This window comes from Schistocerca piceifrons, chromosome 5, assembly GCF_021461385.2.
Source record: "Schistocerca piceifrons isolate TAMUIC-IGC-003096 chromosome 5, iqSchPice1.1, whole genome shotgun sequence".
Lineage (NCBI taxonomy): Eukaryota > Metazoa > Arthropoda > Insecta > Orthoptera > Acrididae > Schistocerca > Schistocerca piceifrons.
In genome coordinates this window covers 362,402,107-362,474,195 of record NC_060142.1, presented here as the reverse complement: position 1 = coordinate 362,474,195, position 72,089 = coordinate 362,402,107, and positions in this window count along the sequence as shown.

Sequence of the window (72,089 nt, the reverse complement as noted above, 5' to 3'; positions counted from 1 at the left end):
CTTGGTGATCACAGGATAAGAACACATTGTACAACACACAGATAAACGAAACATATAAGATCCAGAACTGGTGGTACACACTGAATAAGTCTTACGCAAGAAAACAAGATTACAACGACGATCCAGAACTGGTGGTACACACTGAATAAGTCTTACGCTAGAAAACAAGATTACAACGACAAAACGAATTATTGGAATAATAGAGGTAAGTCAACAGAGGGACCTTGTGACAGGTGTCATTAAATCATAAAATGTCTGGTTCTCGCTAACCAGCTCATAATTAAAAAAAGGGTAACTGTGTTCACATGAGTGTATAGCAAATTTATCTCTTCCACTAAGTTCTTTTTTTTTCCCATTTTACCCCAATGAAGTACTTTTAAACTGCTAAGCGTCGGTGGTTGATTGCCACTATCTTTTAAGTGATCCGTAAAAGATGAATGGCGTTTAACCGACTCTTTTCTGTTTAGTAAATGCTCACTAAATGTAATCTTAATCATCCCGCTCGTTTGTCCTGTATATCAAACACCATATTCACTGCAGATGCTCTTTTACACCTATAAGCCAGCAAGAAATTTGTGTCCATACGCCTGTTCATTGGAGATATGTCGGTTCTGTAGGCTGTTGGCCAAAGCAAAAATAACATTTACACTCTGTTCCTTAAAGAAGTTTGGCTTTCACTAACGGTTACAGATGCGATGTTATTTGATATGAGCTTCTCTACTCTCAAATTTTTCTTCATTAAGTAAGTGATTTTACGTGTCCATGTAGTTCTGAGTAAGACACTCTTACAATTGTTGATACCATGGTCAAGGGTTGTTTACAAACCTTTATACCTGCAACTATTTGGCTGATTTTCTCAGGCCACTCATTTCTTTAAACTATTTCATGTTTTACTTTTGCCAAACAATTTCACAAAACATTTGACCCATTTTTAACTTCTTTTCCAGGTTTTGTTCAGAAAGCATGAAATTTAAATTAGGACCGGTATTCTATTATTAAGAATATGTAGATCAAGAGATAACAGAGAAGTTCCAGGGATGGTGTAAGTTAACATTTATTTTTCTAACATGGAAGAAAAAATTCCAAAATTTCTTTACCAGTGTTACTTTTTAAGCACAAAGCAGCCAGATGTTTAAGAGATGAAATTTATGGCACTTCTTTTACCTACCCAGCAACAGCTGTTTGTAAGAAATTTCTATTTTCTCTCAAATACGTAATTTAGATTTCCTTTGACAACAAACTACGTTCAAACAATGAATTCCTTCTTCGGAAAACGAGATCTTAAGCGGGTCAGTTTTGTACCTCATTTGTCCCTTTTCGTTTCGGCGTTTGACTTTGAAAATTCGGAAAAAAATCCGTTCCATTATTTTCTCTCAAATCGTTATTTAATCTTTCCTTAAGTACCCTGATTACTTTGAAGCCTTTGATTTTTTTATAAAAATACATCTCGCGCCATTGAATTCGACACCCGGTTTGTGCATTTCCCACTTTTCATTTGGTTATGAAGATTTCGACAAAAAACCATTGTGTAATTTTCTCTCAGATCACTAATTAATCATTTGACAAAATATTCGACCCGTTTTTAACTTTTTTAAAAGTTTTGTTCAGAAAGGATGAAATTTAAATTTGGATCGATGTGCTTTTATTACGAGTATATAGATCAAGAGCAAAAAATTATATCTTTCTTGGCGAAACCATACCACATGTTGATCAATTTAATAGTCTATTTGTCCATTTTCCACCGTATGGCTATGAAAATACGGAAACGAACCATTGTGTTATTTCTAGGAAATCTAGTTTTCGCTCCATTCAAGCACTTGATCAAAAAGGCTTCTGCTGATAGTAGTTTGACTTCATATTGAATAATACTTACACAGAAATCAGATTCCATAGCAAAGATTGTGCTCAATTTAAAAAAATGCAGATTCCACAGTGAACACACAGGAGTCACATTCGGGAAGACGAGGGTTCAAATCCGCTTCCGGCCATCCGTGATTTCCCAAAATCACTTAAGGCAAATACCGAGATGCCTCATTCGAAAGGTCACGCCCCCTTTCCATCTCCATCTTTCCCTCATCCGAGCTTGTCCTCCGTCACTAATCACCTCGCTGTTGACGGGATGTTAACCACTCACCTCATCCTCCTCTTTTCCTCCTCCTCTTCCTAGACAGCAAATATAAAAGCACGCTTATTGTTGTTTGGAAAGTGTTTCATAAGTGATCGGGTAAGGAAAACAAATAATACACATTTAATTAAATTCTTAATTGTCGAAACTCAGTACTAAGTCAATAATAAAAGAAAGGTTCTACTCGTCCTGCGATGGACAACATGGCATACAGGGTCACGATACGAAAAAAATGTACAAAGAAGAAATCTAGACATATTAGCCAATTCTAAACTCTCATGACTTAGCAGGAATTTGATGTAGAGGTACCCTCACTCTACGGGCGAACGATTGAAGATGCGGTTCCGTACCACGGACATTGATCACGATCTATCTACCAGAACAACGGAAATTATGAATGAACACAGGTAAAGGCCGTGCGACCGCTACGGTCGCAGGTTCGAATCCTGCCTCGGGCATGAACTTGTGTGATGCCCTTAGGATAGCTAGGTTTAAGTAGTTCTAAGTTCTAGGGGACTGATGATCTCAGCCCTTAAGTCCCATAGTGCTCAGAGCCATGTGAACCATTTTTAACAGGTAAAGGCACATTTGAAGACCTGAAAAGTGGCAGAAAGAGTATTGAACCAAACTGTAAAAAGCATGCCGCTACGTCATGTTTCTCTCAGTTCATAGCTGATGACGGCTGTCAGATAGTAACTTCAGTTGAAATACTTAGCGTCCATGAAAAATCTGTGACAACAGTCATCGAGGATAACGCACGTGGAACAGAGATGAGAAGAGTGTTAAGCCCAGATCAGAACGGTACAGAATGCTCTCTGCTCTGTAAAAATGGAACCTTAAAACATGTGACATATCCCACTCAGTCCTGTGATTGACCCACACACACTGCATCCAAATAATGTACACCGGAATAGTGAGAGAAAGTAATGTGTAAAGCAATCGATAACCCAGGTACAGAAGGACTTGGCAGCAGACGAGCAGCTTGGAACTCGTATTAGAATGAATAACACAGAAGTTGAAGTTTTAAGTAGCAACTTTCAGAATATATATTGAATAATGAATGTGGAAATTTAGATAATAATTATCAGTGTATTTGGCCGACTACAGAAAGGGGATACTAATACAATGATGTTCCACAGGTATAGCGGTAAAAGTTTTCCCTTTTTGTGAAACGGTACACAACTGCATTAATAAGTTAAAAATTATCAACAAGTGGGCGATGGCTATTAAAACCAATTCGTTGTGTGATAAATTGCATACTTAAACTATAGGGATAAAACTGGAAGGAACAGTTGATGATAAAAAGTCGAAAAAGCTTGGCAGCCTAATGCCTCAGAGTGAGTATTTTATATCTTGCTGAAAAAGGCCCAGTTACGTTAGTGAAAGGATATTGTACTACTCTGATCAGTCGACCATTTTTCCTGGAGGTTTTAAATAGAACCCGGTAAGAGCAGTCGGTTCCATCAGTTCACTTGTCTTCTATGGAATAACACGCGTTTTCACGATTGATACTGTCAGATGACGTTCCTATCCTCAGTAAAAGTGAAGAAAAATTACATGAGCTGCTAAACGGAATGAAAAGTCAAATGAGTGCAGAATATGGACTGAGAGTAAATCGAAGAAAGGCGAAAGTAATGAGAAGTAGGCAGAATTAGAACAGTGAAAAACTTGACATCAGGATTGTTCATCACGAAGTAGATGAAGGTAAGGAATTCCGCTACCTAGGCAGCAAAACAACTCACGAATAGTGTAGGAAGGATATAAGAAGGGGAATAGCTCTGGCAAAAAGGGCATTACTGGCCAAGAGATGACTGTTAATATCAAACAGAGATCTTAATTTGAGGAATAAATTTCTGAGAATCTACGTTTTCAGCAGAGCCTGTATGTTAGTGAAAGACGGAAAAAGGGAACAAAAGACAATTGAAGCATCGTAGATGTGGTGTTATAAAAGAGTGTTGAAAATTAGAAGGACTGATCCGATAAGGAATGAGGTGGTTCTCCGCGGAATCGGGAAGGAATGTGTGGAAAACACTGAGAAGAAGTAGAAGGGGCATGATCGTACGACTCCTGTTAAGACATCAGGGATTAACTTCCACAGCACTATAGGCAGCTGTAGAGGATAAAAATTATAGAGCAAGACAGAGATTGGAATACATCCAGCAAATGAGTGAGGACGTAGGTTGCAACTGTTACTATGAATGAAGAGGTTGACACGGGAGAGGAATCCGTGGCGGGTCACATCCAACGAGTCAGAAGTCTGATGACTCATCACTCAATAAAAAATAAAAATAAAAATAAAAATAAAAACATGATATAGTCAGCCTCCGGACCACGTAGACGTGCAGTTTGCCATGTTTGTAATTTTCCTGAATATGGACACCTCAGAAACTCAAGGAAGGCTACCGGCTTTGAACGATGCATCATTTTAATCTTATTTTTCGCTGCTGGCAATAGCTTGTTTACGTAAAGTAACGACGATATCTCGAATCCATGATCGTTACTGAGACCTGAATTAATGAACGCCTGCGCCCAGATAACGCTCAATGTTCTATTGCAGTTGTATCGATATTTGACAATATATCTGCGACTTACCTCAGTACTTTCCTTCTTTCTTATGATATATATTCTCCAATTAACTGGGTTTATTCTGTTCTCTTTCCGCCCGACTTGAAGACTATTTATCTACATATTACTAGCCATTGCAGCTGTCAATTAATTTGTTTATTTGTTAATGCACTTGAGGTGTTAAATACTTCTATTTATTTTATGTAAATATGACTCTTATCTGAGCTGTGTTGCATGCTTCCCAGATATCCATCATTTGTACTGACAGTTGTCGTCACGTTAATTAAGACTTAAAAAGTATGGCGGTCATTACGCCTTTCAGTGGGGAATTAAATTTCATACCTAGATGACGAGTGTGGTAGAATGGTATAAAACGGGTTCCCAATTTAGAAAAAACTGAAATCAGGGGGAGGGAATACTATTGTTTAGAAACTACAGTGAGCCCGATTTTTGACAACTTTCCATGTTCAGTCTACAACTTACATTAGGGTGACAAAAGTCATGTGGTAGCGATATGTACATATGAAGATGTGGTAGTAGGACAGCGAATTGGTGGAGCTGTCATTTGCACTCCAGTGATTCGTATGACAAGGTTTTGCGATGTGATTATGGCCGTACGATGGGTTTAATGGATTTTGAACGTGGAGTGGTAATTAGAGCTAGACTAATGGGACGTTCCATTTCGGAAATGGTTAGGGAATTCTATATTTCGTGATCCGCAGTGATACCTCTCATCAAGGACAATTCAGTGGCCGATGGCCTTCACTTAACGACCGAGAGCAGCGACGGTTCCGTAGAGTTGTCCATGCTAACAGACAAACATCAACGCTTGAAATATCCGCAGAAATCAATATGGGACGTCCGACTTAAGTATCCATTTGGACAGTGGGGCATAATTTGACGTTAATGGGCTGTGGCAGCAGACAACCGACGGGAGAGTCTTTGCTAAGAGCATGACATTCCCGGCAGTGCCTCTCTTGGGCTCGTGAGCATGTCACTTCAACGGTACGTCTAGGGTCTGGAGAAACATGGCCTGGTCAGATGAGGTCCGATTTCAGTTGGTAAGAGCTGGTGGCAGGGTTAGAGTGTGAATCAGACCCCACGAAGTCAAAGACCTAATTTGTTCAACAAGGCACTGTGCAAGCTAGTGGCGGCTCCAGTGTTACACAAGGCACTTTGCAAGCTGATGATGGCTCCATGACGATTCAGGTTGTCTTTACATAGAACGGGTTGGGTCCTCTGGTCTAACTGAGCCTGATCGGTTACATCCGGCTGCGTAGAGATCGTTTGCAGCTAGCTGTTCATGGACTACATGTGCCCAGACAACGATGGAATCTTTATGGGTGACAATACGCCGTATCACTGAGTCGCAGTTTTCCACGATTGGTTTGAAGAACACTTTGGACAATTCAGTGTAATTATTTGGCCACCCAGATTGCACGACATGAATCCCATCGATCACTTACGTGACGTAATCAAGAGATCAGTTGGTGAACCAAATCAGTGTTAGTGGTGCTCTGATCTTCTTGCAGCGAGATCAGTTATGCGATACACTTGCGAAGTGGAAATTTAGGGGCTTGAATCCCGGTCCGTGACAAGTTTGCAACTTGTGAGAAATTAAAAAAAGCATTATATACACCGCCAGATAGTGTATGTGACGATAACGTAATCTAAACAGCAAACTAAGTGGTAAGATAACCAAGAAGTGAAAATCCACCGAGATTATGAATTTCTTTTACAGGGTTAAGTTACACCTCACTCCATCGTGAAGAAGAATATGTATCATTTTTTTCTGGAACATTATTCTAGGAAAATAGTGATCTCAGGTATATGAATAAAATTTGCTAAAAACAGTCTCGATGGCATAAATGCCAGGAAGAGAAAATCTAGCGAGATGACGAACTTCTTTTGCTCCGTTAAGTTACACCTCAGTCGATCGTGAATAAGATTATGTATCGTTTTTTCTGGAGCATTGTTCCAGGCAAATATCGATCTCAGATATATCAACAAAATTTTCTAGAAACAGTTTCAAATGGTTCAAATGGCTCTGAGCACTATGCGACTTAACTTCTGAGGTCATCAGTCGCCTAGAACTTAGAACTAATTAAACCTAACTAACCTAAGGACATCACACACATCCATGCCCGAGGCAGGACTCGAACCTGCGACCGTAGCGGTCACGCGGTTCCAGACTGAAGCGCCTTTAACCGCACAGCCACACCGGCCGGCAGAAACAGTTTCGATGACATTAATATTTTATTTCCACAGGTCATCGGTTTCGATCCATTATACTTAGATAAACTTCAGACCTTGTCCTCCATGATGGTGACAAGAACTGGGCTGGCTATGAAGGCTGCTCTTGATAGTCCATCACATATCTAGAGCGGCCCGCTCAGTTAGCTCAGCTCCTGCCACCGTCATGGAGTGCAAGGTCTAAAGATGATCTAAGTACAATAGATCGGAACCGGACGCAAGTCTAAATGAAACATTTACTAGATCAAATTTTTGTAGCAAATTTTTAGCAGGTTTTAGCAAATTTTGTTGTATAGTTTTTATATATTTGTTGCATATTGAAAGGAAATAGACAACTTTTAATAAAGAACGACACGTCCCCTTTTGTCAATTCAATTACGTTTATCCCAGCGGCAGTAGACTCTCTCTGTGTTTACTCTGTGTATTTCCTTTCAAGTTGGTCGTGCCCGTGCTAAATGAATGTAGGTAACAAAAGCTGAATAGAATTTCAGTGTTCTGTTTACGTTTTAATAGTGGTTGTTATTTGAAGAAAAAGTTCACTTCAAGAAGTAACATTATCATGTTCATACTTGTATTTTACCCGTATAGATAGTAAGGTGCACAGAAATACATGGGGAAATACTAATAATTTAGAAGAATTGAGAAGAGCTATGTGGACCATATTCTTTCATAAGACTGCAATAGACTATGACCTCCCTCGTTATCTTTTTCTAAAGGGTCTCGAGTCATGGAGTTAGTGCAAATGGTGTTACATATTGTCAGAACTATCACCTAACAGTGTGAATATCAGATGCTGTAAAACGTATCTACAGGGAGATGGTTAGCACAATCTTAAAATCGCAACGAAAGTTTCAATAACTGTGCGTGTGGGGACGCTTGCCTAAAAACACTTATGCTCGTCTCACAACCCCAAAAAACTGGTGTCATGGGCGCACTGTTGTTTCTCAGTGATGCGTCAGTCGGCACGATAAATGTTTCAGTAGCATGGTCATAGAACCTGGTGTGAACCTGAAGCATACTCTTCTATCAGCTGACCAGTTGAGGTCGTAGGTGGCTGGAAAAAATGGGTTGCAGATGACAAACTACGCTAGAGTGAAGAGTGGGTCCAAACGTAAATTGGAGGCTACAGAAAGCTGCAACGATGACAAATACTGAGCTGGCGAATTTTAACATCCAATGTATGTTAAACAGATGGCATAAGAAACTTTAAATGCATTTTCCTGAAAGTATAGAATTTTCAGCTTCAGTTACAATTTTCTCTGAAACTAATACATCTGTGTCAATGAAACTTCATTCAGAAGTTAATTACATCACCTTCATTAACATCAACTACAATTATGTCAGTCAAATGAAAATGTGTCAAATATTCAGTTATTAATATTTTTAAATGCAAGTTTTCATGTCACATTCTTTCGTGAGCATCTGTAAGTAACACACTTTGGAAAAGATATGACAACTTATCTACGCTTAAAGTTTGGTTTGACCTGAACAAATAGTGTCTGAGAAATGTTTGCCAACATTAGTATGGTCACCCATAGGAAACACTTTCGTGATTAGGTGCCCTGTCATACCAAAAATTACTATACTATTTGAAGCCATGAACCAAGCCAAAACACAAAACGTTTTGTGGTATTTGGATCCTCCTTTCAGATATGTGTTTATACTTAGCCAGAAAAAATTAAAACTCGTCTACTTTGCATCTATTTGACATTAAATAACGTAAATCACATCAAATCTGTTTTCCGACTGATGGCCGCATCAACAACAATATGAATGTTCGACGAAACAGTTTCAGTTTCAACTTGAAGAAATGAAGCTGTGATCACGAAATTTGTTGGTGGTATTAGTTCCTCTCTACATCATATTTAGTCTACAATGTGAGACATTTTCCCAGTGGTGGGCAACTTAGCGGAGACGTTTCTTGCAAAATTCTGCATTTTGCATGTTCAGGTAAAATCACATCATCGTCACTCATGCTCCCATGCAATGGTTTCCTCACTCGGGATTAGAGAAAAGATTCAACGGCAGTCCCCACCCCCACCATACGAAAACAAAGGTAAGCCCCGAGAATCACAGTGCCTGATGGCAATGGGACTCTTCTTTTCCAGCGCTATACGTGTGTCCACTGCTTGCTTTCACCTTCGTCTCAGGATTCATACTGATACACACAAGCTTCGCTCATGGCAGTCATGTAGCTGAAGAAATAAGCTTTGTTGGCCTGGCACGGCAGTCGCGAAACCCAGAGGACGGCGTACGTCATTGTCTTTAAAATATCGTACAAGGTATTAAAAACTTACCAAACACATTGTTTCACATTTTCAATTGCCGCATCAATTGGCATACGCGGCTCTTCGATCAGCAGAGCCCCTTCTTAGGATCCCGAGCCATTCTGTGAGGGACAGTCTGCTCTGCCAGTTTTAACACACTATTCCAGCACAACGTGGACTCTCCCAGTGCTGTTTTCCTTCAGATGTAGAATGTAAACTGCTGCGCGCTGCAGCACTTTATCAAAGGCTGCGCCTTATTTCTTTGTCTCTCCTAACGCCTTGTTGCTGTACTGTCGCTATAGACATGTACAAAAGAAGAAATCAAAAATTTACTCTAGGATGACGAAAGTCGTGAAAACCTCTTAATATCCTGTCGGACCTCCTTTCGCCCCACGTAGTACAGCAACTCGACATGGTATGGACTCAACAAATCGTTGGAAATCCCCTCTAGAAATATTGAGCTATTGTGCCTCTACAGCCGGCCGTAATTGCGAAAGTGTTACAGCTGCAGGATTTTGAGCACGAACTGACCTCTTGATTATATCCCATAAATGTTCAAAGGGATTAATTTCGGGCGGTCTGAGTGGCCAAATTCTTCACGAACAATTATGGCCCGGTGACAGGGCGCATTGTCATTCATAAAATTTCCATCCTTGATTAGGGACATGAAATTCATCAATGGCTGCAAATGGCCCTCAAGTAGCCGAACATAAACATTTCCATTCAACGGTTTGTTCAGTAATACCAGAAGACCCTGTCAATTCCATGTCAACGCAGCTCTAACTACCATTTCGCGTTCAAAGTTTGTTTATTCTCGTCGTGCTGCCGTAATCACATCGGAAGCATTTTCACATGAATCACCAGAGTACAAATGACAGCTTCACCAACGCGCTGCCTTTTACGCCATGTGTACGCGATACTACTGCTATCTGTATAAGTGCATATCGCTGTCCCGTGTTACGCAATCTTATTTTTTTATGAGAGCAACAGAAATATAAATAGCTGCTAACACTCTCCAAGGGAAAATCAAGTATAAATACCATATGTCTTCCATCGTTAACCTCTTCAATACCTTTGTACCCCTCTCTCCAGCTGACAGCATTCGACGTGATAATGGCAACCCTCTCAGCGTTTCTCGTTTGTCCGTCATGCCTTAAGGATCGGTGGTGAGGTTGTGGAAGGCTACGCACTAGTGAGCACTTAAAGTGGACAGTAAATCAGGCAACGCTGACGTTAACGGTGCTATAAAACGCAGGCGCGATCTTGTTGCGGGTCGGCTTGATAGCACTAGAATAACGACACACGTTTATAGTGATTGCCGCACACGATGAGCGGCCCTGAATTTAGCTTGCAGGGACATGCACCGTCTTCTTCTCTCTGTGTGAACACTTTTTCGTCCTTTGATTGCTTCGCAAGGAACTGTAGCCATAGGCGCCAGCGGTTCTTAAGGAAATGTTGTTTGGTCCCTTTTCAACCTCCGTAATTTAAGTTATGCTACCCCTCCCCCTCTCTTGAATATTCCTGGAATGTACTTATACTTGCCTTGAGCTTAAGGAAATGTTGCTTCTCGCTTTTCAATCTGTGTAGTTTAAGTTATGCTAACTTCCTCTTGTAGATTCCTGCAGCCTATAATTACTTTGACTTCTGTCAGCCACCTTCTATCAGCCTTGATTAACTTTCCTTCTAACATCTACCTCCAAGCCTCTTGACTCAAACAGTCTCAACCATTCGCTCTAAATGGGTAGCTTCCATTTTGTTCCCTTTCGCTTACGTAATTTTTCCGGTTTTCTCATTTTTAACGTGTGTAATCTTCAGACTCCAGCACTTTGTCTGCAGTAACCCATTTCAACGGAAATCGGTTGCTCTTTTCCTCTCTTTCTTATTTCATTTGTACATATTCTTTGTACTATTTTTAACATATAACCTTTCCAGTTTTGTTTGTGGCCATATTTCACTTAGAAAGTCAAATATCGTATTTCGCTTACCTATTATCGTTTTTTGTATTTCTTCTTCTTTTCCACTGGTATCTGGAGTTACTCCTAAATATTTAAAGGATTATTTGCATGTTATTGTAGTGGTCTTCAGTCCTGAGACCGGTTTGATGCAGCTCTCCATGCTACTCTATCCTGTGCAAACTTCATCATCTCCCAGTACTTCCTGCAACCTACATCCTTCTGAATCTGCTTAATGTATTCATTTCTTAGTCTCCCTCTACGATTTTTACCCTCCACGCTGCCCTCCAATGCTAAATTTGTGATCCCTTGATGACTCAGAACATGTCCTACCAACCAGTCCCTTCTTCTTGTCAAGTTGTGCCACAAACGCCTCCCCAATTTTATTCAATACTTCCTCATTAGTTATGTGATCTACCCATCTAATCTTCAGCATTCTTCTGTAGCACCACATTTCAAAAGCTTCTATTCTCTTCTTGTCCAAACTATTTATCGTCCATGTTTCACTTCTATACATGGCTACACTCCATACAAATACTTTCAGAAACGACTTCCTGACACTTAAATCTACACTCGATGTTAACAAATTTCTCTTCTTCAGAAACGCTTTCCTTGCCATTGCCAGTCTACATTTTATATCCTCTCTACTTCGACCATCATCAGTTATTTTGCTCCCCAAATAGCAAAATTCCTTTACTACATTAAGTGTCTCATTTCCTAATCTAATTCCCTCAGCACCACTCGACTTAATTTGGCTACATTCCATTGTCCTCGTTTTGCTTTTGTTGATGTTCATCTTATATCCTTCTTTCAAGACACTGTCCATTCCGTTCAACAGCTCTTCCAAGTCCTTTGCTGTCTCTGACAGAATCACAATGTCATCAGCGAACCTCAATGTTTTTATTTTTCTCCATGTATTTTAATACCTACTCCGAATTTTTCTTTTGTCTCCTTTACTGCTTGCTCAATATGCAGATTGAATAACATGGGGAGAGGCTACAACCCTGTCTCACTCCCTTCCCAACCACTGGTTCCCTTTCATGCCCCTCGACTGTTATAACTGCCACCTGGTTTCCCTGCAAATTATAAATAGCTTTTCCCTCTCTGTATTTTACCCCTGCCACCTTCAGAATTTTAAAGAGAGTATTCCAGTCAACATTGTCAAAAGCTTTCTCTTAGTCTACAAATGTTAGAAACATTGGTTTGCCTTTCCTTAATCTTTCTTCTAAGATAAGTCGTAGGGTCAGTATTGCCTCACGTGTTCCTATATTTCTACGGAATCCAAACCGATCTTCCCCAAGGTTGGCTTCTACTAGTTTTTCCATTCGTCTGTAAAGAATTCGCGTTAGTATTTTGCAGCTGTGGCTTATTAAACTGATAGTTCGTTAATGTTCACATCTGTCAACACCTGCTTTCTTTGGGACTGGAACTATTATATCCTTCTTGAGGTCTGAGGGTATTTCGCAAGTCTCATACATCTTGCCCACCAGATGGTAGAGTTTTGTCAGGACTGGTTCTCCCAAGGCCGTCAGTAGTTCTAAAGGAATTATGTCTACTCCCGGGGCCTTGTTTCGACTCAGGTCTTAGCGTGGTCTGTCAAACTTTTCACGCAGTATTGTATCTCCCATTCCGTCTTCATCTAAATTCTCTTCCATTTCCAGAATATTGTCCTCAAGTACGTCACCCTTGTATAGATCCTCTATATACTCCTTCCACCTTTCTGCTTTCCCTTCTTTGCTTATATCTGGGTTTCCATCTGAGCTCTTGATATTCATACATGTGGTTCTCTTTTCTCCAAAGGTCTCTTTAATTTTCCTGTAGGCAGTATCTGTTTACCCCTAGTGAGATGAGCCTCTACATCCTTACATTTGTCCTCTAGCCATCCCTGTTTAGCCATTTTGGACTTCCTGTCGATCTCATTTTTGAGACGTCTGTATTCCTTTTTGCCTACTTCATTTACTTCATTTTTATATTTTGTCCTTTCATCAATCAAATTCAATATTTCTTCTGTTACTGAAGTATTTCTACTAGCCCTCGTCTTTTTACCTACTTGATCCTCTGCTGCCTTTACCACTTCATCCCTCAGAGCTACCCATTCTTCTCCTACTGTATTCCTCCCCCCCCCCCCCCCTTCATTTCTCTCAATTGTTCACTTCTGCTCTCCCTGAAACTCTGTACAACCTCTGGTTCTATCAGATTGTCCAGGTCCCATCTCCTTAAATTCCCACCTTCTTTGCAGTTTCATCAGTTTTAATCCGCAGCTCATAAACAATAGATTGTGGTCAGAGTCCACATCTGCACCTGGGAATGTCTTACAATTTAATACCTGGTTTCTAAATCTCTGTCTCACCATTATACAATCTATCTGATACCTTCTAGTATTTCCAGGATTCTTCCATGTGTACAGCGTTCTTTTATGCTTCTTGAACCAAGTTTTAGTTATGATTAAGTTACGCTCTGTGCAAAATTCTAGCAGACGGCTTCCTCTTTCATTTCTTTCCCCCAATCCATATTCACCTACTATGTTTCCTTCTCTCCCTTTTCCTACTCTCGAATTCCACTCACCCATGACTATTAAATTTTCGTCTCCCTTCACTACCTGAATAATTTCTTTTATCTCATCATACATTTCATCAATTTCTTCATCATCTGCAGAGCTAGTTGGCATATAAACTTGTACTACTGTAGTAGGTGTGGGCTTCGTGTCTATCTTGACCACAATAATGCGTTCACTATGCTGTTTGTAGTAGCTTACCCGCACTCCTATTTTTTTATTCATTATTAAACCTACCCCTGCATTACCTCTATTTGATATTGTATTTATATGCCTGTATTATCCTCACCAAAAGTCTTGTTCCTCCTTCCACCGAACTTCACTAATTCCCACTATATCTAACTTTAACCTATCCATTTCCCTTTTTAAGTTTTCTAACCTACCTGCCCAATTAAGGGATCTGACATTCCACGCTCCGATCCGCAGAAAGCCAGTTTTCTTTCTCCTGATAACGCCGTTCTCTTGAGTAGACCCCGCCCGGAGATCCGAATGGGGGACTATTTTACCTCCGGAATATTTTACCCAAGAGGACGCCATCATCATTTAACCATACAGTAAAGCTGCATGCCCTCGGGAAAAATTACGGCTGTAGTTTCTCCTTGGTTTCAGCCGTTCGCAGTACCAGCACAGCAAGGCCGTTTTGGTTACTGTTACAAGGTCAGATCAGTCAATCATGCAGATTGTTGCCCTGCAACTACTGAAAAGGCTGCTGCCCCTCTTCAGTAACCACACGCTTGTCTGGACTCTCAACAGATACCCCTCCGTTGTGGTTGCACCTACGGTACGGCCATCTTTATCGCCGAGGCACGCAAGCCTCCCCGCCAACGGCAAGGTCCATAGTTATTTGCATCTAAGTCCAAAAATCACACTATCTTACTCATGCTTTTCATCACTACCTGAATGACAGTAAGTTTTCTTTACGTTTGGTGGATTCTTGGAAGATCTTTTTGAAGTGAAGTTCGTGAAGTTTAAAAATAGTTCTCACTACCTCTGGCAAATATCATTTGCCCATCGGCGAATGGAAGAGAGTAACATTTATCATCTCCCACTAACATTCGCAACGGTCTAAATTGACTTTTCGATATCCTTAATAATTCTTTCATAAAATCTGTAAACAACTCAATAGCCAGGGGACGACTCTGTCAGAGCCCTTACCTAATTTGAAGTTCCATTAATAACACGTTGTCCACTTGGACTGAGCTGATGCATCTCCGTTTTAAGACTTTCATAACATTATCGTAGTGTTTAGATAATATATGTGCCTAAAATAAGGCTTGTTATTGTAGGTGTGGAATAAAATTTTACGCCCAACACTATCCGTTTACAGTTGTCGTACGGTAGTGCAACTGTCTGAATCGAAATTGGCTACAGAGAACAACGTCAATGTCTCAGTCGAGGTTCCTTTTATGTTCGTTACATGATATACGCTTATCCTTAGCTGGACGAAATTAATCAGTCTTATGCTTCGTACAACAAGAAAACGTCAAGTATAAAGTTTAAACAAACTCCAGGAGACAGGAACCTCAGATGTTCAGCTCTGTTATTAGTAACTTAGCACCGAGCGAGATGGTACATTTTGTAAGATACTTATTCAGACGGAATGGTGTAATATCCTCCTCCTGCCGTACTGATTTATGTTTACCTATATTTCGCAAAATTTCTTAAAGGAATTGCCGGGATGGTTCATTTGAACAAGACACAGCTTATTTCCTTCTCCACCAACAAGAAATCGTGGCTAGTACTCTGTCTCTAAAGACCAAGTCGCCAACGCGACATAAAATCTTTGGAGTGAGGACTCCCTTCTGGGTTGAGGCAGCACGTAATCTGTGCAGCAGGGCCATCGACAGAACGTGAAATAACTTCAGGTGTGTCTCAGGTAAGTACTTTGGAGCGCTTGTTGTTCGTATTGTATATCAATGACCTGGCACACAATGTTAGACTATTATCAATCTCAGAAATTTGGCAGACAATGCACTTACCTGTAATGAAGTATTGTATGAAAAAAAAAACAGTACAGTCTTCAGAAGATTTGAAATTAGTGTTAAAATTGGGAACTTATTTTAAGTGTTCAGAGACGTGAAACACTGCATCTTACAAAATGCGACGAAATAGTATCCGGCCTCTACAACGTCAATAGACCACGAATGGAAGTTATTAACTCTTAAAAATAACATGATATAATTATTTGTTTTGGGACGAAATGGAATGATTATGTAGACTGAGTCGTAGGTTAGGGATGTACAGATTTCTTTTCATTAGCGGGATACTGGGAAAATGCAGTCAATTTACAACCGAGATTCTTACCGAAAACTTCTGTGTGCCAACTTAGAAGGGCTAAAAAATGATTATAGGCTGGTTTTACTCACCTGAGAGCATCTCGGTAAAGTTAGAAACCTTGATATGACAGATACCATTATTATGCCGCGAAAGACTACTTAAGAGAGTCATCAGAACCAGTTTTAAGAGAAGAATGTAACGATATTCTTCAGCCAGCCCCCTTGGGCACCCTGGACACAAGATTAGATTAACTACAGAACACACAAAAAAATTTAGTCAGTCATTCTTTACGTGTTCTACACGCAAATGGAACAGGAGCAAACCCTGACTTGCCTAGTACGCTGATCCAAGTACTTCTCAGTGATCTGAAAAGTATGTAAGTAGATGTAAACTGTAACCTCTAATTTAATGGTAATGTAGCTGCAGATAATGTTATGATGTTTTTAACCTTTATCTGCCTGTAAGGAGAATGTTACAGTTAGGCTTTTATCAGTAATACAAGGGCGTGCTGAAAAGTAACACCCTACATTTTTTGCATGAAAAATCTTAAAGCTTTTAAAATAAAACAAACTTTACTAATATTCTACATCATTAATCTCCATGTCTAGATATTTATTTCTCGACATAGCCACCCTGGCAACGAACAAATTTATCCCAGCGAAAGACCAGTTTGCTGATGACGTCAATGTAGTATGTTGGACATTCCTCAAAGAGAAAAAAACTCGCCTGTACCTGCACCGCTTCATCACTATCAAAGTAAAGGCCTCGAGGTCTCCCTTGAGAACTGGAAAAAACTGAAAAGCGCGTGGGAGCAAGTGGTGTCTGTAAGGAGGATGACTGATGACACAGAAACCAAGGCACTGGATTGTTGAAGGTGTCGCAGCTCTCGCGTGTCGTGTATGGTTTATCATTGTCATGCTGAAGGATAGTATGCTGTTTCCCACCCACCGACATACTTACTTTACACATCACCATGTTACACGCTACATTTCGGAGCCCTCTAGTGGCATAGAGCTGCAGGTTTGTAGACAGGAAGAATAACGATTTATAACATTAACAATGTTCCTTTAAAGTGAAAAGCTTTAATATCCAGTTAAAAATTAAAATGTACTATTTTCCTCTAAAACCTCGTATCTGTGACCTGGAAACAATGGTACATTTTGAGCCGGAGTGCTCTTGGGGTAACAGTTGTTTGTGATATTACTCGTAATATGTATCTGAGTGGGCTTCTCAGCTTTTAGATAGGTCCTACAGTGCCAAGAAAAACTGAGGTTAAAAAGTCAGTCACTAAAGCGTTTTTTTCTACTTTTATTGTTTATTGTCTTCAGGCTACGTAGCTCGCCTTGTAAATATGAGTCCCTACAGCAGTAATTCTCCACGGTACGCAGGACACTTTCTAAACCAGCAAGGATTATTTTCAGTACTGTTAGAATAAACTTAAGTGACCTAAACAATTCGGTTGCTTGTGAGACGATTTATGGTATTAACCTGTTAATGACAGACCGCTGTTGTAATATCACACCGCTGTTGGCAGCGCGTCGTTTTAGAACTGTACCCTCTGACGTTAAATGCGACTACTTCCACGTTTTCTGGCTGGTTTAATGTTGCTTGCTATGATATTCTGTTTCCTCCAATCTCGTCATCTCAGAACGACACATACGTTGAACGTTCTCAATTATCTGTTTTATATATTCCAATATGTCTTCCCTTATAATTTCCACCCTTTGCTGTTCCATGTAGTAGCATGCAATTTTTATACGCTGAAGCGCCAAAGAAACAAGTACAGGCATGCGTATACAAATACAGAGATATAAAAACAGGCAGAAAACGGCGCTGCGGTCGGAAACGCTTAAATAAGACAACAAGTGTGTGGCGTAGTTGTCAGATCGGTTACTGTTGCTACAATGACAGGTTATCAAGATTTAAGTGAGTTTGTATCTGGTGTTAAAGTTGGCGCACGAGCGAAGGGGCACAGCATCTCCGAGGTAGCGATGAAGCAGGGAATTTCCCTGTCGACCGTTTCAGGAGTGTACCGTGAATATCAGGAATCCGGTAAAACATCAAGCCTCCGACATCACTGCGGCCGAAAAAAGTTCCTGCAAGAATGGGGCCAACGACGACTGAAGAGAGTCGTTCAACATGACAGAAGTGTTGCAAATTTCAATGCTGGGCCATCAACAATTATCAGCGTGGAAACCATTTAACGGAACATCATAGCTATAGGCTATTGGAGCCGAAGACCCACTCGTGTACCCTTGTAGACTGCACGATACAAAGCTTTCTGCCTCACCTGTGCCCTTCAACTCCGACTTTGGACTGTTGATGACTTGAAAATTGTTGCCTGGCCGGACGAGTCATGTTTCGAATTTTATGGAGCAGATGGACGTATGTGAGTATTGAGACAACCTCATGAATTCATGGAAGCTGCATGATCTGTAATGGCGCGAGGTGTGTGCAGTTGGAGTGATATGAGAACCCTGATACGTCTATATACGACTCTAACAGATGACACGTACGTAAGAATGCTGTCTGATCTCCTACATCCATTCATGTCCATTTTGCGTTCCGACGCACTTTGGCAATTATCCCGGGACAATGCGTCCATAATAGCTAGAGTGGCTGCAGGAACACTCTTCTAAATACATACGGTGGCCACCAAACTCCCCAGACATGAACACTGTTGAGCATATCTGGGATGTCTTGGAACATGCTGTTCAGAAGAGATCTCCACCCCCTCGTATTCTACGGATTTATGGACAGCCTTGCAGGATTCATTGTGTCAGTTCCCTCCGGCACTACTTCAGACATTAGTCGGGTCCATGCTATATCGTGTTGCGGCACTTCTGCGTGCTCGAGGGGGCCCTACACGATATTAGGCAGGTGTACCAGTTTCTTTGACTCTTCAGTCTGTATGTCACGTACTTTGGTTATTTTGTTTGCAAAGTAGAATGGAAAGGACTGTCTCTGTTAACTGCGACGTACAGTAATTGATCAGAAAATGTAAAATCAATCAAATGGCTACGACTGTTCTGCCCTGCGATCGGCACTTTTGGATTTCCCGAGCCCAGGAGCGAAGGTCTTACGATTTTTGTTTAGCACGCCGCGCCTCAGGGGTTTCTCTACCCACGGACCAACACGAGCCTCTAAGAGCGGTCTGTTAGTGGCGAAGACGGAATCTTAATTGAGTCGTGGTTGTCGAGGAGTCAGGCAGAGTATACGGTCAACGTCCAACGATAGGCGTGGCCAAGCCGTTGTCGACATCGCCTACTTAGAGGGCGGAACTGTCTTCAATCCGAGGCGAGAGAAGACAGCGACCCGTTGGGTACAATAGTGGTTTGATATTGCTGGAATTTACGGAGCGCAAGGGGTGTGTTTTAGTGGTCGCAATCTTTTGAGTGGCTGACAAGTTGTTAATGAGATTACGTTACAACATTCACTGTGTACAGTGATGACAGACTCTGGCTGATGTGCAAGTTTTGAATATCCAGTGCTCATAAGTTGTTTGATATTGCACATCGCGATTGTGGGAGCAAACTGTGTCCTCCTCATTATGCTTACAATTACACGGAGAGGATATTCACCACTGCACCTAGCTATTTATTTACATTTTCTGTTCCTGTTTTTCCATGCAGACTAGGTATTCTTGGCAGCCCTTTTGCGTCTAGCAGTAGTAAGTTGCTGGTGGAGGTCTTCAGTAATAGTGGTAACACCTGTTGTGATTTTATTGGAAAGTACTGCTGGCGGAGATAGTTAATATTTCATTTGTTGATTTGGTTGATGCCCACATATGTGCCACAGTAGCGAAAATGTATTTGAGTTATACACGGTCCAGTCACATCAACGTGACTGCAATCTGTGTTCAACATCAACGCGCAGTAAGCAGTCGTAGACGGTAGTTGGCCGCACAAGCAGTGAATAGTGTGTACAGAGTGACGGGAGGACGCGGAAAACAGTGCAGTAGTTGTCGTAATGCGGAAATGAAGCAACTTATGTGACGTTCAAAAGACCATGAGCATAGATTTTCGGACCAAGGGTGGAAGCGTTTCCGAAACTGCTGTTTGTAAATGTTTGTGCACCGCTGTTGTCAAAGTACGCGTATACCATGCACGGCAAAACGACATGAGACAACTGTAGTACACCACATGCCTTAGATGACAGGGGTGGAGGACAAATGCGAAGATGTGTACGGACGAATAACTTGTAACTGTTGGACAACTGTCCTCCAAGATGAACCAAGGGGGTCACCAGCAGTATCTCCTCAACGACTATATAGCGGACGTTGCTGCGTATGGACCTCTGCTGTAGGCGACTGTTTCACTCACCTTTTCATCGGCGACTAAGTTTTGAATTTGCATGCCAGTACTGTAACTGGAGGTGTACAGAGTGGCAACAAGTAAATTTTCAGGTGAGTCAGGTTTCACGCTCCGTCAGAAAGGTGTTCGATGCTGTGTACAGACGTCCGAAAGCAATCACCCTGCTTTAAAAGTCGGAAGGGTTCAGGCCATAAGAGGAGTGTTATAGTCTGGGGAACGTTTTTTGGCGTTTTCTGGTTGATATCGTCATTCTGGGAGGCATAATGGATCAACTGAAGTATGCCTCTATCATTGGAGACCAAGTCTACCGCTGCATGCAGTTTCTTTATCTACTGCACGATGGTATCTACCAGCGAGAAAGCACAACGTGTCACACACGTAACAGTGAATGTGCGTGGTTCGAAAGGCACTAACACGAGTGCACCCTACTCTTCATGGCCACCAAACTCCCCGGATTTAAAAGAAATCGAGAATCTGTGGGACCACCCGATACGGCTGTTCGCATCGTGGAGCCTCGACAGAGAAACCTAGTGCAGTTATCCATGGCACTGAAGTTGGCATAGCTCCGGATCTCTGTCGGTACCTTCCAGAATGTCAATGACAGTGGTCAGCACTGGAAGAGGTTTGACAGATGGTCAAATTAATATGATGGAAAGTATATGTATACACTCCTGGAAATTGAAATAAGAACACCGTGAATTCATTGTCCCAGGAAGGGGAAACTTTATTGACACATTCCTGGGGTCAGATACATCACATGATCACACTGACAGAACCACAGGCACATAGACACAGGCAACAGAGCATGCACAATGTCGGCACTAGTACAGTGTATATCCACCTTTCGCAGCAATGCAGGCTGCTATTCTCCCATGGAGACGATCGTAGAGATGCTGGATGTAGTCCTGTGGAACGGCTTGCCATGCCATTTCCACCTGGCGCCTCAGTTGGACCAGCGTTCGTGCTGGACGTGCAGACCGCGTGAGACGACGCTTCATCCAGTCCCAAACATGCTCAATGGGGGACAGATCCGGAGATCTTGCTGGCCAGGGTAGTTGACTTACACCTTCTAGAGCACGTTGGGTGGCACGGGATACATGCGGACGTGCATTGTCCTGTTGGAACAGCAAGTTCCCTTGCCAGTCTAGGAATGGTAGAACGATGGGTTCGATGACGGTTTGGATGTACCGTGCACTATTCAGTGTCCCCTCGACGATCACCAGTGGTGTACGGCCAGTGTAGGAGATCGCTCCCCACACCATGATGCCGAGTGTTGGCCCTGTGTGCCTCGGTCGTATGCAGTCCTGATTGTGGCGCTCACCTGCACGGCGCCAAACACGCATACGACCATCATTGGCACCAAGGCAGAAGCGACTCTCATCGCTGAAGACGACACGTCTCCATTCGTCCCTCCATTCACGCCTGTCGCGACACCACTGGAGGCGGGCTGCACGATGTTGGGGCGTGAGCGGAATTCGGCCTAACGGTGTGCGGGACCGTAGCCCAGCTTCATGGAGACGGTTGCGAATGGTTCTCGCCGATACCCCAGGAGCAACAGTGTCCCTAATTTGCTGGGAAGTGGCGGTGCGGTCCCCTACGGCACTGCGTAGGATCCTACACGATCTTGGCGTGCATCCGTGCGTCGCTGCGGTCCGGTCCCAGGTCGACGGGCACGTGCACCTTCCGCCGACCACTGGCGACAACATCGATGTACTGTGGAGACCTCACGCCCCACGTGTTGAGCAATTCGGCGGTACGTCCACCCGGCCTCCCGCATGCCCACTATACGCCCTCGCTCAAAGTCCGTCAACTGCACATACGGTTCACGCCCACGCTGTCGCGGCATGCTACCAGTGTTAAAGACTGCGATGGAGCTCCGTATGCCACGGCAAACTGGCTGACACTGACGGGGGCGGTGCACAAATGCTGCGCAGCTAGCGCCATTCGACGGCCAACACCGCGGTTCCTGGTGTGTCCGCTGTCCCGTGCGTGTGATCATTGCTTGTACAGCCCTCTCGCAGTGTCCGGAGCAAGTATGGTTGGTCTGACACACCGGTGTCAATGTGTTCTTTTTTCCATTTCCAGGAGTGTATATGATGTGATGTATTGTTTAGGAAGTTCTTTTTATTAATGGAGTTCTTGTATTATACCTATTTTTCTGTAAACATTAGCTCTGGGCCAGATTTTGTTGATTTATTAATTCCCTGTCAATGGTAATGTTACACGTATACAGGCGAGCGATTCGGCCGCCTAGAGCTGGTATGAGGTAATGTGCATTCTTCATAAGGCTAAATGCTAGCCGGCTCATGGCTGAAAGCGGCCCACGGCCACCTGGGCTAGGTTCTTTCGACTTCGACAATAAATCACAGTTACATAATGAAGCAAATCTGGAAATATAGGTGATTTCAGGCGAGATGTATTCAATGACAGAACACCATTTTCAATATCTTTAAAACATTTTTACAGCGGGCCTCTAAGTTAACAACTCGTATACAAATTTATGCAATTTCAGCAAATGATATCTCAGATAATAGCATTTCACTACAGCCATCATCCCTGGAAACTATGTATCTGCATCTATTTTTTTCTCGATTTCTCAAGTTTTCTTATACTTTTTCATTATGAAAATGTCTGTCAGAACATCGAATTTCCCACAGTAACCCAGATAATGAATCCAACATTAATACCTCACATACTGTTATACATATGTATTCATTCATCCATGTGTATTTACCTAATAAATATGTTACAGTTTTTTGAGATATTTCTTTAACTATAGATTACTATCGCTAATATTCAATCACGGTAATTTAAGAAGTGGTCAGTTGCATGTGATAGCCGACACCACTATTGTAAAGAGTGCGAAATGGCCCTTCTGTCAATAAGTAATTTCTGAAAGAAAAACAAAAGGCATTAGTAAATGTTTAAACAATATTTAGCGAACATCTGTTGCTATTTAAAGTGAGCACACTTGCTCGAGAATACTAGCATATTTATTTCCGAACAAGCCCTTGTGTAGTTTATTGTAAATGATCTAAGTATAACAGAATGTTACAATATTTCTTTTATTTGAATACTGTTGTGATGTGTCAGTTTAGTCTAGGAAGTGGTCAATTTGGATCAAATAATGTGGTGGGGATGGCCTTCAGTGTGCAAAAGCAGACAGTGACAGATCACCACAGGAGTCAAGTAGAGAGCTTTTTCAAGTGGTACGCTCAACGGAGCGGTTCTTGGAATTTTCGTCTAGATTTGTCGAAGGCAGACCTGCATGCTGTAGTGTTTGATATCCGGTAGTGTAGGTAATAATCTTGGGGTGGTGAACGGTCACTACAATACTCTAACTTTTGAGGGGACGATACATTTCGAGAGATCTGAATTTCATTCAATGTTGAAGTCTGCCTCTGTCGGATTGCTTTACGGAATTTAGAATGGACAGCAAGTTGGTTTCTACTCGTCATCTCGCATGCATTAATTTGTAAATCATGAAGCCGTAGTCTCAGCTGTTTTGAACTGGTGAATATTTCGTGTATTGTGATCATAAAATGGCCTTAGTTTTCGTGTGTCTCTAATGAATCCTTAGTTTGGGAATTTTGCTGCCATTCTCATAACGCTTTCACCGCAATTTTATTGCATTTTAGAAAAACATTTCTTTCTGTAATATACCTTATTATCGTAGAACCACTTTCCGATTATTTGACCCTCACATATTTGTCTGTCGTCTACACCAATTAGAGACGTTAAATACGACAGTTTGTAATAAATTATTCATTATTCTTGTATTTTATATTTCCGTGTATTTTATTAATTCGCAATTTTAGCCAATGCCGGGACTACTTGACTACAGAATCACAGCTGCAGATTATTATTTTCAGCGAGCTAGCTGCTGAGTGTAAGGGCAGACGTGCGCGCCTCCACTCTATGACTGCATCGAGCTATAATGTTTCAAACACATCCATGGATAGCCTGACCACCTAAGGTGCGAGCAACATCTGGTAACGTCGCAACTAGTTAGAGACCAACCACTCAGCAGCAGAAATCCAGGTAGCATCGCCCCAATGGGGTTTTGTAATTCAAGATACGAGTCTAACCCGTTTAGAACTGCAGCTGTAGAATATCCCGTGATCTATGTTCAAAATCTGTTAGATGTTATGTACCGGGTGATCAAAAAGTCAGTATAAATTTGAAAACTGAATAATTCACGGAATAATGTGGATAGAGAGGTACAAATTGACACGCATGCTTGGAATGACATGGTGTTTTATTAGAACCAAAAAAATACAAAAATTCTAAAAATGTCCGACAGATGGCGCTTCATCTGATCAGAATAACAATAATTAGCATAACGAAGTAAGACAAAGCAAAGATGATGTTCTTTACAGGAAATGCTCAATATGTCTACCATCATTCTTCAACAATAGCTGTAGTCGAGGAATAATATTGTGAACAGCACTGTAAAGCATGTCCGGAGTTGTGGTGAGTCATTGGCGTCGGATGTTGTCTTTCAGCATCCCTAGAGATGTCGGTCGATCACGATACACTTGCGACTTCAGGTAACCCCAAAGCCAATAAGCGCATGGACTGTGGTCTGGGAAGTTGGGGGGCCAAGCATGACGAAAGTGGCGGCTGAGCACACGATCATCACCAAACGACGAGTGCAAGAGATCTTTCATGCGTCTAGAATAAACATCGTACGTTCCAGCAGGTGTTTATCAGCCAGGCTGGGGATAATGCGATTCTGTAACATATCGGCGTACCTCTCGCCTGTCACGGTAGCTGTCTAGTGCCATCTGTCGGACATTTTGTGAACGTTGTTTTTTTTTCTAATAAAACCTCATGTCATTCCAAGGATGTGTGTGAATTTTTACCTCTCTATCTACATTATTCCGTTGTTTATTAAGTTTTCAAATTTATACTGACTTTTTGATCACCCGGAATATCAAATTCTTGTTGGGTTTCCAGCCGGATCAAACTGTCAGCTGAACACAGTATTTCACATGTCCACCTGGCCGCCATCATCAGGTGAGAAAACCTAGGCTGATTCCACACGCAATGACTTTACCTTTATATGCATCGGAAGTACAACAGCGCATGCGCTAATTACAGTGCGCACGCGCTCTATCATTCCTTTAGCCCCCTGAGGCAAAAAGAGTTGCAGCGCCTCCGGTGGTGAATACTGTTGGAAACCATATATCGTTACAAATGATTATTCATAGCCAGCCGTTGTTTCTTCGTATGTGATAAAATAGGAATCCAAGTTTTACTTAGCGGGTATCCATTATAACGATTAATGATATTATCTGCTAGTCTGATTTCAACAGATTCTTTTGAAACACAATCTCAGTACCGCGAAGCATTTGCAACTACTTGCATCTCATTGTATAGCATCCGGTGTCGCTCTGTAAGGCAGTACTCGGCTCCGCAGATTTATCTGGTTGTAATAAACACGTATGGCGTTGTTGTTCAATACAACTGTCGTTGACGTAACGAATAGTTTGGCCAATGTAAATTTTCCCACACTCACACGGTATTTTTCAAACGCCAGACTTCCTCAAATCTTCATCATCTTTACCAGAGCCAAGAAGTGCTAGAATCTTAGCTGGCGGACGAAAAACACATCTCATCTAAAATTTCTTCAAAAGTCTACCTATCTTGGCGGACACATTCCCAGCATACGGAAGAAAAGCCACAGAACTAAAGGTAGGTGTCTTCAGAAGGTTCACGTAGAGGTCCAAACTCGAAAAGCACGTCGATTTTGTCGGTCTGTATAGCCGTTATTATTGAAAACGTCCTTAAGATGTGTGGGGAAGCAGGAACTTCAAGAAATAAGAAGAAGGCTAGCTAGAGGCGTACCAGTTTCAAGCGGCGAGCAGCACTGGAGACTTCGTCAGCGTGAGATGCAGTTGCGCTCACGCAGCGTGGGCTACTGGAGGCGACTCCTAGCTCATCAACGTCGGTGAAATCCCTGGGCTAGCAGGACAGAGCGGATGAGGTTATATTTGTGGAAAGGGGCCAAAATAAGTTACTGTCAGTTGCAATCAACATATAAACTTTATTTGTTAAAATACGCATTCACACAAACAAGAATTAAAAACTCTCAAGGCTTTAACGAAAGACCTCCTTGATTTAATTTAGATCGGCTGGAGGCCACATCGAAAATCCAAGGCACAAGGCTTAAGCAAGGAACTGAGGTACAGGAGTGCTTCTGGAGGTTGCACTTCTTTTAAAAAACAATTTTTTATAATCAATATAAGTAGCCTGACCCCCCATGAACCATGGACCTTGCCGTTGGTGGGGAGGCTTGCATGCCACAGCGATACAGATGGCCGTACCGTAGGTGCAACCACAACGGAGGGGTATCTGTTGAGAGGCCAGACAAACATGTGGTTCCTGAAGAGGGGCAGCAGCCTTTTCAGTAGTTGCAGAGGCAACAGTCTGGATGATTGACTCATCTGGCCTTGTAACATTAACCAAAACAGCCTTGCTGTGCTGGTACTGCGAACGGGTGAAAGCAAGGGGAAACTACAGCCGTAATTTTTCACGAGGACATGCAGCTTTACTGTATGATTAAATGATGATGGCATCCTCTTGGGTAAAATATTCCGGAGGTAAAATAGTCCCCCCTTCCGATCTCCGGGCGGGGACTACTCAAGAGGACGTCGTTATCAGGAGAAAGAAAACTGGCGTTCTACGGATCGGAGCGTGGAATGTCAGATCACTTAATCGAGCAGGTAGGTTAGAAAATTTAAAAAGGGAAATGGATAGGTTAAAGTTAGATATAGTGGGAATTAGTGAAGTTCGGTGGCAGGAAGGACAAGACTTCTCGTCAGGTGATTACAGGGTTATAAATACAAAATCAAATAGGGGTAATGCAGGGGTAGGTTTAATAATGAATAAAAAAATAGGAAAGCGGGTAAGCTACTACAAACAGCACAGTGAACGCATTATAGTGGCGAAGATAGACACAAAGCCCATGCCTACTACAGTAGTACGAGTTTATATGCCAACTAGCTCTGCAGATGATGAATAAATTGATGAAATGTATGATGAGATAAAAGAAATTATTGAGGTAGTGGAGGGAGACGAAAATTTAATAGTCATGGGTGAATGGAATTCGAGGGTAGGAAAAGGGAGAGACGGAAACATAGTAGGTGAATATGGATTGGGGGGAAGAAATGAAAGAGGATGCCGCCTTGTAGAATTTTGCACAGAGCATAACTTAATCATAGCTAACACTTGGTTCAAGAATCATAAAAGAAGGTTGTATACATGGAAGAATCCTGGAGATACTAAAGGGTATCAGATAGATTGTATAATGGTAAGACAGAGATTTAGGAACCAGGTTTTAAATTGTAAGACATTTCCAGGGGCAGATGTGAATTCTGACCACAATCTATTGGTTAGGAACTGCAGATTGAAACTGAAGAAACTGAAAAAAAGGTGGGAATTTAAGGAGATGGGACCTGGATAAACTGAAAGAAAAAAAATGGTTCAAATGGCTCTGAGCACTATGGGACTTAACATCTATGGTCATCAGTCCCCTAGAACGTAGAACTACTTAAACCTAACTAACCTAAGGACATCACACAACATCCATTCATCACGAGGCAGAGAAAATCCCTGGCACCGCCGGGAATCGAACCCGGGATAAACTGAAGGAACCAGAGGTTGTACAGAGTTTCAGGGAGAGCATTAGCGAACAATTGACAGGAATGGAGGAAAGAAATACAGTAGAAGAAGAATGGGTACCTCTGAGGGATGAAGCACAGAAGGCAGCAGACGATCAAGTAGGTAAAAAGATGAGGGCTAATAGGAATCCTTGGGTAACAGAAGAAATATTGAATTTAATTGATGAAAGGAGAAAATATAAAAATGCAGTGAATGAAGCAGGCAAAAAGGAATACAGACGTCTCAGAAATGAGATCGACAGGAAGTGCAAAATGGCTAAGCAGGGATGGATAGAGGACAAATGTAAGGATGTAGAGGCTTGTCTCACTAGGGGTAAGAAAGATACTGCCTACAGGAAAATTAAAGAGACCTTTGGAGAGAAGAGAACCACTTGTATGAATATCAAGAGCTCAGATGGAAACCCAGTTCTAAGCAAAGAAGGAAAGGCAGAAAGGTGGAACGAGTATTTAGAGGGTTTATATAAGGGCGATGTACTTGAGAACAATATTATGGAAATGGAAGAGGATGTAGATGAAGACGAAATGGGAGATAAGATACTGCGTGAAGAGTTTGACAGAGCACTGAAAGACCTGAGTCGAAACAAGGCCCCGGGAGTAGACAACATTCCATTAGAACTACTGGTGGCCTTGGGGGAGCCAATCATGACAAAACCCTACCATCTGGTGAGCTAGATGTATGAGACAGGCGAAATACCCTCAGACTTCAAGAGGAATATAATAATTCCAATCCCAAAGAAAGCAGGTGTTCACAGATGTGAAAATTACCGAACTATCAGTTTAATAAGTCACAGCTGCAAAATACTAACGCGAATTCTTTACAGACGAATGGAATAACTGGTAGAAGCATTTGTAGACTTGTAAGTAGCTTTTGACAATGTTAACTGGAATACTCTCTTTCAAATTCTGAAGGTGGCAGGGGTAAAATACAGGGAGCGAAAGGCTATTTACAATTTGTACAGAAACCAGATGGAAATTATAAGAGTCGAGGGGCATGAAAGGGAAGCAGTGGTTGGGAAAGGAGTGAGACAGGGTTGTAGCCTCTCCCCGATGTTATTCAATCTGTAAATTGAGCAAGCAGTAAAGGAAACAAAAGAAAAATTCGGAGTAGGTATTAAAATACATGGAGAAGAACTAAAAACTTTGAGGTTCGCTGATGACATTGTAATTCTGTCAGAGACAGCAAAGGACTTGGAAGAGCAGTTGAACGGAATGGGCAGTGTCTTGAAAGGAGGATATAAGATGAACATCAACAAAAGCAAAACGAGGATTATGGAATGTAGTCAAATTAAATCGTGTGATGCTGAGGGAATTAGATTAGGAAATGAGACATTTATAGTAGTAAAGGAGTTTTGCTATTTAGGGAGTAAAATAACTGATGATGGTCGAAGTAGAGAGGATGTAAAATGTAGACTGGCAATGGCAAGGAAAGCGTTTCTGAAGAAGAGAAATTTGTTAACATCGAGAATAGATTTAAGTGTCAGGAAGTCGTTTCTGAGAGTATTTGTATGGAGTGTAGCCTTGTATGGAAGCGAAACATGGACAATAACTAGTTTGGACAAGAAGAGAATAGAAGCTTTCGAAATGTGGTGCTACAGAAGAATGCTGAAGATAAGGTGGGTAGATCACGTAACTAATGAGGAGGTATTGAATAGGATTGGGGAGAAGAGAAGTTTGTGGCACAACTTGACTAGAAGAAGGGATCGGTTGGTAGGACATGTTTTGAGGCATCAAGGGATCACAAATTTAGCATTGGAGGGCAGCGTGGAGGGGAAAAAGCGTAGAGGGAGACCAAGAGATGAATACACTAAGCAGATTCAGAAGGATGTAGGTTGCAGTAGGTACTGGGAGATGAAGATGCTTGCACAGGATAGAGTAGCATGGAGAGCTGCATCAAACCAGTCTCAGGACTGAAGACCACAACAACAACAACAAGTAGCCTGAAAGCCTTAGCTTGAATTTTCCCCCATAGAACTCAGCTGAAGGCCACACGTTAATCAACAACTGTGTTACGGCTTAAGGCCGAGGTAAAGATTTTCAGTATTTAATATAAATAGGCTTGAAACTCGGCTGAAGGCCGCATATCAACAAAACAATTTAACGGCTTAAGGCCTAGGAACAAGAGTTTTCAATTTGAAAAGGCTGAAGGCCTTGTCTTATAATATTTGGTGTAAAATTCGGCTAAGGGCCTCATACTAAGGAATGACAATCTTATGAATTAAGGGCAAGAGAAGGATTGTGAATTTTTAATTTGAGAGAGATTCAAACCTAGGCTGAAGGCCACACACCACACAGAAAACAATAATACGGTCTAAGGCCTAAAGGAAAGACCTTCTAAACATCAACTGAAATAGGCTAAAGGCTTTATCCTAAAATGCTTCACATACATCTCGGCTGAAGGCCACATACGAAACCCTAACAACCTCACTACTTAAAGCCCAGGCAAAGAAATTTCCAATTATTAATTTAAGCTGTAAAACTCGGCTGAAGGCCACATACGAACTTGAAAGAAATTTACGGCTTAAGGTCTAGACACAAAGAATTTTCAGTTTTAATTTTGAAAGGCTGAAACTTGGCTGAAGGCCACATACGAAACAAGAAACAATGTTTTCCTTTTTATGGCTTAATGTCTAAGAAGGAAAACCCGGGAATTTTAATAAGCTAAAACCTGGCTGATAGTCACACAGAGTACTTCAGACTAAAAAGGAAATCGCTATATAAAACACAAGGAGTGGCCCTCAGAAAGTTCCAAGAGTCGGCCTGGAAAGTAACACTAACGCTCGTTTAGGTGAGACAGGCAGCCAGACCGACAACCTCTCAATCGGAAGGCAACCCGACCGAAAGCCAGCCGACGAACCAACCAACAACATCAGTTCTGTTCCACCCGACCAGAAAAACGACAACAACATGTCAATAGCTCAAAGTTCTGGATACTGGTGGCCAATGCAGCCAAGTCAGAATAAACGCCCAAAACTGCCAACAACACTCCAGCTCTCGAACTACACGCCGTGCTGGACAGCAGCAACACGAGGAGGAAAATACGCTGCCGAAAACTACGTCAACGCCCAGGGCAGGTAACTGGAACGCCAACGGCCACAAGGCGGAAGATATTGCTAATACACTTCATTAATTAAGGAATGAATTAAATTAATTTAAACACCACACAGGAAGATGGCTGCAATTCTAGTCGACTTCAATGCACACACATTGTTGCTTGCGGGAATGTCCCAGAAAGCGACAAACAGGATCAATCGAAGAGATGTGATAGCAGTTGAGGCTTGATAGTAGGTTAAGTGAGCACTCAACTTTAGGTCCAGGGTCGGTGGGCGACGAACTTCGTAACCCTCACAAGAAATGCTTCACAACTCCAACAGCGCGTGCACGCCGCCAGCGGCTCCGGCCTGACCATGCGCCACAGTGACTTCCTCTCTGCTCTGCCCCAACCGACTGACTCCACACATAGCACAACCGGAAAATATATCCGCCGCACCAATGACAGTACAGCAGTACTAATATCGATACACGCTGCTACCGCCACTCACGGAGAGAAGGCAGCAACGTTATTGCGGTAACTGAAGAAGAAATAAGACACCACTGGACTGCTACGAATGACAGAAAAACTAGGCATGACGCGAGGCAGCCACGGCTCAGTCGGCGTCGGCAGCATCTGTACTTCCAGCAGCAGCAATACAACAGAAGCAGCCAGCATGAACGACAATTTAAGTACTTACGCCGATAGCAATATGTGCGAATCTGCAGTGTAATCGTCAGTGATGGAGCTTCCAGGATTAAGCAGTCACCTAGTCTGCATGGTTCAGAAAATGTTAGTGAGCCAATTAGTCAAAATCTTAATGGGGTATATTGGTGGGGGAAATAATGTGAAATTAAATAAAGGAGATGGAACTGGTTATGATTCAGTTGCATGATTAAAGGAAATGTTATCAGATTTGAACTGTAATGTGGAGGCAATGGAATTTAGTATGTGAACACTAGAATTTAGTTTGGGACGTTGGGTACTGGGTTGGTTTCAGTAAAAACAGCGGTAAGTTCTACAGAAACGAACCTGGGTGCAGTAAGGACAAATACTGAGAATAGTGAAACAAAAACTGAGAATGTAGATACAAGGATTGAGAAAGTAGAGACAAGAGTAGCAGATAGTGTGAAAGCAATGGTGGAAGAAATTAAATCTCATACAGAAGGGATGTTTGATTCAGGATCAGAAATTGCCGTTGATATGTATGCAAATTTTCTGGAGAGGTTGGTCTGGTTAACTCCTGAGTCGATAGTGTTAAAAGAGACTCTTGGGGTAGTTTGCAAAAGATGCAGGATGAAGTTGGCAGCAAAAGTGAAAGTTAATGTGCAGAAGCAAAATACGCTTGGGGAACTGACCACTAAATCAGTTTACAATTTGTTTAGTAGAGTAGTACAGTGTGAAAAAGAGGTGGCAAAAAATAATAGACAGAAATTGGAAGCTGAGATTAGTAATGCAGCTGTGCAATGAGATCAACAGATTAGAAACATATGGCTAGAATTAAATTCTTTAGCAGCGAATCAGTTTGCTAGTGTAATAGATATTTAATGGTGTAATTCAGGAACAGTGAAAAGTTCTGCAAATGATGGGAAATATCGTCCAGTTGATTTTCTTACTACCTGTATAGATGGTTTTGTGGAAGGTATGTCGGAAGCGTCTAAAATGAAATTCGTTAAAAAACATCTTGATGGCAATGCATAATCATGGGGAAATTCAGTGGGTGCTTCATTTACTACCTATGAAGGGTTCGATGGTTGTTCCCTGAAAATATTCTGGAGTGAAGTAAAGCAAACGATATTTCAGAATGACTCCTTAAAAGGACCAATTTCCAGGCACAAAACTGATGGATGTGGGATTTAATCTGCATGAACTGGCTACTTGATGGCACTTAAATTGTCCGCTGGGAGTGTTGGTGGAGATTACAACAATCAAGAGACAATTACCGGAACATTTACAATCCGACAAATTCAATCGATGAACCTTTAGATCTCATTAACAAACTTTAACGTCTTTTGAAATTCAAACGACAAAATGGGAACAGTGGACAAGGAAATGAGTACCAGAACAGGATCAACAGTAATATTCACAATAATTATAGTGATCATATCGTAAGTAATTATCACTGTACTAATAAGTTAAAGTAGAATTTGAATCAGGAAATTTCATAACGGAAATAAAGCTGGCAGCGAAAATTTGAGGGGCAGGAGCCTCAGGAAATGCAACCCCAGAATATGAGGTAGGGAAATTAGAGATCACCACATCTCAGGTCCTGATGTATCGAAACAAATTGGCATTGAAACGGACTTGTTACTTAAAACATTCTGTTGTGTTAAAAAAAATGGGCTAGGAAGCAACATATGTTCGTGATGGAGGTTATAAGAAACAACAATAAAATAGCAAATAATTTTAAGCAGTGCATCTGTAAAGAAGGCGCAAGAATCGTTGTAAAATATTTAGAGATATTAGATAGGTTTATATGGGACTAAAATTTTAATTTTTGGAAAGGAAGTGAATGATGGAATGAATGTATGTTTGTTTAAAGATTCAGTGATCATTGGAGAGGTAATGGTGGATCTGATTGTGGTAGAGGTGGAGTATATGACGAATTCTAAGGAGACAGTAGGTAGTAGGAGCAGTTACAGTAATGTAGGTGAAAGTAAGATAGGTGATTTTCTTTCTAAAGATATATGTGAGGATGTCTGTGAAGGTGACGAAGCTGAAATATCGTCATCTGGAAATAAATTTTGTGGTGTATCGACGTAAATATGTGAAGGTATTTGTGAAGACCGCATAACAATAGTCTTGTCAGCTGGTCATCAATTTTATTATGTATCGACAGATGTGGGTGGTTTTTTTTTTGGTTTTTTTTGTTTTTTTTTTTTTTTTTTTGTTAAAGGGAGGTAAGGGTGATGCAAAGTTTGAAGCTATTGATTTAGATATCTAGGGAGAAGGAAGCTGTGCTTCTATTTCTGCTCATGGAAGTGAACTGATGGCTCTTGATGAAAGCATGAATTATTGGGGGCTGTGGAAGAGTGAAGGCGATTATATTGTGTTAGATGGCAGATCAGAATCAAAAGTGTCGGAGGAATCTGATAGGGAAGAAAATGTAAGGAGAAAGGGACAGATCCGTGTTTAGCGGATTTAATACGGACTGTGAATTCTAATATGGAGCGATGTTGTAATGGCAATTTTTATGAGGTATCGGCGGAGGCTAATGAAGTTGTTGGAATTCCTATAATGTACCGAGTGGTGTAATGGATAATTTAAGTAAAGAAGCTTATGAGTTAATTGTGGATGCTAATCAAATTAATTGTGGTGAAGTTCGTCGGAAATAAGAGAGCATTTGTTGAAGAGAGTCCAAGTTTTAAGTTATGTGGTTAATTGTGAGAATTTTGTAGCTACTGACATAGTTAATTTGGAGAAAGGAGACAGTATATTAGCTTCCGAAGAAGACGGTGAAACGTCAGATTTAGAGGATGATTTTAACGATACTGATTATTTAGAGGTGAACTAGGAGAATATGGAAATGAAAATGTCGAAGATACTGGTTTAGGAGATTATGTTAGTACTGGATGATATAGAAGGACAAAAATGAAGACTCAGTTAATGATTGGAGTTGGTATGGAAAAATTCTGAAGTCATTACTATGTCACTGGTGGGCAGAAGTGAAGTGTAAAGTAGCGAGAGGTCTCGAAGGGATGGAAGACGAAATAGGGGAAAAGGAAATGGTTAATGAACCGTTTGATGGTGATAATGATACTGAGGGTTGGTCTGATGTGATAATGTGTACCATAAATATGGAGGAAAAAGGAGGGGGAACATCGGATATGATCTTTTGAGGGAACAATGTTTCGATAGGGGTGAAAATAAGATGTGCAACTTGTAAGTGAAATGATCCATGCTGATGAAATAAGAAAGTGTGCGTCTCTCAAAACTTAAAATGTTATTCCAGCGACAGTAAAATGTTCTGTCTGTGAACCTAAGGGTCTCCTGGTAACAGAGGAAAGAGGACTCGAGTTTGAATGGGTGAAAAAGTGAAAAAAGTGAGACTCAAAAGATACGCATGAGAGATAAAAATTAGATAGCAGAGTCGTCCCCACTGTGGTGTGAAAGAAACTTGTGTGTATGTAAGAGTATTTTCATATGTAATATGTAAGACTGTTCGGCAGTTATATTGTTTGTATTAATGTTAAAATTGGTGAATTTAAGATGTATATAAAATGTATGGAGCCACAATTTAGTGTATGAAGTGAGCTGGTATTGGCCGCTTAAATCCTAGTGCTCAGAGTTCGGAAGACAGTAATTAGTTGTGTACGGGAGGAATATAATTTGTTCTGCACATAAGATTGGGGGGTGAAATTTAAAATCTTTATTTAAATGTGTTATTGTAGAATTCAGGATATTATACGTAGTTCATTTCAAAATTTGGTACTTAGAGGTCATCAGAACACATTAAAATTTTAATTACTTGTGACAGTTGGACGCTTAGTGACATGCAAAGTATAAGCAACGTTTCTGCGGTATATTACGTGGATAATTCTATGTGCATGTTATTTTGGAATGATTTTGAACGAATTTGTATACATAAATGTTGGAGATTATTTCATATAAGGTACATGAGAATAACTCTAGAAACAGGTGATATATTATGCTAACAAGATGCGGATGAATTTATGGTGCAGTGTATCTGTTGAGTGGAGGAGAGTTAAATGGGAAATTTCTGCAAAATGTAGTATTAATTTATTTAAAGTTTGTAATGAAATGAGGTAGAATATTAGAGAAAAGGAAAACTGTGCGTTGATTTGCTATATCGAACAAATTTAATAGCATTAAAGACTTGTTTTCTCGTGGGAACTGGACAGAAAGTCTGAAATTTTGGGACAAATCACATGTGTTTTGCCAATACTATAAACCAGTTTTTGGTTCGCTATACTGTTTGTTAATGAATCGATTCCACTGTGAAAAGCATTCAGTGCCTGGTCTCTGGGGATTCAAGAAGTCATACACCACAGTCATACTTTGAAAGCTGTCGTCCTTCAGTAATGACAGTGATTGCAGAGTGCTGTATATTTCAGCGTAGTACATGGAAAAAAGGGTAATCAGTTTCTCCAGAGGTGGCTGGACTTCGAACGATCTATAATTCGACGCCAGAATACGAGATGAGTGTTGTGTTTGCAACAGTTAAGTGTAACAAAGATGTGAGCAAAGCTAAAGATTTTTTAAATGATCGAGCTGACTCGGAAGTTTCTTTAAATTTCTGTTCATGTTGACATTGAATCAATATGCCATAGTTGTATGATTTGTATGCTGATAAGATGTTATAAAATATCATAGGAAGTACGTGCTGCTTCATACACCATCACAAAGATACTTCCACTACTGTTCTGAGACACAAGCAGCACATTCCAATTGTTATGTGAGGTATTTATTTGTTAACACAATTGTCAAATTTGGTGCGACAAAATGTGCCAAGTTTTACAGCCACGAGGGACAGCGAGCGGTGCATGGCAGACAACGGAGACGCGAAGCCGTCAGGTGGAGCAGCCGCTGGACGGATTGCTAACAACTAATAGACAGACGAACGAGTAGGGGACTGCAGACACTACGACTGACCAGGACACAACACTAGGTAATCAAGCAAGTACTGGTGTGTCACGGCGAGACAACGACAATGCAGGAACACTCCAAACAACGACAGTATGAATCTCAACACAAGGGATTCTGTTTTATGTAACTTTGCAAAGGCCCTCTCTTGAACTGCTTTCTCCAAGTCCTCCACAAGCGAATGCACATCCTCAGATGCCCTGCCAGAGAACGGAATACTCAATCTCGCGGCAGCTGGATAAATCTCCTGCACCCTAGGCAACAACGACTGATCAGGTACAGTTTCCCACTCACTTCTTCATATTAATTCATTTCTTAACTATTCATTGTCTGCTGTCAATTGTGCTACTTTTTCCCAAAAAATACGTACCACTTCTGGTTCTGACACACCTCGCATCCCTGACTCTGTCATTCTGTTGCATTCGTTCCGAGTTAGTCCCGAAACAAAACATTTAAGTACAAGAACAATCAAACTCCTAACACCTCAGGATCATCATACTTGGTAACATCATACTCAAACCAATACAAAAGTAATTAAATTTCCCCCCCAAAAAAAAATCTTACTGCCCCAAATACACTAACATGTATTCTGACAAAAAAAATATTATCCCATGCGAAACATCTACAATGGCCTGCCTTGAGCCATAGTCATAAACACACAAAGGCAAGAAAACATCGAATACTCAAAAGAAAACTGGTCAAAACTAACCACATCTTGTGAACGTAATGCAGGCAGTTAGCTTGAACGTTGTACTGGACAGACACCAAATGGAGTGACAATTTCTGCCACAGAATGTATCAGAATGACCAAATGTAGTGGGAAGAGATAGAAGGCACTGTAATGAGACTCTTCCGAGCTTTCCAAATGATTTATTGTTTCCAACCACAGTGCCCTCATATATCTTGTCCGCGTCAGAGGGCCCCGCAATGCTGAGGAAGCACCCCAGTGGCTGGTGCAATGCAATGCTGTGTCGGCCAGCCTTGGCCAGCCGTGAAGTTCCAATGACGTTAGGGTGCGCTGGCTGTCAACTTAGCTGTCCCCATCCTCTTTGCCTCAGTGCCATTCTGAGGAGCCACTGAGCAGCCCACTGACAACTGCAAGATGGTCCGCACCTTGTTCCCTAGCTGGCGTGGCTTAGGACGCGACAACAAGTGCCTGCAATCCATTGTCGAAATTGCGACCCTCGCCCCGGATGTCACCGGTGCATGTTGAAGCCCAGAAGACTGCCTGTGGTAGTGAGCTGAAGAGTGGCCAGCCCCTGGCTGGCTGCCTATAGATCCTGCGTCGGCCTCAGAGGTTCGAATCAAGGAGTCACCCTGGACTGGGACGCTGGCGCCCTATCTGCTGCGGCTGGTAGCCTGATGGTGTGACACGCCCTGCCGTCCAGGAGAGCTGCCATACTTGAATGTATCTCATCTATTTATACATGGCTGTGCACTTCTGCTTTGCCATACGCACCACATCAGGTCACGTACTCATAACACGCTAGGTTGGTCAGTGGGCCCCTTCTGCCTGTGATTTGCGACATGCAAAACTGCTACGTATACTCTTTCTGCAGTTTGACGGCTCTGTGGCACCTATTCCAGTTTGCAACTGTTGGCATGCGTAACTCACCGCTATCCTGCCCACATCTGTAATTTGTGCTCAGAATACTGCTCCAAACTAACTTTCCCTATCCTAAACGGTGGTGTCGCTACAAGGGCGTGCCACAGCCAGCCCAGCAAGGTGAGTGGGAAGAGAAAGTTGAAGTGCAAAGTCGTCAGCGTGGCTGGTTGTGAAGAAATATTCATGGTGGACTTTGAGACAAGCTGAAACAAGGCTTCTCATAGTTCTTTCCAATAAAACAGTAAATCCTAGCTACATAATAAAACAAATCTAAATACATGGGCGATATCAAGTAAAAGAGGCACATTCAATGACAGATCAATATTTTCAATATCTTTAAAATTACGGATGTCTTTATCTTACAGTGAATAACGACATTCATGACAAACCTGTAAGTTAAGAACCATTATACGAATTTCTGTGTTTTGAACACACGGTATTTCAGATGATAGCATTTCACGCATCTATCATCCCTGAAAAGTATGTATCTCTATACACATTATTTCTTGATTTCTCACGTGTTTCTCAGAACGTTGTATTCTCCACAATAGCACAGCAAATGAATGCATCACGAATACCTCATATTTTGTCTTATATGTGTATGTCATTAACGAATGTGTTACTATTTTCGACCGACATATATTTAACTATTGATTCCAATTGCTAATACAAAATCGTTGTAAATTAAGAAGTAGTCAATCGAATGTGATAACTGACATCTGTATTATAAAGAGTGCCAAAAGACGCTTCACTCAAGCAGGCATAATAAGAGTTTAAATAATATTTAGCGAAAATCTATAGTCGGTCAAAATAGCGAGCTTGTGCAAGAGTACTAGGCTATTTATTGATGATTAAACCTTTAGTTTTAATTTATTGCAAATAACCTGAGTTTAACCGAAATTTTATAATATTTCTTTTATTTAAATAATTTTTCATTATATCAGTTTAGTCCAGGAAGTAGTCAAGTTGAATTAAGTCATATAATTGGAACATAAGAACGATGTATATCGCGTCGGGGTGTCTTTCAGCGAGTAAAAAAGCAGGCAGTGGTGAAAAAACATGGGACTCAAGCGGACAGAAATTTGTTCCACTGGTAAGCTCAAGGGAGCGATTCTTGGAACTTTCTGTTTAGGTCTTGAGAAGGACAAGTTATTTTGAAATTTCGTGAGAGGCAGACCTGGGTGTGGTGACGTGTGACATTATGCCTTGTTTTCGACATACTCTGGGCAGTGAGCAGCCGCTACAACACAACTTTGGAAGGGTCGTTATAGAGGTCTGAACGTGTTCCAGTGTTGAACTCTATCCTTTGCGATTGAATTAGTCGTCATCTCACGTGTGTTGGTTTGTAAATCATCATGTTGAACTCTGAACTGTTTTGATTTGTCGAATGTTTCGTGTATTGTGATAAGGATATGATTTTCTCAAGTTTTTGATGAGGGTTTATTTTGTGGATTTTACACCGTTCTCGTAACGCTCTCAACGTAACTCTAGAAGTGTATTTCTGTCTGCAGTATACCTGATTGTCGTAGGACCACTTCCCATTTATTTCAGCTTAACTTTCTTGAATGATCATTATTCAACACAATTCCTTGTCGTCTACATGAATTACAGAAGTTAGAACAGGACGATTTTTTAAAATTATTCATTAGTCCTGCATTTTATATTTATGTGCATTTTATTAAATCGCTGCTATAGCCAATGCATTGACTACCTGATTGAACGATTGCAGCTACAGATCATTACTTGCTGCGATTTAGCTGCTAGGCATAGAAGCAAATTTGCACAGCTCAACCCTATGATTACATCGAGCTATTCTGTTTTAAACAGAGCCACGCATAGCACAATTACCAAAGGTGCGATCAACATCTGTTAAAGTTGTCACTCGTTTGCTGGTTAGAGAGCAAATAATTAGCAGCAGAAATCCGAGATACCGTCGTACAGTCCTTGACATCACCTCGTTTATGAGAAAATGCTTGTGTTGTTAACAAACGCTTTCATGAACTAAGCCCACACCTGCACAAACGGAGCCAAAACCCCACACCACCCAAATTAAACATCACACTATCGGATGTTTCATTTAGTAATTATGACTCTAAAAGAAGGTCATTATATATCTGACACGTCTAAGATTGCAGCCTTACACTGGAGTATACTTACGTGGCACTTATTATTTTTCGCAGTACTCTACAGCAGGCAATGGTAATGGTTTGCAGGGAAAGTTGCACTAGTAGCGTTGTCATTAACGACAATGTACAGTATCAGCAACATATCTAAAACAAAGATAAACGTATGTAATCGAAATACGTCAGTTGATGTGAGGAAACTAGACTAGAAAATGAATGCTAAAAGTAGTAGATCAGTTTTACTATTTCCGCAAATAAATACCGAACGTTGACCAAAGCAGAGGTATTTAAAATACAGACTGGTAGAAGAAAAAAGGGTACGTTATCATAAAATATAACTGGTTTTTCAATAGAGTATTTGTGTAGAAATGAGTACCTACCCAACCTGTTGACATGTCACTTACGAGATGAGGGGAGGTGGTCATGCACCAGATCGAAACCGCCTTGCAGGTTAACAGGGACTGATGAGCCAGTCAGACTGGATGCGGTTTTTAGTCATTGCCTCACATCCAGCTAGGTGAATATTGGGTAGTTACCAAGTCTCGTCTCAGATAAACGCAACGCAAACATTTAAAGAAGTGTTCACACTTGAACATACGATTACTAGATGCAGACAGAAGTGGTTCTCGGATTGCGTTCCGGTTGGTGGCGGGGAGAGGAGGAGGTAATGACAGGAAGCAGCGGCCACCAACTAGCAGTAACATTGTCAAAACCCACATAACAATGCCGTCCCCGTAACAACCAATGGCAAAAGGCGGAGAAAAACACTAGAGTAGGTGTGAGACATTGATGATAAATACTCCAGACAAGAAGAGAAATAAAACTTTTGAAATCTGATGCTACAGAACAGTGTAGGTTACCAGATGGTACATCAGGTAAGTTATGAGGAGATACGTATCGACTTGGACGGCAATGAAATTTATGGCAGTACCCAACTAAAAGAAGTGATCGCTTGATAGGACAAACGCTTGAGCCTGACGGAATCGTCAGTTGGTACAGGAGACAAGTGCACATTGTACAATTTGTAGGTGGAGACCAAATATTGTCTGCAGTAAGCAAATTCTAATAGATGTGGGTTTTAGTAGTCATGCAGAGATGAAGAGGAATGTACAGGATAGACGAACTGCGAAAGATGTATCGAAGTGGTCTCTGACCAGAAGAAAAGAGCTACGTCCATACATCTGGCGTCATTATAGAATGACACGGAAAAAAACGCAATACTAAGAAGAAGTTGTGCGACGTATTCGAAAGTTGGTAGGTGTGTTCCTACATCTGAAAGATGATGTCTATTCAGATTTCGCGCCAGTCTCTTGAGAGTGACGCTAGTAGCGCCACTATGAGGATGCAAATCAGGTTTTCCCTACATCCAATAATTTCGTATGACATCAAGAGCACTTTCGTGGTTCTCCCAAACACCCTGACCACAACTGCTGTAACTGCCTTGAGCGTTAGGTATCTATGAGATTGGACGTGGTGAGTTGACATTAGCAAGGATGCCTTTAAGGCGACAAAAACGCCATTATCGACTACTTACTGAGTTTGAAAAAGGTCGTGAAGCAGAGTAATGAGAACCTGATTGTTCTTTCTACGATAGGACAGGAAGACTTGGCAGGAATGTAGCCACTGCACATCATTGCAGGCAACTGGTGGTCACGAGAATGTACAGCTGCAAGATAAATTGGAAATTTTTGATATGTTCCTATGGGACCAAACTGCTGAGGTCATCGGTACGTAGGCTTACGCATTACTTAATCTAACTTAAATTAACCTACGCCAAGGACAACACGCACACCCGTGCCCAAGGAAGTACTTGAATCTCCGACGGCGCGAGCCGGGCGAACCGTGACAAGGTACCTCAAACCAAGCGGCTGGTTGCAACATGACCAGGTACCGGATGGCCACTTCACAGTACGAAGAGCGAAGGCTATCTTGTTCAGTGCAAGGTTCTGGGCACCATACTGCACCTGCAATTTTGGCTGCAGTTGGCGCCACAGTGACACAAGGTGAACTATCACAATTCGGTTACCGCAAGAACAACTCCGAGCCAAGTGTCCTGTATCGTGCATTCCGCAAACCACCGCCTTCTGCTACTTTACTATTGTCAAGTAAGAGTTTATTGGAGAGTCGGGTGGAGATGTGTTGTATTTTCTGATGAAAACCGGTTCTGCCTCGGCGTCAATGATGGACGCATGTTGGTTAGAAGGAGGCCAGTGGACCCTGCAGCCAATAAGCCGGCGTGGTAGACAAACTGGATTTACTAATGGACCGATAGTCTGTGGTACGATTTCGTAAGACAGTTAGAGCACTCTTGCGGTTATCCGAAGCACCTTGACTGCAAATTTGTTCGTCAGTCGGTTGATCCTACCTGTTGTGCTGTCATTTATGAACAGCATTCCAGGGAGTGTTTTCCAGCAGTATAACGCTCGACCACACACCGCGTCTGTAGCACAACACATCTAAAGAGTTTCGACATGTTTCCTTGACCCGCTCTGTCACCAAATCTGATTCCAATCGAGCACATATGGTATGTCATCGGACGACAACTCTAGCGTTATCCACAAACAGGATTAACTGTTTTTCTGTATTGACAGACCAAGTGTAATAGGAGTGGAACTTCATCCCACAGAGTGACATCTGGCACCGCTATAATGAGCCAACATTTCACATTTGCAATGGCATATCTCGCACATACATTAACCTATTATCTTGCAGTGTTAATCATCTACATATGCTATGTGGACAAATGTATTCCCGAAATTTCATTACTCTACATTAATTATTCTTTTCTTATTGAGATTTTTTCCGTCTGTGTATTAACAGTATGTGTCAACATGAACTATGTATCAAATACGCCAAAAAAATTTCACTCAGGAGGGATTGACCTCCAATGGCAGAATATCACGGTGTGATTCGTTTATCACTAAACAGTTCATTATGTCGAACTTTAGTTGCTACTTAGGACATTTTCAGATTAATCTGTTCATTTCGATTTTATTTTCACGAAATTAAGAATGTTACACAAAAATTCTGCTGTAGAGGGTATTTCAACTTCTTCACTTTTCTCGTGAACGTGAACGCATTGAATTATAGAACGGAATATCTTTTCGAACTGAATCGTTCTTATCCACAGTGATTTTGGGAATTCAGCATTTAGCTTGTGAGGAGTTCGTTTCAGTTTGAGCAAATTAATCCTATTAAAAGTTGTGTGATGTTGTTAATAAAAATGTACTGCCGTGCACGAATGATGTATATCCCGAGGTATTGAGGCTATACTTTAATTTCACAAACGTCTTTTTCTGCTGACTCATGAAAGTTAGTACACTGAAAATCTCTAGCTGAGTTCTTTGTGCAACCAATCTCAAAGGCTAGAAGTGAAATGATGTTATAGATCTATTAATTAAATTACTGATTCGATGTTTGCCTTATGTGCTATGGAGACAATGTTTCTCCTCGTAGCTGGAAACTTAGAGCTTTCTCAGGTTAAGCTTATTATTCCGGTAGAAACTGTGGGTAAAATTTCGTGACACGTAACCGCTGATGAGAGTGTTACTTGTTTTGTAACTCCAGCTTCTGGCATTGCATTAGGACTTTGAAAGCTTTCTCGTGTATTTGCTGCAACGAATAAGTCTGTCAGGCTTCACCGACTGCGTAAAAAAGCAGCGATGGAACTCATGATTCCTCCAGGAATTGCTTGCCTGTAAGTATAATGCTTCGTAATTCTACAGACTTTTAGTCCCAAGAAAATCTACGTCGAAGCGAAGGCTTATAATGCAAGTTTATAACATTTTTTCTCCAATAATTTCTAAATTGTGTTATTTAAATGTAATCTTTCACCAAAAATTAACTGGAACCAAAGTTTGCTATGTGATGAGTTTCTGTTGATACATTTAGATACTGTGCGTTATACACTTAGTTCCTTTCAATCGCACAAAGAACCTTATATTCACGAAGCAAACCCAATATTTCATTACAGAGTTAGTTATCACATTGTTTTAGTAATTAGCCCACATCTGCGGATTTTCAGGACTTCAGTGTTACTTTTAAGCATGGGAAACGTCAAGATATTCTTAAGCTGTTTCTATTGATATTTCTTCCTTTGTTCCCGACTAAATGAAATCAGACACTTTTACAGAAAATGTACAAAGTGAGGAATTATCTGAGCAGGACAGCGGTTTCATAGACTCACACGTTTCATATGTTTCAAATCATAAAGTACATAACGTCACTCTATGTGATGTGGGTATTATATGCAAGTGCCCTACTTACTTATTGCTCATTAAGAATGGCATAGTTTTATGACGATCACGAATTGATTTCCTTGTTTCCTTGTTCCAATTTTTTTTTAAAAAGAAATGGTTGAAATGGCTCTAAGCACTATGGGACTTAACATCTGAGGTCATCAGTCCCCTAGACTTAGAACTACTTAAACCTAACCAACCTAAGGACATCACACACTTCCATGCCCGAGGCAGGAGTCGAACCTGCGACCGTAGTAGCAGTGTGGTTCCAGATTGAAGCGACTACAACCGCTCGGCCATAGCGGCCGGCTTTTAACACCGGATACTAATTTTCCTTTTGCGGCGCTGGAAGCTAGGTGCACACATCTAGGAAGTTTGTCTTTTATATATGAAAATTATTTAACGCTACATTAAAAGTTAACAACTTTTAATTTACGAAACGAATGTGTATATCTCTCTTGTGAAAATTAGACTTTTGGCTGTGTTCAGTAATGCACCCTGATGGTGCCCCAGTATGTTTACCAGCGTCATCCATACACTTTCATTAAGTCATCGCCCACTTCTTTTCATAGGTACTGGAAGCTAGCAAAGAACTTCGTGTTGTGGCTACTATCCTGTTTCCTAGTTAAATCACTCTCCTTCCTTAATTTCATTGTTATTACAATCGTAATTACTTCTTACGCTCTAGTCATTTCCAAATTCATTTGTCACTTTTCAGTTGTTTCCTATGTTGCTCTCCCTATTGCTCGCTTAACAGCCTGCAAATTTTTGGATTGTCTGATGTAGTAATGTAGGCTGCTTGTAAAGTTTCTGTTTCTGAAAGAATGGAATATTCGTAATAAAACCTCTGTCTGGCTTAACATTTTTTTACTGGTATGTTTAATTCTGCTGCTATTCAGCCAGCTGCTCTCTTCAAAGATACGAAACTCTTACTTCGATCTATGACTTCATTATTCATTTCTATATATTTGCTGTTGACACAATATTTATGTCTTATTACATTCAATTTTAAGTCTTCCTTTTAATGGGTTGTATAACTGTCTTCCATTTCCTGGAATGCATCCGTATAACACGCCACCAGTTTGCAAAAAAATACTAAAATAAAGAAAGAAGAAATACTGTAAAATAAGAAATACTCGTTTTCCGATTTCTCAGTTTAATACTTGCCCTGGCGTCACTGATAACTTTCCAGTACCATTTGAGCACCATTAACATTGCCAAATCAAGATTAACGTGCTCACCATGTGAAGACATGGGATACGGCCAGGAAATATAAGAAAGATGAAAGACTTTGATTAAAACTGGTAATTTGCACTTTAATAGCGATTTGTCCAACGTAGGTTAATAGTTTTCTTTAGGGAGTGTGACTTTCAGACCGTCGTGTTGCTGTTCCAGAAAACGTTGGTCACATTTGATCTCTTTCAGTTATTTTAAATTTCATATTTATTTTGTTATTATCTGTTTTCTGACAGCCAGTTTCACCAAATACAATTATTCAACAAAATGATGCAAACAGTGCATTAGTCTGATATCATTACAAAATATAAAACATAATTAAATGAGATAAGATACTAACGAAGTACATTAGTATGACTGCAGAGTTTGAATAAATGCCAAGAAATATTATTATAAGGTCCAATGATATTCATAATGTAACATTAAATTTGTTCCAAAACTTTAAAGTTCCATCTACAAATTCGAATGAAGTGTCAAGCACATTTGGCAACGGAACTGTTCATGGAACTGAGAGCTACTCTAAGAGAAAAACAACCCTATAGTTTTTAAAATATTATACAGTGAATTGTTCCTGGATGATGATATTTATCGCATTCTGTGATTATATGTACGATGCCCTTGTCAACGCCGGAAGGAATCATAGTCTGATGACTGTGGTTTAACAAATTTCTTACTTAGTTGGTACTCATATGACATAATCTTAGTCTGTTAAAAATAACAATTTTTCTTCTCGTGAGCACAAAACTGAGAAACCAAGGGTAATTAGCAGTGCAATTCAGAATAGGACAGGCACTGTAATATCGTATTTATCCACTGACGCCGGGCAAGCGACTTTCAAGTAAAAATCTCACTTGTACGGGTATGTACATAATGGGTGTGCGAGTACGGGTTGTAGAAACGTGGTCGGAGACATATAGTTTGGGTCTGGCCGTGAGTCGTGCACGGATAACCAAATGTCAACATGCGCAAGACGACGTACGCGGATGTCGGGAGAGGTCTTCTCCGCCCGACAGCTGTCCTCTTCCAGAAGATTCCCACACTGAAAGCATTGAGAGTGCAGTTCACCTATATAGTTCGCCGAACTGCGACAGCCACGTATTGCTGGCTACTACAGCTGACAAGTATGATGCTGCATTATAGCAAATTCCGCAGTATGGGCATGATTCTCCGGAAGCATTACGTCAACACTTACCCAGCGTCCCAACTTAATTACTTTGCACACGTTCTTCCCCCAACTGTCACATTGGTCCATGACTACCATGTGGGGTATGGGTACTTGGTGAGCGCAGGTCACATATTCGAAGTCCCTCCGACGGCGGGAGGCCTGGGGTTGACTCCTGTCCACAACCGTGTGAGGGCGTTATACCTCCTGACGACGCGTCTCGCATGGACCGCGGCCAGCACCTCCCTGACAGGGACGCTGCTTCAGGTCGTCAAGCCCCGAGCTCTTCGATCATCGATCACCGTGGGCCACATAGCATCGTCTGCCACTCACATCCAAAATTTCCTGGTGGAACTGAGTTATTTTACTGAAGATCTACCGGCGACGAGGGCGCCGAGCACGAGAGAGTATTATCACATTTGTCAAGCTCGAAAAGCACGCAACAACGTCGAACGGCACCACCCGACAATCCACTGGACTAAGATGTGACGGGCCGTACATGCCCCATACCTGCTCACCTACGCTCGTTCCTTGTGGTACGTGTTGGTGAACCGCAAATTAGCAACAAGCTAGCCCCTCCATTCCATCTATCTTACGGACGACCCTTTGTGCCAGCACTGTGCAGTCGTCGATTCGGACGAGCGCTACTTGACATTTGCTGGGTTCTTATACAAATCATGGTGGCGCTCCTGTTGCAACGACAGCCAGAGTTTATAACGCGGGACGAACTTCTATGCACAGATGCTGTTTACTGTCTCACTGCCAGAACGAACGTCGTCAACTGGCTGAAGGACATTGGGCTGTATTGTGTTTTGCAAGACGAGCGCGAAAGCGCTCTCGATTTACGGGTTCATCTGACGTCGGGTCATGAGGCGTACCGCCTTCAAGCATTGTACCGGACACGACTATCGAATTATTTAGGCGCATTATTCGAGGATACTCCTGCCCATTAGGCGCCCCGAGTACGAGAAGGCTATCTTGAAGACGATTCCCCAGCATATGATGTATTCTCCCAGGAAAAGGTTTAGACGGACACCCCCCCCCCCCCCTCTATTAACTTGCGCGAAGACGACTCTTTGCTTCCAACCATCCTCTCCGGCTTTTTTCTTAAATAAAGTTAAGGCGACCGCTTGCGATAAGCGGGAAATCCGGATTCGAGTCATGTTCGGGCACAAATTCTCACTGTCGTCGTTCCACTCAACACCCAATAGTTGTCCATATTCGCAATTGAGAATATTTTCAATGTATTTCATAACGTCTGTAGGCGCCGCTGTGACTGTTCCTTTGGACATGCATGCATCGTGATTCAGAACACCACAGGCACTGCAATATCGTATCTACACGCCGAGATCGCGTAAGCAACTTTCAAGTGAAATCTCTCACTGTACGGGAATATACATAATGAATGTACGAGTAGAGGTTGTAGATCATCATTGACGTATGGAAGTTTGAGTCTGGTCGTGAGTCGCCCACGGATAGCCAAATTGGAAGGCGACCGCTCTCGACAAGTGGGAAATCGGGATTCGAGTCCCGGTTCGCCACATATTTTCATTATCGTCATTATTGCGAGCGAATACAGTTGAAGTATTAAATATATACCGTGATTTCCGTACCATCTGAGAAATTTCGTAGTGCTACCTTCTTTTCTATATCTCAAAAAGGAATCATAGTAAATTTATTGTGTATGCATGCATCTAGGGGCGTGCGTGGTCTTAGGTAGCTGAAAACCCAAGCAAAAACAACTGCATACCAAATAATGAACTGTCCGCACTGTAGTATCATCCACAATGGAAAAAAAACGGAAAGGTAATGAGAGAAGTAGGATTAATTCTGAGAGTCATCAGTTCCAGTTTTAAGGACCAACGGGGTACGTGATTAGTTGCCAGCGGATCGCCATCAGTTTCATTTTTGGCGATACAAGATTTCATAAAAACCAGTTGTATTTTTCAACTGACATCGATTCTCACTCATAGGGAAATATTACTGCTGCTTTTTTGTTTGTTTGTGTGTTTTAGCCGTATTTTCTCCGAAAACTGGTCCATGCACCCCTCCACATTGGTTTTTCCGAGCAAGTTTCTTAATGTCTCAGTAATTACTGCAACCTACATCAGCTGTTTATCATGTTCATGCCTGCATCCCCATCTATAATTTTTACCCCCTACACATCCTTCCATTACTATACTTGTAGGTGCATCGGAATACCTTATCAATCGACCCCTTCTTTTATCCAAGATGTGCCTAGCATTCAAATTATTTGCAACTCCTTCCGGTGATTCTTCATTAGTTAGGACACAGTTTAAGTCACTGTGTTTACCCTCCACCTCCCCCCTCCAAAAAAAAATATATTTTTGGGTTTAGAGTCGAAGCCCTATGACATAAACAATACTGTATAGACACCAGACACAAGGTATGCACCATGAACAATATCATGCGTAAACTGACAAACACCACGTGGTTAGTGCAGCCCCTCGTCCTGCCCACATCCTCTCTTGCTCTGTGTTTCTCTACAGAGTACGTCGCACAAGTACGGAAAAACTCTGAAAATGCTGACCAAGTTGATGCTGTCCTTCAAGAGACAGACTCCCCTATCACAGCATGACTAGAACCACCACAGTCAATTAGACCTTTTCGCTTATGTGGTAGCACCCCCAGATATAAAAAGACAGGCATCAGCAGAGAGTGAAAGGGAAAAGCAAAGAAACAAGTCGACGGCATCCATTGTTCGGAATTATCGCCTATTTATCATGGCTGAAATCCAGACGAATGGTTCCTACATACAACAGTACCACTCCCATCCTCAGCAGAAGCTGACCGGACTGAGCTGGGGAGAAGAAAGTCTCCTGTAGGATTGTGGACAGCAAAAGAGAAGCTACAATCAGACTACCGTCTCCAATGAGGATCTGGAATGTCTCCAAAAGACTCAGAAAGTGGGTGACAAGGAGCAAGAAGAAAATGAAGGAGTGGGTTTCAGTGATGTTGAATTTGGTGATGTACGACACGACATGAGTCGGAATCCTGTGACATGGATGACACGTTTGCAGCGAAAGATCAGACCATTCTGCCTGCTGAAAATTGGACTCATCATGTTTGGAATTACCTCACCTTTATTGTAGTATTTGTAGATTGTAGTGTGTTTTAGTGCATCACTGCACCCGGGTAAATAAACAAATAAGTTGTCCGATCTAGCCATCTAATCTTCAACATATGTCAATGGCACCACTTTTTAAAAGCGTATACTCTCACCTTGTCTGAATTGCACGACATACTCGTTTCAGTTCTACACTATGATACACTTCAGGTAAATACCTTCAGATAAGATTTCCTATCAAAGGTGCATTACATGTGAATAATTACCTATCTTACAGATACGTTGTTCTCCCTATTGCTAGTCTGTACAAATTATATCCTCTCTACTTTGGCAATCTCTATTATTTTGATGCCCAAATAACAAAACTCAGCTCCTACGTTTAGTGACTTGTTTCCTAATCCAGTTAATCGTGCCTCCCGTGATTTAGCTTGACTAAATTCCATTATCCTTGTTCTGCTGTTGTTGATCTTCATCTACTAGAATGTTTTCAAGACGTTGCTTTTAACTGCCTATTGCCTTATTTGACATAATGGCAATGTCATCAGCTATACGCAGAGAGCTTTTATTCCCTCCTCGAACTTCGATTGTTTTTCATTACTTACCCTTCGTTTCCTTTACTCCTTATTCAAAGTACTGTTTGAATCACATTCGGGAGAAATTATACCTCTGGATCCTTTTTCAATATTCATTTCCTCCTATTCTTATAACTGCATTCCTGTTGCTGTAGAAGGTGGAAATAACCTGTGTTCGTTATATTTTATGATCGCTATCTTCAAAACTTCAGAGAATGAAGTATATTCAGCGTCGTCAAATGATTTCTCTAATTCTACGAATGTTAAAAACGTAGTTTTGCCTTTCTTTAACTCACCTTTTAATATTTATCGTAGGTCCAGTATGGCATTGTGTATTCCTACATTTCTCCAGAACCCAAACTGTTTCATCACCAAGGGCTACGTCAACCATTTTTCCATTTCTGTAAATAATTCGTGTAAGTATCTGCAACCATGGCTTACTAAACTGATTATTCGATGAAAGTCACTCGTACTGGCTGCTGCCTTCCCTGAAATTGGTATTCTTATATTCTTCTTGAAGTCTGAGGGTTTTTCATCTGTCTCATTTGTCTTACCTCACCCTTTAGTTCAGTAATTGTGAGAGCGGTCTTGTTTCTACTGTATCCCACGGGCACAGAGCCTCGCTCCATTGAACATATACGCTCTACGCGGTACAGTAGTGTCTTTTGGGTTGCAACCGTGCAGGAGTCAGGTGACGAGAAGACGTACGGGAAAGGTCACAGTTCCATCCCAGCCTACAGAGTGCGACTCTTCTGCTGTTCTGCTTCGCATGAGTTGTCAAGTAGTCAGAAGCAGAGCATTAATTCCAAACGTTCTGTGACGACCTAATGTAATATTTGTAAAAATTGTTACCTGAATACAAAAAATATGAACATATAGGAAACCAAATTTTAAATAGAGTGTGTTTTTGAGCAAGGCGGTCCAAGTTGGGAAGCATTGACAAAAAGTCCGCGAAATGACAAAAATAAATAATAAGAAGCGCCATGCAATGCAGTGCATTATATGATGAGTTAGCCGGCGTGGAGCAGTTTTGTGCGTGAACTTCTTGTTATTGTGAATTTGTGAGAGCGGGCATTGCTGTGCTGGAAGAGGTCTGTTAGAAGTTGTTTGTATCAGATAAGCTGTGGTGTGATAATTCAGTTGTCACTGAATTTAAGAGGAGTGCATGATATTGGTACTAGAGTGCCTTCAGTATTAATTTTGAGACCGCAAGCTACTGAATTGATTTCGACAATTTTGGCATGTATCTAGTGACTGTGCGACTGATGAGGATTTCTGACGAACCGTCTAACAGAGTGACGAGTAGGCTGAGCTCAGTGGTAGTTACGTTCCAGTCCAGTATTTAAACAGTTATTAAACCATTGTATACATTTACCAAAGACATGGTAAATCTTTCTTTATTTTCTCATCGACCCAACTGCAGTATGTGTAGCAGATGCTACATGTTGAATGAATTTATGCAACGGTTTGTTGTAGTAATTATTGTAATAATCCAGAGGTTTATTGAAATTTTTCAGTATCGTTACCTTGATCAGAATAATGTTCCCATCACATGCTTTGTCTAAAGTTATAAGATTTATATATTTTTCATTGTTAGTGTTGTTTATTAAATTTCTCTGGCTCAGTACAGTGTCGACGAGGAATCACAGTTTCATGTTAAGGACAGTATTATAAAAGTAAGGTGAGTCACGCTGCCGAACGACGAAGCCATGCCTGCCGAGGTCTTACCATATTCTTTTCTGGTGGCGTGACATTGTAAGTAAATGTAAGAGTAATTGTATCTGTGATTTATTGTTTTTTCTCATATATAAAAATAGGAATCGGCCGTTATTAGCCTCCAGAGGTGGATTATTACTCGAGACATATCAGAACATCTCTAAAAGTCTAATGTATTGTATCACTGCGCAATACATATGTTGCTGTCTGTCAATAAGTGCTTATATTGAGTCAGATGCTGAGTATCGATATAGATATCGCCTAACAACGAATGCCATAAAACCTCACACAATACTGATTAACTAGTTCATTAGGGATCTACTTCGGAAGTGTGCTAATGTGCTAACCTCACCGCAGAAAATACGGAAAAATATTCACTTATTGTCTCTAAAAATGAAATGGAAGAAGACTTGGATCATACACTATAGACAGGCACAGGTTGTACATAGCAGAAAAAGTTTGTGGTCTAAATAATTGAATTTTTATGTAATTTCCATAACATCATAAATGTCTTATCTCTGACTTCTCTTCTGTCATCTGAGGAAATTACATAAAAGGACCACTATTTTTCATTAAGAAAGTGTAATTAACTGTGATTTGTTTGAATGTCTGCGAGTCAGTTACATATCATACAAGAGCCGTGCAGTCAAGTTGATACTTAAGTGAATGTCTTGACTTGTTAAACCACATAGCGAAAGAGTACATGAACTTATCGTGCACAAGAAGCTGTATAGCCACTCTACATCTACATCTATTTTATACTCCGCAAGCCAGCCAACGGTGTGTGGCGGAGGGCACTTTACGTGCCACTGTCATTACCTCCCTTTTCTGTTCCAGTCGCGTATGTTTCTCGGGAAGAACGACTGTCTGAAAGCCTCCGTGCGCGCTAGAATCCCTCTAATTTTTCATTCGTGATCTCCTCGGAGGTATAAGTAGGGGGAAGCAATACATTCGATACTTCATCCAGAAACGCACCCTCTCGAAACGTGGAGAGCAAGCTACACCGCGATGCAGAGCGCCTCTCTTGCAGAGTCTGCCACTTGAGTTTGCTAAACTTCTCCGTAACGCTATCACGGTTACTAAATAACCCTGTGACGAAACGCGCCGCTCTTCTTTGGATCTTCTCTATCTCCTCCGTCAACCCGATCTGGTACGAATCCCACACTGATGAGCAATACTCAAGTATAGGTCGAACGAGTGTTTTGTAAGCCACCTCCTTTGTTGTTGGACTACATGTTCTAAGGACTCTCCCAATGAATCTCAACCTGGTACCCGCCTTACCAACAATTAATTTTATATGACCTCTCCACTTCAAATCGCTCCGCACGCATACTCCCAGATATTTTACAGAAGTAACTGCTACCAGTGTTTGTTCCGCTATCATATAATCATACAATAAAGGATCCTTCTTTCTATGTATTCGCAATACATTACATTTGTTTATGTGCAACTTCTCTGTATACTACAGCATCATCCGCGAAAAGCCACATGGAACTTCCGACATTAGATTAGATTAGATTAAATTAATTAATACTAGTTCCATGGATCATGAATACGATATTTCGTAATAATGTGGAACGAGTCGAATTTTACAATACATGACATAATTAGGTTAATTTAACAACATACTTAAGTTAATATAACAACTTTATTTTTTGTGTTTTTTTGTTTTTCTTTATTTTTTATTTTTATTTTTCTTTTTTCTTTTTTTAATATTTTTGTTTTTTTTCTTTTTTTTCTTAATTCATATCTAAAAATTCCTCTATGGAGTAGAAGGAGTTGTCATTCAGAAATTCTTTTAATTTCTTCTTAAATACTTGTTGGTTATCTGTCAGACTTTTGATACTATTTGGTAAGTGATCAAAGACTTTAGTGCCAGTATAATTCACCCCTTTCTGTGCCAAAGTTAGATTTAATCTTGAATAGTGAAGATCATCCTTTCTCCTAGTATTGTAGTTATGCACACTGCTATTACTTTTGAATTGGGTTTGGTGGTTAATAACAAATTTCATAAGAGAGTATATATACTGAGAAGCTACTGTGAATATCCCTAGATCCTTAAATAAATGTCTACAGGAAGATCTTGGGTGGACTCCAGCTATTATTCTGATTACACGCTTTTGTGCAATAAATACTTTATTCCTCAGTGATGAACTACCCCAAAATATGATGCCATATGAAAGCAATGAGTGAAAATAGGCGTTGTAAGCTAATTTACTAAGATGTTTATCACCAAAATTTGCAATGACCCTTATTGCATAAGTAGCTGAACTCAAACGTTTCAGCAGATCATCAATGTGTTTCTTCCAATTTAATCTCTCATCAATGGACATACCTAAAAATTTGGAATATTCTACCTTAGCTATATGCTTCTGATTAAGGTCTATATTTATTAATGGCGTCATACCATTCACTGTATGGAACTGTATGTACTGTGTCTTATCAAAATTAAGTGAGAGTCCGTTTACAAGGAACCACTTAGTAATTTCCTGAAAGACAGTATTGACAATTTCATCAGTTAATTCTTGTTTCTCAGGTGTGATTACTATACTTGTATCATCAGCAAAGAGAACTAACTTTGCCTCTTCATGAATATAGAATGGCAAGTCATTAATATATAATAAGAACAACAAAGGACCCAAGACTGACCCTTGTGGAACCACATTCTTGATAGTTCCCCAGTTTGAGGAATGTGCTGATCTTTGCATGTTACGAGAACTACTTATTTCAACTTTCTGCACTCTTCCAATTAGGTACAAATTAAACCATTTGTGAACTGTCCCACTCATGCCACAATACTTGAGCTTGTCTAGCAGAATTTCATGATTTACACAATCAAAAGCCTTTGAGAGACCACAAAAAATCCCAATGGGTGGTGTTCGGTTATTCAGATCATTCAAAATTTGACTGGTGAAAGCATATATGGCATTTTCTGTTGAAAAACCTTTCTGTAAACCAAACTGACATTTTGTTAGTACTTCATTTTTACAGATATGCGAAGCTACTCTTGAATACATTACTTTCTCAAAAATTTTGGATAAAGCTGTTAGAAGGGAGATTGGACGGTAATTGTTGACATCAGATCTATCGCCCTTTTTATGCAAAGGTATAACAATAGCATATTACAGTCTATCAGGGAAAATGCTCTGTTCCAAAGAGCTATTACACAGGTGGCTGAGAATCTTACTTATCTGTTGAGAACAAGCTTTTAGTATTTTGCTGGAAATGCCATCAATTCCATGTGAGTTTTTGCTTTTAAGTAAGTTTATTACTTTCCTAATTTCAGAGGGAGAAGTGGGTGAGATTTCAATTGTATCAAATTGCATCGGTATGGCCTCTTCCATTAACAGCCTAGCATCTTCTAATGAACACCTGGACCCTACTATATCCACAACATTTAGAAAATGATTATAAAAAATATTTTCAACTTCTGACTTTTTGTTCGTAAGGTTTTCATTCAATTTGATGGTAATACTGTCTTCCTCTGCTCTTGGTTGACCTGTTTCTCTTTTAATAATATTCTAAATCGTTTTAATTTTATTATCAGAGTTGCTGATTTCAGACATGATACACATACTCCTGGATTTTTTAATAACTTTTCTTAATATAACACAGTAGTTTTTATAATTTTTGATAGTTTCTGGGTCACTACTCTTTCTTGCTGTCAGATATATTTCCCTTTTCCGGTTACAATATATTTTTATACCCTTAGTAAGCCATGGTTTGTTACAAGGTTTCTTACAAGTATATTTAACTATTTTCTTGGGGAAGCAGTTTTCAAATGCATTTACAAAAATGTCATGAAATAAATTATATTTTAAATTGGCATCAGGTTCACGGTACACCTCATCCCAGTCTAACTGCTGTAGGCTTTCCCTGAAACTTGCAATTGTTAAATCGTTGACTGAAGGTACTACTTTGGAGGACTGTTTAGTATTGCTGAATGGAGCTATGTCATATATTGTAACTAGCTGTGCACCATGATCAGAAAGACCATTCTCAACAGGCTGAGCATTTATCTGGTTAAACTTATCTTGGTCTATGAAGAAGTTATCTATCAGTGAGCTGCTATCCTTTACCACCCGAGTAGGAAAATCAATAACGGGTGTCAAATTGAAAGAGCCGAATAATACTTCAAGGTCATTTTTCCTATTACCCTCTTTCAGAGAATCTACATTGAAGTCCCCATAAATAATAATTTGCTTCCCCCTGTCTGACAGATAGCACAACAAGGAGTCCAAATTTTTCAGAAATAGATGAAAATTTCCTGATGGTGACCTATATACAGTTACAATTATAAATGTGCCTTTATTTAATTTAAGCTCACAGGCACATGCTTCTATATGTTTCTCTACAAAAAACTTTTTTGTTTCTATACTTTTTGCACAATGATAACTTTTGACATATATGGCAACTTCTCCTTTCTCCATATTTTCTCTCATTACATGTGCAGAGAGCTTATATCCACTTACATTTTCCCCTCCTGTTCCACTATCTTCCTGTCTCTGCTGCAAATCCTACATAACCACTGATGAGCCTGATCCACTTTCCCAACACCCACGCCACTGCAGTCCCCCCAGTGAAAAAAACTACTGCATCCATCACACCAAACCCCGGAACTAACAATTCTACGCCTAGTCAGGCACTTCTCACTCATGGCAAAAATAATACTTTAGTTAGAATAAATCAATTAAATTACCAAAAATCAAAAAAGACGTTACAAGAATTAGGCCTATTCACAAATGTACATAAGCAAGTTTCCGATTTAAAATTCCGCTGTTTTTCTGAGATCTGTATTAAAACAATGAAGGTATACGCTATTTATTATATATTTCACTCGATGGAATGAAAAAAAGGACAATTAAACGAGATACTTTAACTTTGATTCTCCAAAAACGTTACGAGAATTAGGCCTATAAACAAATGTATATAGGCAAGTTTCTGATATAAAGTTACGCTGTTTTTCTGAAATCTGTATTAAAACAATGAAGTTATACGCTATTTACGGTAGTTTACTTATTTGTTACCGAGAAACTAGTTAAACTACCGTGAAACAAGAACAAACACGTTTACAAAATTTAAGCCCAAGCGCGACTTCGCGAAGTTACGATCTTTTCGTGTTTTCTGAAAAAATACGCAAAGAAATGTCAAACCTTTAACGGCAAGACTAGACGATACACTAATGCACGTATTTAATTTGTTGTCGGCGTTAAACTAAATTATATTCCTGTCTAAATCACTTAACTTTCTGGAAATGGTTTCTGGCGTCACTTACTCGGCGGCCATCTTGGAACGTCCCTATCTACTACACTATCTACTAGGTCATTTATATATATTGTGAAAAGCAATGGTCCCATAACACTCCCTTGTGGCACGCCAGAGGTTACTTTAACCTCTGTAAACGTGTACGGATAGAGTGACAGGAGAAATTGTTGACTTTCTGCTGACGTAACATAAACAGATGGAGCTGTTACACAGGCGAAACAATTTCCTTCTTAATGAATCCTTAATGTTCAATCATATGTCAAGTGTATATTATATGATTCTGTTAGTGTACAGATTATTCAAAGAGACCAGTATACAGTTTCATTAATTAAAGTGCTCTTAAAATATCATACTATCTATCGCACCTTAAAAGGGTGCTAAAGGGTCTAAGGAGGACTTAATATGTTATTTTCACCTGTTATACGTTAGAGCTCTTATAATCTGACGAAACTCAAAGACAAAAGATGCAATAAATTACTGTCTGCTGACAGTGTGTTTTCAGAGGAACATTCGCTCAGGATTTAATTTCAGTGTGTCGCCTTTCAATACATTCTTCCTCAGAGTACTATCGATGGAGTCTTATTCGTCGAAATACGATGCCACTCAACGTCGAATTGTGCCACATTGAAATAAAAGCTAATCGAGGTGACTGTAACACCTCAACTACGTTTCTTACGGATTTATCAAACTAATATTTTACTCCTTTTTGTTTTTGTTTCTTTTATCCATCACAAGTATAAAAGTATGATGAATTGCAGTATTTTACCAGGATGTCTCAGTTCCAATTACAGTATTTACCTACCAAAGTCTGCTCACCATTAATTAATTTAGAACGATGTCTTCTCTTGAAAGTAAGCTTAAAATTTAATGTTTTTCATATATTGTAGACTAGCCCACCACTCACTGCTTTGCTGACTTCAGAACTATAAGAGAAGACAATATATGGAACATTAGCGAGACAGTGTTCTTTGTCATAATGCAGTGATCTGGCAGAACATTAGGCCCACCGGCCTACTATCGATTCAGATTCGTCCAGGTGATATCAGTATCACCTGGCAAGGAATGAACGCTAGTGAGACACACGCACAGTACATATAGTATCAGTGAGGATGTTATCCTTGTGTAGACTGGGAAATGCGAGTGATGTATCTGACTGAGCGCAGATTGTAATGGCCAAGAGGCTCGGAAGGAGCATTTAGAAAACTGTACGACCTGTCGGGTGTTCCACGAGTGCTCTGGTGAATGTCTTCAAGCCGTGGCGAAACAAAGGTGAAACCACGTCCAGGCGTTTTGGAGTTGAGCGGTCAATCCCCATTACAGTTGTCGGACGTCGTAGGCTGGGCAGATCGGTGAAAAAGGACACTCGGCGAATTGTCACGGAACTAAAATCTGACTTTAATGCTGGGCAGAGACCAAGTGTATCAAACACTCCTAACAGTGGGTCATCGGAGCCAACTGCCCAACGATGTGCCATTGTTAACACCTCGACATCGCCAACTGCGAATGAAATGGGGACGTGACCATGGGCAATGGTCGTTGGTACAGTGGCAAAATGTTGCATGGTCTGATGAATTACGATGCCTTCTTCACCATGCTGTTGGGTGGGTGTGAATCCGTCGTCTTCCACGGAGACAGCTCCTTGAGATCTCTCTATTGCGGGACGGAGACAAGCTCGCGACGTCTCTATTATCTGCAGGACATTCACGTGGGCAACCATGGGTCCAGTCGAGCTCGTTCAAGGCACCATGACGGCTAAGGAGTATTGTACGCTGGTTGCAGACCACGTACATCCCTTCGTGACCAACATATTTACCCGACAGCAGTGACATTTTTCGAAAAAATAATGCGCTTTTCACAAGTCCAAGAATTTGATGGAGTGATTCGAGGAACACAGTGGGGATTTCCCAATTGATGTGCTGGCCCCCAAACTTGCCAGGTCTGAACCCAATGGAACACACGTGGGATGTGATTCATCATAGCGTCAGAGATTATCTCCTACCTCCCGGAGATTAAGAGAATTAGGAGACTTGTGTGAGATGATATGGTGCCAACTCCTTCCAGCGACTTACCAATGACTCATTGCATCCATAGCACTACGTGTCGCCTCTGATAACCTTGCCAAAGGTAGACATACCGGCTATTGCATAGGTGTCATGATGTTGTGGCTGATCAGGGTGTATGGACATCATCCATTGCAAATATTTTATAATTTATTTTTTATGGCAGTGAAACAATTTGTTTCGTTAACTCGAAAACATTCTTTATGTATTCGTATTTGTTTGGACGATCATAATTCTTTTAAGCATCAAGTCTGGACGAAGTATTGCAGCTAACACCCAGAAAACGTTAATTAACTCCTCGCCTCAAGCACACAATAGATGTACTGTTGCATCAATATTTCTGCAAGATAATTTGGTTGTATATATATGCGCGTGTGTGTATTTTTAATGTAGTGGCCATTGTTGTTCAACAGTGACTTGGAGAGTGAGCTGCTACCATGATGTTCACCTATCGATCAGTACAGTCGAAAGTAGCTAACGACGGCCACAGAAGTCGGTACTACTTATATATACACGTAACCGACATCAGGCAGTTGACAAAACAGCCTGTGCGATAACCTACGTGTTTGCAACATTGTAAACTATTTATGCTAGAGGTCTTGTCTAGATCTGCAAGAAATGGAACAAATTTCGGAAGTATATTACGTTCCAGCCATCCAGGTACCTCACGTTAAAGAAAGGCCCTTTTTTCATATCAACTTTATTTCTAAAAGAGTATGTTGCCCGCGTTTAAGATTGACGCCCGTCACAGCATCAATTTTCATTCTGCTATATCCCTGCAGTCAGTTGCGGCAGTGCCCATCTTCCTGTTGTTGTTTCTGTGCCAAAGGAAAGGAACAAAAACAAAACATACGTATTGTTGTTTTAGAAATTACCCCATAAGTAATGAAAGAAAACGTAACGGAATTAAAAATGTTTATGATTTATGATATTTAACTCTACTGCTATTACCTACGTTATCCCTGATGCATCCAAACTGCTTTTTTTTTTTTTTTTTTTTTTTACAGTTTATCATCTCAGAATAACAAACACACATCGTGGTAGCAGCTCACTCTCCAAATCACTGTTGAAAAATAATGACAACTACGTTAAACAAAAACACACACTCATACATCGACAACAAAATCATCTTGTAGAAATATTGATGCAAGAGTACTTCTATTGTGTGCTTGAGGTAAGGAGTTAATTGACGTTTTCTCGGTGTTAGCTGTGTAGAGACATAGACATATTACAGATAAGTTGCCGCGTCCCTCGAGTGAATGTATCATGTGGTGATCCGTGTTTCGCCTTTCAACTACTACACGTCACTCGCCTACTGCACGCCTGTCCAGGAACACAATGGACCACCCTAAAGCACTCCCTCTCAAGCAGAGTGGTTGAATGAACACTCCACGTACGTGAGGGTTCTCGCCTGTCCTGTGACCCACTGAGGACATCTAGGATGCTGTCGATGTCCCATCTCCGTGTTCCGTGGGAGGCTGTTGCACTTTCAAATTAACATTTTCCCTTCCACGCTTCGGTTGAATGGGAGTGGAGTGGTCGGGGATGGTTCTTAGTTCACACTACGTGAGAGTGGAGATATTACCATTTCAATAGTAATTCGACGGAAGTAGAAAATATCTGGTATATCTGAAAAATAGTACATGAAGGTCAAAGAAGAATACCATGATTTCGCAGTCTTCCTACGTGGTTAATTGTCAGTGAAATAATTCTGATCGCGAAATTAATTTCAAGATGCCTACTCTCTACGTCTCTCGTGTTCAAAAGACTGAATTAATCTTCGGGGAGATATAGATCATGTAACCGAAGTACAATATGCCTTGTGGTCGCCAAAAATGCATTTCATTGAATTACTGCAAATTCAACGGCGAAAATTAATTCTGAACGGAAAGTCTGTACATTATGATACTTCAAATCGATGTGAGAAACAAAGCAATGGAATCATCTTTATGGCGACCAAGCAATTCGGAGAAAGATTTCAAACGTAGAAGCACTCCATTTTTCTAAGTTCTTAAAATATAATTTCTCGTCGAGGTTTTTCTAAACTTACAATTAGAAGCGTCCTTCATGAACACTTATAGCTTCTTTTCTAGTAATTTATATAGAAGCCAGAACTAAAACAGTGACATTGACCGTAGAGAATATTAATTATTATGAAAGCTTATTCGATCATATGCTATTCATTTATGAGCTGAAATTTCATTCAGATGCGTCAGAATTGTAAAAATGGAAAACCAAGGGAACCTTATGAATTCCCAGATAGTGAATTTATGGTGTAGTCTAATCCAGTATTTCATTGTCTCTTTTTCGGGAAGATCAGTTACATGATGTGTGTACCGTGATTTGGTACGTATTTATTTTCTCTCAAACTGAGGATACATATGCACAATTGGGAAGAATGCTGTGTTAATACTGAATGGAGTCCCTGCATACTTCTCCCAATACAACTGCAGCTGCAAGTGATAAGTTCTCGATTACATGGATTGGACGACGAGGCTCAGTCCTACGACCACACCTTTTGTGTTCAGTACGTATCCACTCCCTGACGCAATAAAAGGATTCATGTCGGGTAGCTCAGAGCAGAATGTCACCCTAGTAGGACATATTTTCTGTCCTGGACTGGGAAGTAACCAATTTCCTTTGATATTGCTGGCTGCGGACTTCTTACTCATGGAAAAAATATATAGTAATCTAGCTGTAAGTACCGATTTTGGTTAGTGATGAACTCATCTTGAACACCATGTGATAAATGATCTGGCGAAGTGCTGAGTCGTACACTGACTTTCTCGGTGTCGTGATATAGGAGCTCCTGTAGCAGCACCAAACAGGTGAAAACGCTCATCCTTAATCGACTAACAGAAAAGTGGGGAACCAGCCGACTCTCTCCTCATTCCGCCTACCTCACGAAAAATTTTAACATGCGAGTAAATTTGCACTCTTAAAATAGAAAACATTCCAAATCCTTTTCCTCTTGCCTCTCCTTGCACTGAATCTACCACACTCCGCGTCTCCCTCTGGCTGCGTCTATATACACTCCTGGAAATGGAAAAAAGAACACATTGACACCGGTGTGTCAGACCCACCATACTTGCTCCGGACACTGCGAGAGGGCTGTACAAGCAATGATCACACGTACGGCACAGCGGACACACCAGGAACCGCGGTGTTGGCCGTCGAATGGCGCTAGCTGCACAGCATTTGTGCACCGCCGCCGTCAGTGTCAGCCAGTTTGCCGTAGCATACGTAGCTCCATCGCAGTCTTTAACACTGGTAGCATGCCGCGACAGCGTGGACGTGAACCGTATGTGCAGTTGACGGACTTTGAGCGAGGGCGTATAGTGGGCATGCGGGAGGCCGGGTGGACGTACCGCCGAATTGCTCAACACGTGAGGCGTGAGGTCTCCACAGTACATCGATGTTGTCGCCATTGGTCGGCGGAAGGTGCACGTGCCCGTCGACCTGGGACCGGACCGCAGCGACGCACGGATGCACGCCAAGACCGTAGGATCCCACGCAGTGCCGTAGGGGACCGCACCGCCACTTCCCAGCAAATTAGGGACACTGTTGCTCCTGGGGTATCGGCAAGGACCATTCGCAACCGTCTCCATGAAGTCCCGCACACCGTTAGGCCGTCCTCCGCTCACGCCCCAACATCGTGCAGCCCGCCTCCAGTGGTGTCGCGACAGGCGTGAATGGAGGGACGAATGGAGACGTGTCGTCTTCAGCGATGAGAGTCGCTTCTGCCTTGGTGCCAATGATGGTCGTATGCGTGTTTGGCGCCGTGCAGGTGAGCGCCACAATCAGGACTGCATACGACCGAGGCACACAGGGCGAACACCCGGCATCATGGTGTGGGGAGCGATCTCCTACACTGGCCGTACACTACTGGTGATCGTCGAGGGGACACTGAATAGTGCACGGTACATCCAAACCGTCATCGAACCCATCGTTCTACCATTCCTAGACCGGCAAGGGAACTTGCTGTTCCAACAGGACAATGCACGTCCGCATGTATCCCGTGCCACCCAACGTGCTCTAGAAGGTGTAAGTCAACTACCCTGGCCAGCAAGATCTCCGGATCTGTCCCCCATTGAGCATGTTTGGGACTGGATGAAGCGTCGTCTCACGCGGTCTGCACGTCCAGCACGAACGCTGGTCCAACTGAGGCGCCAGGTGGAAATGGCATGGCAAGCCGTTCCACAGGCCAACATCCAGCATCTCTACGATCGTCTCCATGGGAGAATAGCAGCCTGCATTGCTGCGAAAGGTGGATATACACTGTACTAGTGCCGACATTGTGCATGCTCTGTTGCCTGTGTCTATGTGCCTGTGGTTCTGTCAGTGTGATCATGTGATGTATCTGACCCCAGGAATGTGTCAATAAAGTTTCCCCTTTCTGGGACAATGAATTCACGGTGTTCTTATTTCAATTTCCAGGAGTGTATCTTTCCCGTTGTGTCATTTTTCTCCCATTGACAATTTCTCCTGTCTTTCTGCCACTGCCGATGTCTTCATACTTTCTCTTGCTCTTCCCTACAAATCCCTCCTTCTGACACTTTCACTGTCTCCCTGTTTGCTGCCACTGTCTTTGTCCCATTTTAATTTCGCTAAAAATTTCGTCTGCAAGACACATAACTCAGAAACGGCTACTCCAAAAGAAAAATGTCAAGTTATAAAAGTTGTGGAGCATGAAATTTTATGTAACGAAAGAATCTAGTTTTTATGTTTTAGGTACTATTAAGCATTCACAAAGTTAAAAGCCAAACGAATTCAATTTTTGAAAGTCAAAGTTATTAAATGAAATGAAATATACAGAGGAAAGATGAGGAAAAATGTATTTTTATATATATCTTTTTAATTTTTTTTCATTCATGTGTATTTTTATTTACGCTCTTATTGGTAAGAACGGGTTGCTAAAATGAAAACGAAGTACATAGTAATGGCCAATGTGTATTTACGTATCGGTAATACAAATTGTACAAATGTACAAATAAAAGGGCATGACAATTTAAAAAAACTCAATTTAAATGTTAAAGATCAATATTTTATCAAATTTGAATTCCATAGAGGTCGTTTTGGAGACTGCAACAAGTTCCGGTCTAGCATCCGAACTTCAGGATCTTCGATCTCTTCTACATCCACGTCGAGTTCAGTTTCTGGGGCGTTCTCGCAAGATAAGCTCCAATAGTGTTTGCATGAAATAGTGTTTGAGTCCAGATTTGAGGCATCTACATACTGCTTTTCATCCTGTTTTGCATACGCATGGAAACATCTTCAGTAGCGTTTGTTGTGCCGCATCTTTTGTCATCATCACGGCAAATACGCCTAATAAGTTTTTCTTCCATCGCCATTAGCATGGATCAGTTTTCTTCCCCAGCCAAGACTGCACTTGATGGTAATATAGCAGCTAGTGCCACCTTGCTGCGTCCGATGTTGGCGGTGGCCCTTCACGTTTGAAAGATTTTCTCTGTTCATATTTCACAAAATACTCGCACCTGAGCTCGTCCAGACCCGCAGCTGGAGTTTCCATATGCTGCTAACAGCAATTGTTCTCCCGCCTGAGCTGTTACATTTGGAAAGTCTGAGGGTTTAACAAATTCAGTGTTTCACTATTTCAGCAGCTTGCACTTTGTGACGTGGCTGTTGCTCCATAACGTTTAGTAATTTCACTTTTCCTTGGCAAAAATAGGATATGGTATCATATCCTGTGATGGAAGGTTCAAAGAATTTATGGAGTACCACACTCCCGCCGATCTCCCTCTTCCAGGTTTGTGTAAGTAAAAGCTGCTCAAGTTGTTTCCTCGACCCGTTAGGAGAACAAGCAGGTCAATGTCCTCGCTCACGATTATCGCACTATCAGATTCAGCAGCCTCTGAAAAAGCTGTTTCCACTATCAATGAATCCGCGTCTTCTTCTACCTGGATCACTTGAATACCTACATCCTGAAATTCCCGCAAGAGCCTCAAAATCAAGCGGTTCTTGTTGCTTTCATTTGCGAGGTTCTTCTCCTGGGAGACTGCAGCATTTGTGTCTTCATCGAAAATGACATCTGTTGAAGAATCGATTGTCTTTAAGCGACAAAATTTTTCAGAAGACTTCGTTCCCCTCTGCGAAGCCTCCCCTGGGTACCAATCGAATATAACTGTGATGTCGGATCCGTAGTGCGTTCTCAAATAGTTTCGTGTTTCATGCATATGGCTCCATACTTTTCTTTGATGTGCCAAACAACCTTACGAAGCACGTGACCACAATCCATTTTGCGTGCTTCATTCTCTTGGAGAGGTGCGACTGCATCACAGAGAGATTATTTTGTACCCTTATTAGAACCGTCTTCTGTGAACCAAGACGTGGAGTATGCGGAAAGTTCAAATTAGAAACAGAACTTTATCAGACAACTTGATAACACACAGTCTGTGAAACAATGTTAACAGGTTTACGGTATGAATCCTCTTCTTCCCTATCTTGAGAGCAGTAGTGCAGGGTGCAAGTGTTACAACCTTGAGGTTATAACATACGTTCCAAAATGGTTTCACGATGGATTGAGCGGAAATAGCTATGGTACGACGCTACGCATTTCTTACTGGAACGTACGAAAGGAAGAGAAAGCTTTGTTACACCGTGACATTGCGCTAGATGTGATATGTACCAAATCGTACAAGTCACTCCTGAGACATCATCCAGATGAATTATCTCATTACGGATCACTACGACGATTGGAAATGAGTCACAACCCCAAGAGTGTGAAATTTATGGTGATTCGCGTGTGTAGCTACGACGCATTATCCTAACACATACCGTTCCCCAACAGCATATCGTCAATGCGCTACATTACTATTCAGCTTTGAAATCGAACCTGAGACCAGCATTGAGAAAGAAGCGATGACGCATTCTGATGAACCCATCTGTCTTTCCCGGGACGATGTTCAGAAACATACAACGCAAGCTGAGACTGATTTGTTCGGTCGATGGGGCTGGGTAGTTAAGCCATTGTGACTTGGACATAATTTCTAAGATGAAGGATCACACCAAGCTGCATTTGCTTCAGAATTGTTACAGAGACCCGGTGGGGAATAGACCGCTCTATTCGAACTATCAAAATAACTGGCGTAGATAAACGTATCCAACGATTTTCACATCGCTGGGAACGGACTAACACAGTGCAATGGCCCCTTTGAAAAACAGTAGAGCTTTGAAACTCACCGTCACGGTGGACACGGCAGCTCTGCGCCTGCTGTGAAGTCAGTCTCTTCCTGGAGCAAAACGGATTCCAAGATAATGTATGTAGTATTATGTTTGTAATTCTTGAAATATTTGTCTAATTCACTATATCAGAACACAGAATTGTGCACTCTTTCGCGATGTTTTCAGCGATGCTAAATGTTGTTTGTATCTTCATTACGTAGATCTTGAGTATATAAAACTACTTTAAAACTTATAGCAGCGGTACAGGCAATAATGGCACGATGGCCTATCGGAAACATGCGCTTACGAAGTTCAGAGAACAGGAATCATTTGTGCTCTGCCAGTTAAGTAATACATGTGTGAAAAACACATTTTCTCTTTTTTATTTATACGTCTCATTAGTTTCATTTGATATCCATTAATGTTACTATCTAAACGCAGTTTTTCAAAATCAAGATACTGAATTTATTTTTCTGCTGTATTTCTGTTTATGGTCGACCCTCAAACAGTAAAATTATTCAGCAAATTTTGTAAACGATTTTGTTCACGACAACGAAAGAGGAGACACATTTCTCGTTTTTCTGTTAATTCAAATGCTGTTAAGTATTATAGGCCAAGTAATTGGTCAAATGACCATTACATTAGTCCATAATATTAGTACACTGGTCATTGTTAGCGATAAACAACTGGTAAAATTAATATTCTAAAGGAACGTTCTATTCACGCCAAATTAACAAATTACTTCACTGTCAAATAAAACTGTAAGAATAAACTCGTTAACTTTATTGCACTCTTCATCTGCTAATGAGAGTGCGTACCAGCTCCATCAAGAAGAGTGTTTCTACGCTCTCCATTTTCATTTCATCATATAGGCGGTAAAACAGATTAAAGATCGCTCTCAGGTGCAAGAACCTTGAAAACACGTTGAGTCACATTGTAGGTTTTCTTCTCCAGTACAGCATACACAACCCTACATCCAGTAGCAACTGAGAAGCCTGTGATGGCTGTCCTTTCTGTAAAGTGTTCCACATGCTAAAGTAAGAGTTCCTATCACAGCTTTTACTATCTACAGCCAGCCTCTATCTTCTTCATCTTTAGACGTGTTACTATAACTCTATCAATTTAGAAACTGTGGACTAAGCGTACAGTATCACTTCCGAGTGCTTCGCGATTGCTGTTTCGTGGCTCCAACTTTCGAGTAAGTGTATAAATTTCATACATCAGATATTATACCATTAAACGGTTTGAAAGTTCCAGGACTGTGTGAATACGAGCTTTGATTTCCATCGGCTGATTTATTGTGCTAAATGGGACGCCTTTGAAATTCGATACCATTTGCAAGAGACGTTTTATTCCTTTGATAAATAACGTTGAAAAAACTGCGTAAATTTAAACTTTACTTGTAATTCTGGCAGACGAAACTGAGACAACGGCTGGTCCTAAGACACAAAAAAGCAGACTCCTCAGGGGCATCTTAACGGTTTGGACAGACAGAACTGCGCTGGGAAACCCTGACGTGTTCTTACAATCAATATGACGACGTACAACTGTTTTACTGTTTTTTGAGCACCGTCCATCCTGTGACACAGGGTACTACTAAAAGGGCCTGTGTGTGATATCCCAGATCGACGTTCCAAGTATGTAATTCTCTTAGCCTAAGGTACAGGTTTACCAGGGACTTCAACAGAAGGCATGGCCATTGGAATAGGGTGCTAACGAAGATGAGCCGCTCTATCTTCTCTGGGTTGTATACCAGGCTGTTAGTGGTGGTCCACGCGATAGGCCCCTCGAATCTGCTTTCAAATTCGACTATACTCAGCAGCGACGTACCGTCGCCATATAAGGCCAATCGGATGTATCTGCTCCGTGGCATATCATTCGTGAAGCGAACAATAACGCCTGATTCAGTAGAGAGCACTGTGGAACACTGACGCAGATGTTTCGGTGAGTCGACGCATCCTGTGCAGGGCGGACTCGTATGAACCGCGCGTGTGAATACGAACAAAGATTTTAGACGTGTGACACAGATGTACCGCTGGCCAGAAATTTGTGAAGTAGGTCACGGTGTATGACAGGCCTAGGATACATCGAGTAATATTCTCCGTAGTGCTCTAGATTATTGATAACCTACATAGTGTTTCCTGCAAGGATTATTAGTCAGTGCATCGTGGAACCTCTGTGCTGGGACCAGAATTGCCCATTGGGTAGGAGCTATTCATTTTCGATGTTTTAGTGTAGCCTCTTCAGGTACCGTAGCTTCGAAATCACCTAGTAACGCTGGATTCGCACGCTGGATTTTTGAAAAAATTTCCAAACCTTCGCAACCAAACTAGCGATCATTACTAACAAAACCCTTTACCAACCCCACATTCAGGTCAGTTTTCAAATTCTCTTCCAGCAGCAGTGAATCGTTTAAACACTAAATTACAAGAAAATAATGTCGTTTATACACTAAATTACGAGAAAGAAAGGTCGTGGTCACGGAGGCTCATGAGGACAATTCTGTAGCCCTTATTACAGATTCAGATTACATTTCGAAAACTATAGGCTTCTTTCAAAGTAACAACATCGTTGAAGTGAATTGATGCCTACTACAACGATGTGTTAATATTGTAAAAATACGTGCAACAAATTCTAATTTTCTTTTTGCCTCAGGTTACACAAGAACAGGTAGATCCCAATGATCCGTAAAATACCCACCCTCCGTTCGCGGATTAAGTTATATAAGTTTAATTATCCTATTCACATGATTGTGAACGGATGTCAGGGAACTAAATATTTCGTCAATAGTTTCTGCTACGCTGAGTTACAAACAACGTTTAATTTCACTGATACTTGGACAAAAAATTAGCTATTAAATGCCAATGTTTCTCATGGACTTCAGCATTCTTCAAGAAGCTGTATTGGCAACTCCAGACATCAGAAACCTTCATACAAACATCCCTATCAATATTGCAAATTATATGGATAGTCTCATAAGAGATAAGAAACTGAATGTTGGAGAAATTTTTGAACTTCATTTTAAATAACAAAACTTATTTCCGCAAGGATTTCCTTGCGATGAGCTGCAGTTAATTAGGAAATCAAGCTGACATTTTTATAAAAGGCTGAGAGAAAAAAGTATTAAAAAAATAGATCCATTACTGACAACGTCCTTATTTGTTGTAAATACGTCGATGGCGTATTAGTTTATACTGTAGTAACGAAGAGGCTGTAGTGACTTTAACTAACACCTTTAATCAGACACATAAAAATATTCCGTTCACTATGGAACTGGAAACTAATGGGTGCTACAACTGCATTGATATAAAGGTTAAAACTAAGCGTGTAGCTTTCGTTCTGCAGGAAATTTTGTAAACTGACCACAACAGATATATGCACTGGTTCTGATTCTTGTCATCTACGCACCCACAAAAGAGCATTCCTTTATGCAATGTTCATTCGGTTAGCAAAGTTCTACCTTGACATTGTTTACATATGCAGGGAGACAGGTATCATTGTACAAATGTGAGTGGTCAATAGAAGCATGGGAATGTTTATTCGTATCATAGGTAAGGTCATTTTCAGTTAGACTTCCATTCTCATTATGTACTAATAATGGCGTCAAATATGTTTCCTTTTCGACTCCGGTCAGTCTTGTGAGCAAATCGCTGGTGCTTTTAGAAAAGCCAAAGTACTAGTTGGCTTCCGAACACGGAAGAAATTTAACACTATCCTACGTACTTCGCTGGACCTAAAGCTTAATAAATTCCTGGAATCTGTCGCTTATAAAATTACTTGCGGATCTTCTGATCGCGTATATGTAGGACAAACTAGTCACGATTTTGGGACTAGGTGCAGGGAACATAGAAGAATACTACTGACCTTGGATGTCATCTGACTTGTGATAGCATTTCCTAGATTCATCTTTTTCCTTTATTCCACTTTCACTTCTTCAACTCTCTTCCCCCATTCCCTTATCGTTTTCTATTGAACTGTGTGTACAGTGCTCTCACCGAAGCTTTGGTTGCCTTTCACGTTGTTAGCGTTTTAACTGACACTCTCCCGCCCCACCTCGCAAGGCCTTCTCTTCAAATTTTCTACAATTTTCTCGTGTGCTTCCACAATGAACCATCTGTTCTTTTCATGCTGGGTAGCACTGCGGTGCTTACTTTTTTTAATAAACATTGTTATAAAAGTTATCTCTCTTTTATTATAATGTGTTAATATATCGTCACTCCCTGAATATTATTTTCATGAGAAGACATTTACTATTATGAGTCTCCTGTTTTTCATTCTTATGTTTCGAGTTTTTTTGTATTTTTTGCATATATGCATGTCATTACCGATTTGCACTGCCAGATGCCAGATAGCACCGCATCGCCGATAACATTTTTGTGTTATAAATACATGAGTACTGTGTTAAATATTGTCATTATTTTTTGCTGTTGGTGCCTGTTGGTAGTTGCTGATATTACAATACATTCCAAATATGTCAAGAATTGCAATTTTCGTGTTACTTCGTGTTACGCTTTCTGTCTGTACGACATACCTCTTTTTGTAAATGATATGTAACTTATGCTTTGGCACTGTATGGCACTACGCACACCACATCAAAGCCAAGTGGTGTTGAAAATTTGTATCTTAGTACGTCAAAGATCAGCGTTTTAGCTGTCTGCCTATGATCGTTGCCAGTACAGCATGATTTTCCAGGGTATGTGTCTTCTAGAGGCCCGTAATAAATTTCTATGTGGATCATTACCTTGGTTTCGTAACAGAGCTATGTGTTTTGATCTTGTTTTCTCCAGATATCTGATGATTGTGGTATCCGAAACCCGTAATACTGGAATAATAATGTAAGCACGCATCTGGTCAGTGACTTTTTCCTCAACGATCTATTCAGCCTTTTGCAGTTTGCTATTTTTCAGGTATATTTCCATTCATACCTCAAGAGAATTCTGAGAGCTGAAACAAACCTAATTTACGGTATGCCGCTGAAATTCGTTGATAAGTACCGGGTCTGGCTTATGATGTAACAGCTTTTGGCGAATTGCTCCTTCTTCCCAAATTTCTAATTCCCAATTTCTCTGTATTCTTTCCCATTACAGATATACTCGTGATCTCAGGAGTGCGTTGAATGTGCCTGAAATGTTAACAGAGATGTGTGGCTGTTCCTATAGCATCTTGTTTGTCACTAGATCGACCCCTTGGGCGGTTGGGGTGTTGGTCCTCTCCAGCA